Source organism: Rhinopithecus roxellana, chromosome 6 (assembly GCF_007565055.1).
Source record: "Rhinopithecus roxellana isolate Shanxi Qingling chromosome 6, ASM756505v1, whole genome shotgun sequence".
NCBI lineage: Eukaryota > Metazoa > Chordata > Mammalia > Primates > Cercopithecidae > Rhinopithecus > Rhinopithecus roxellana.
Genome location: NC_044554.1, coordinates 121618541 through 121679488, shown reverse-complemented (window position 1 = coordinate 121679488; position 60948 = coordinate 121618541). Strand labels below are relative to the sequence as shown.

At 39.0% G+C, this 60948-nt stretch overlaps 1 protein-coding gene across 7 annotated transcripts; it reads left to right on the top strand.

The window, feature by feature from the left end:
- Positions 1 to 8771: 8771 nt before the first annotated feature.
- On the top strand, positions 8772 to 51696 carry MTERF1 (mitochondrial transcription termination factor 1). Of its 7 annotated transcripts, XM_030932660.1 has the most exons (4): positions 8772 to 8829; positions 9371 to 9429; positions 14505 to 15492; positions 51452 to 51696. In XM_030932660.1, the coding sequence occupies exons 2-4, from the start codon at positions 9401 to 9403 to the stop codon at positions 51515 to 51517; spliced, it is 1083 nt and encodes a 360-aa protein (XP_030788520.1). In that variant the 5' UTR covers positions 8772 to 8829; positions 9371 to 9400; the 3' UTR covers positions 51518 to 51696. The 7 variants fall into 7 exon arrangements, with proteins under 7 accessions (XP_030788520.1, XP_010382077.1, XP_010382078.1 ...); XM_010383775.2 differs by lacking the exon at positions 51452 to 51696 and having other exon boundaries at positions 14505 to 16383; XM_030932657.1 differs by lacking the exon at positions 51452 to 51696 and having other exon boundaries at positions 8784 to 8813; positions 14505 to 16383.
- The last annotated feature ends 9252 nt before the right edge of the window (positions 51697 to 60948 follow it).

The following is a 60948-nucleotide window of genomic DNA, read 5'->3' as shown; positions in this document are numbered from 1 at the left end:
GTTCTGGAGTAGGGGACACTTCATGTTTGGCTGTCGTGGCTAGTGTAAAGTATATACAAAGGATCTGGAGAGCACTGGTTAGTACATAGTGGAGTTAGGAGTGCAGTGAGGAAGGCTGGCAGGGGGCAGTGCAGTAAGTCCTCTTATTCTTCGTTATTTTGCTTTGAGACAGCCCTACATTATTCACTCCTCAGTGGTTATATGACAAGCAGTACTTGTCTCCTCTTCGAGTGCCTAGCAAGGGCAGTAGTCATTTAAAATGTATCAGAATTTACTCTTTTTGCATTGATTTGTGCACTTAGGAGGGGAGGAAGTATGAGCCCTCTCCTTGTAATAAAAAGTCTACCACTTAGGTACAATGTGAGCAAATCTCCCACTAAATAGAATCTTAGAATTTTAGAGCTGGAAGGGGCCTTTGATATCACTTGGTTCATCCTTTTCTTCCAGACTGTAAATATCTCCACTAGACTTGTCAAAAATAGGAAGTATTTCTTATACCTCATGGTTTCCCTGGCACCCACATGGTGGATATTATATAACCAATGATATAATGGTGGATGTTATATGACCAATAAAATAATTTTCAGATGAGGAATCTGAGTTCCAGAGTCAATAAATTAGTAGGTTCATTCATTCGTTCATTCATGTAATACTAGTAAAAACAGAAAGCTTTAGATAATCATGAATGACATAAAATGACATAATGACATAAGTTAATTAGAAATATAAGAGGCTAGAGTGTTTCTGATGCTCTTATGCAAGTAAATTTAATCCAACTAACATATTGATACCTTGCGAGGGAAGGCACTGCATTATGTTCTATAAAGTTTAGAGAGTACAGTTATTAGGGCCCAAGCTCTGGATTTAGATAGCCTGGGTTCAATTTCTGGTTCCTACTTCCTAGCTGTGTGATATGGGGCTATTTATTTAACCTCTTTGTGACTCCCTTTTCTGAACTGTAAAATGGGGATAATAAAACCTGCAAGGCCTGTTACCTAGATGAAACTTTATTTTGCTGAGCCTCATGCTGGGTTTGGGGGTGCCAGTGTGAAGATGGGGCCAGGGCACAGCTAAATTGGGACAAAACAATGGGCAGAGAAGTCGGGAGGCCTGAGGACCAATTGGTCAGTAACAAGAAATTGTGGGCCAGTGAGTTTAACAGGAGATCAGGAGATCTCAATGTTGTTTTTCTATTTGGTATGGTATGTAACCCCTTGACAAACCAGCAGTGAGGTCTATATTGCTCACTAACGTTTATATGTGATGTGGTTTACTTTAGCAGAACTCAAAGTGGTCCTAGATTCTAGCTCCAGCAAGGAGCATGTATAGCTGGCAGAGACAGAGGATGGGGGATGTTGACACCTGTATTCCACAAAAATGGATAAAAGTCTGTGTCCTCAAGGATTTTCTAAAAGTGGAGAAAATCGATACGTATGCAACAAATTAATTTCAACACATGGTAGAATGAATTCAGTGTTATAATGATTGAACAAAGTGCTGCATACATACAGAAGTGGGAAAGATTTATTCTGATTTATACAGAAGTGGGAAAGAAGTGGATTTGGGAAGGCTTCAGCGAGAGATGGTATTGCTCTGTGGGTTAAGTGACTAACAAGTAGAGATGGAGCGAAGAGGAGCAAACAAAGGACCAGAGGCAAGGAAGCGCAAGGGTGTGCTTGAGAAATGGTGAGACTACATGGTGTTAGAAAACAACGTGAACAACTAACTGCTATCTCTAGATTTTCTTGCTATGCAAGCCATCATTGACTGGAGATTCTGTTGCTTGCAGCTAAATAACAATTCTCATAGACTGCTCAGTAACTATGTGTTGAATGAATAAATAGAGAAATGGAAAGATGATTGAAGGAAAGATCAAAGACCTCCAACTCCAGTTCAGGGTCTCTAGCTGTCCTGGTGGACAGTAGATGCTTTTGTCTGTCCAATCTCCCTTTCTTCATGCTAGTAATAGTGAGCGCCTATTTCCCTTAACTTCCTTTCTCCAACTCCAGATGGTTTTTCTGGAACTGCCCATTACATTATATCCTGCCACCTCCAAAATAATGGGATGGTCATATGACTCAAAGAAGCTAATCAGAATATTTATTTTTGATTTGATGTTCAAAGACTAATAGAATTTCTCTCTTTCCTTTCCAGTAAAAATGTTGCAACCTTAGAGATACTGGTAGCCATACACTTTGTTGCACGGGAGAGCCTGAGAAAATTAGGACTATGTATAGAAAGAAGCTGAGATGAGATGCAGAGAGAGCGGTGGATCTAATTTAATTCCTGGATTAAGTCGTGCCTGAGAACATCTCTGCCTCTCTTTTTCCCATAGGAGGAAATAATTGTGCTCTTTCCCCTTTTGGGTTGAGTTAGCTTGAGTTGCATTTCTGTCACCTGCAATTGAAAGAATCCTGTGTAATAGTCACTAATTAGCAACATTATTTGTTAAATAATACTTTTTACCATTTTGTACCTCAGTTTCCTTATCTATAAATAAGGCAAGTTGGACAAGATATTCAGTATTCCTTCAGGCTCAGTTCCCATTTTTCACACTCCTATAACAACTGGAAAGTTTGAGCCAAAATATGCCTAACTAAATCGTTTTAATTTTTTTAAAAAGAAAAATAATCTATAAAGGAAAATTCTTAAATCAGGCTAAAACCTACTTTCCTTGCTTCATATCAACACTTAAGTTAGACAATCACAACAGACTTTGAATAATATTTCCACAACTGGAATGCAGTCATCCAAAAATTGTAATAAAATATTACTTTATAATTTAGTATACAATAAAGTAGTATTTCAAAGCAAAGAGGAAGTAAAGTACTATTCATTAAATGATGTTAGGACAATTGACTAGCAATTTTGAAAAGAAACAAAAATAAATTTCTACTTCATTTCTCATTCCAAAATAAAATCCAGATGATTCAAAGATTTAAAGGAAAAACAAGAAAAATAATAATGAAAGTACTGGAAGAAAATATATGTGCCTGGGCTTTATGAACTTGAAGTGAAAAGGACTTTTAAAGAACAAAGTCACTTCTCTATAAGCTTGAGGTGAAAAGGACTTTTTACACAATGAAGTATAATCTCAAATGCAGTGTAAGCAGGGATTAAGAGTACAGGTTCTAGAAGCAGTAGCTTGGGTTCAGATCCTGGTTTCACAAACATTAGCTTTATGATCCTGACATAATGCTATTGCTTGGATGTTTGACCCTCCAAACCTTATGTTGAAATTTGATCCTCAATGTTGGAGGTAGGGCATAATGGGAGGGATACAGGCTTGGTGCTGTAATGAGTGTGTTGTCACTCTTACTTCCCATGAGAGCTGGTTGTTAAAAAGAGCACGGCATTCCCCACCCCTCACTTCCTCTCTTGCCACATGATCTTTGCATGCCCTTTTGCCTTTTACTGTGAGTAGAAGCAGCCTGAGGCTCTCCCTAGAAGCAAATGCTGGCACCAAGCTTCTTGTACAGCCTTGATATAGTTTGGATGTCCCCTCCAAATCCAATGTTGAGATGTAATCCCCAGTGTTGGAGGTAGGGCCTGGTGGGAAGTGTTTGGGTCACGGGGGCAGATTCCTCATATTCTTGGTGCTGTCCTTGTAAGAGAGAGTAAGTTCTTGTGAGACTCTGTTATTTAAAAGTGTGTGGCACCTCCTGTCCCCCGCTTGTTCCCTCTTGCCACATGAGACGCTTGCTCCCCCTTTGCCTTCCAGCATGATTGTAAACTTCCTGAGGCCCTCACCAGAAGCTGAGAAGATGTCAGTGCCATGCTTCCTGTACAGCCAGCAGAACTGTGAGCCAATTAAACCTCTTTTCTTTATAAATTACTCAGCTTCAAGTAATCCTTTATAGCAACACAAAAATGTACTAAGACACACAGTCACTTAATTCATCTGAGCCTCAGTTTCATCTGCAAAACTATGATACCTGCCTCGTAGGGTAGAATAAAGATATTCAATATACTCTATGGGTATATGTATATAGGCCAGTCTGATAAGACCTGCATTAAACTATAATGAGCTACCCACATATAACTGTAATTTAGCTTCAGTTACAGTTACACAATATGTCACCCACAATGCCTAAAATACTTAGTGTATATATTTTATTTATATTCTTCTGGTTTATATTCTTTCATATGTTCTGGAAGGATATTAACCAAAATAATATAAATAAAATATAAATAGTGGTTATTTCTAGGTGATGGAATTACAAGTGAAATTATTATTATTTTTTGCCCCTTTCTTCTTTATTTGTATTTTCTAATGTAAATTAAAGTATTATGTCTCCCTGAGTGTCAGCATAGCGTTGTGAATATAGTTATAGACTCTGGAGCCTGACTTCTTAGGTTGCAATGCTGGCTCCCTTACTTACTACCTGCGTGAGCTTGGGGAAGTCACATAGTCTCCATCTCAGTTTCCCCATTTGTAAAATGGAGATAATATTACTTCCATTATACAACAAAATGAGTTAATACAGGTGAAATGATTAGAATTGTGCATGGCAGATAGCATTACATAAATGTTTTCAAATATTATTTTTCTCTCCACGTACTTTCTCTTAAAATTCCTAGTTTTTGGATGTCTTTAATATAGCAATCAACAAATGAAGTTACAGTTATATGTGAGTAGTTCACTATAGTTTTTAATGCAGGTCTTAGCAGACTATGGCCAGTGGCCCAGCAGTGCCCAAGCTAAGAATGGTTTTTATACTTTTAATGGGTTGTGAAAGATGGAAAGAAAAAAAAGAATTTGCAACAGAGACAGTATGTGACCCACAAAGCCTAAAATACTATTTGGTCCTTTATAGGAAAAGGTTGCTGACTTTCGGCTTAATATGCTTTCCCTTTCAAATACATTTGCAATTTTAAATCAGCACAGTTTATACCAAGGAATACATCTCTAAAGGAGGAATTTCAAGAAACATCTTAAACAGAAAAGGAAAATAGTTTCGGACAATGAAAATAGTATTTCATCTTGTGAATGTTTGCTCCCCTCCTCTCTGTTGAGATTCATTTTTCTACCAATGATTAAGAATCACTTCGTGGTAATTAATTGAAAGTTTGGTACAGTAGAATCAAACAATCGAAAAGGTACTTAAACTCATGAGGCTAAATGGGATCTCAAATGATTATTGGGTTTCTTTGGCCAACTCTGTCGGGCTGATCCAACTACCATGGGAATTGCGCTCATATCAGGTCTGGAATCAGCAAATTTGCTAGGCTAAATATCCAGTTCTTTGTCACAGACCCTTGTGGTAATGAGTGTGGGAACATGAAAGCTGACTCAGGATCACACTTAAGAGAAATAAAGTTGCCTGAAATAAGATCTTTAGAAATCTTAAATTGTTAAAAAGCAATTGTGAAAGGGGGGGAAATTAAGCAATCTTTTTTATTTTTTGCCAACAAAGTGTTAACCTGAGACACTCTGGGTAATTTTATCTACTTCTTTAATTAGCCTTGAACAACTGGGAGACATTTTATGCTTTATGCAAACAAAACAGCTGCAGGCAAGAGAATGGAATAAGGGAGTCCTGGGTAGAGACCTGATGTTTCTCTGAGGGCCCTCAAGTAAGTCACATAGGAAGCTATCAGGTCTGTGTGAAGTTGATGTGGGGGTGGGGCAGGCATTTGTCTACTGAATCCAGGAATCTGTGGGTGTTTATCAACTGAAGGTAAGGGTGGGAGGAATGAAGGGCAACTTTCTTTTTGACCTTAATTGGGCTTGCTGAGATTCAAACATGAACGAATGGTCAACCAAGGGGCTGTGGTTTGCCAGAAATCTATTTGCATGAAGCAAGAAGGACACTTCTAGGGCAGAGGAACAGGCACATTTGGCACAGTCAAAAATTTCTTAATTATAAAAGGCAGAGGCACTTCTGAATACAGCACAGATTCTGTGTGCAGACTTGACTTTCAGCCCAGCTTCTGAGTATCTAGGTCCTATGTGTTGGGATTACAGGTGTGAATCACTATACTCAGCCACTTTATTTTTCTTAATTACATCAACTTGGTAGGGACGTGGGTCGCTATGGTCTTGGGGAAGGAGATGGAAGAGGCATGTAGAGGAGAAGACATTCAGGCTGAGAGTAAGATCCATCACTAGAAATAAGGTCCAAGAAGGCAGGGGCTTTGTCTTGGTTCCCACTATATCCCCTAACCTGAAAACAGGGCCTGGAATGTGCAGGTGCTCAATAAATGTTCATTGAATAAACAAATGAAATACAGGCAAAGTATACACAAGTCCTATTGTAAAACATCATAAAGGATGATGAGGCAGTAGTCATTTCTCTTACTGGACGTAATGACATTTCAAAAATCATCGAAGAAATACAATAAGAAAGAAACCTAATTAATTATACAACATCCTAACACAACCATTATTACACTTCTATTGTTATACTTTCAGTATTTTATAATACGCATTTAAAATAGATTTGTAATCAGAAAATTTCTGAGGGGAAATATAACTTATTTTCAAAAGAACCAGTCTGCTTTTACCGACAAAATATCAGTAAAAACCAACATGGGTGATGTTACTTAAGTAAGTCTGAAATAATTCTTGATAGCTAAGTCAATACAACAAAGTATGTGGTATAAATCTTAGACTTACGGGTAAAGGAAGTATAAGACATGCATTCTCTTGGTAGTTCCTAATCTAGGGGTTTCAGTGTTCTCATTTGTAAAATGAGAGGCCTGGGGCTCAATAATCTCAAAGGTTATTTAATTTAATCCCTAAATTTTTTTTTTTACATGCTGATTGTAAAGCAGTTTGTGTGTATGTATATACATAATATATAATAATATTAATTCAGACATAGGAGCTCCTTCCATGCAGAAGGAATATAGAGTTTAGAAATTCACATTTTAACAGCCATTTCCAATTTTTCGGGACTAATTTTTACCTGGATGAATTGCGGTAAGTAGGTTTCACTTAATAGATAGACTGATTATTAGTATTTTAAATTCCCAAAGATAAATCTTTATCCTTCTAAACCAACAAAACAGAGAGTTAATTAAAAACAAAGTGACAACAACAACCCAACTAGGAGTAGTCAAAGGGGAAGATTGACGGTAAAACATAATTGGTTCATTGGCATAGAAATGGGATGAAGAGGCCGGGTGCGTTGGCTCACGCCTGTAATCCCAACACTTTTGGAGGCCGAGGTGGGTGGATCACGAGGTCAGGAGATGGAGACCATCCTGGCCAACATGGTGAAACCCCATCTCTACTAAAATACAAAGAAACAAAAACAAAAACAAAAAAAAATTGCGGGGCATGGTGGCAGGCGCCTGTAGTTCCAGCTACTCGGGAGGCTGAGGCAGGGGAATTGCTTGAACCCGGGAGGCAGAGGTTGTAGTGAGCCGAGATCGCGCCATTGCACTCCAGCCTGGCAACAGAGTGAGACTCCGTCTAAAAAAAAAGAAAAAAGAAAAAAGAAAAAAGAAATGGCATAAAGAAAAATCTTTTTCTTTTTTGAGACACGGTCTCACTGTGTCACCCAGGATAGAGTGTAGTGGCACAATCACGGCTCACTGCAGCCTCAACCTCCCAGGCTCAGGTGATTCTCCCACCTTAGCCTCCCGAGTAGCTGGGACTACAGGCACCTTTGACCACGCCTGGCTAATTCTATTTTTTGTAGAGACAGGGGTTTCACCATGTTGGCTAGGCTGGTCTCGAACTCTTAGCCTCAAGCCATCCTCTTGCCGCGGCCTCCCAAAGTGCTGGGATTACAGGCCTGAGCCATCGCGCCCAGCCAGAAAACTATATCATCAGGCTCGTACATGGAGGAGTTAGTAATGCCTGAAATTTTTCCTCCTTGTCAAATTCAGGGTCAACCCTGTTGATCCTGTGTTTTTTTAAGGACCAAATCACCGTTGTCTCTTGAGGATAACTCCACAGACACGATTAATTCATTAACGTAGATATTATCTTTCTTTTGATGGCCACAGTAGAAGTGCCTTGAATTGAAGCTTTATCTCCTCCATTGTCACCATCACTAGGCAGGTGAGCCTGAGGACTGCGTGGTTTAAGGCAACGCCTCAGGAGGGAGCAAAAACGCATCCACTGTTGAGATGAGGTTTCGGTTGCCTCCATTTTTTAAATAGCGCAAACCCGTCACAATCTCAAAAGAACCATATTTGAATTCGAGCTGCAAGCAAGTAAATCGAAGTATATACTAGAAGTGATTCCCAGCCTGAAGGCAGATGCTGACTTCAGACCAGGAGTGACACTCCAGGATTTCCACGGTAGTTCATGAAAGAAAGAGAATCTTTAGGTTGAAGTAAATAGGTTGAAGTAAATAGGAGAATCAATCTTTAGGTTGAAGTAAAGAGTCCACACCCGCTTTTCCTGCACCAAAAAACGCCGAGATGTTGATCGGCATCGCGTTAGTCACATTAGGAGCAGCAATCGCATTATCAAAAACTGCAACATGGCATGTAAATAATAGCGACCTTCCCACCACGTGTCGTCGGCCGGCAGTGGATGCCCCCATAGAATCCCTACAGAATGCCCTACAGTTCCCCACGGACATCTGCCCAGGCGACTGGGAGTCCCAGGCCCCACCGCGCCCTCCAAAACCCATCTGGGGCGTTTAATACCCCGCGCTCACGGCGGTCTCTTGCTGCCCCCTGCCAGGCCCCTAGCGTCGGGCTACGAAGGGCTGAAGTACCGCCACGAGGGGGCGCAGGACCAATGACGTCACCTCTGCGCGCGACCCGAGGCCGGAAGTTAGTCTTTTCCACTTCCGCTCCTCCTCGCAGTTCCGGACTCCAGAGGCGGAAGTAAAAGCCATCTACAGCGGGTGGGTGCAGTTCAGGGTGAGATTGGCACGTTGGTGAGGCCGTGCTTTCCTTTCTTTTTGTTAAGAAGTGGGTGTGGGTGACTGCTGTACAGTGCAACCCCTTGCAGAGTTGCCCTTGGGGGAGGAAGAGGGATGGAAAGAGCCTTCGGTGTGGAATTACCTTGGTTTTGAGTTAAGAAAGATCCACCTGGGTTCGAATCCTAATGCTTCAGCTAGCGAAGGCAGGCTAGTATGGGAGCTCGGCGCTGTTTCAGATGTTGTAATTTTAAGGCTTATGCCTGCCTTCTAAATTGTGGGGAGTAAAGCGAGACAATGTATATGAAGCACTTAGCTTTGGTTTTACAAAACATGTTCGTGATTCCGCTACCTTTTCCCGTCATATGTAGGCATGTACTTGCTGTTTTCTTTTCTGTGTGTCTGAGAGATGTTGTTTGCAAGAGGTAGTGCGTCTCACGAGAACATAATGCAATGAGAACGTTAGCTGGGATCGAACTCTTATTTTGTATTAGGAAGGCCTGAAATATTTTGCCTTTTTTGTGTATGTGTGTCATTTCTAGAGACAGCTGTTCTCCAGCCTTTCTGGAGGGATGCAGAGCCTTTCCTTAAGACAGACAAGGTGAGAAATGCATGTAAAGATCTCCAAACTTAGCTTGCTGTATCAAAAGAAGACCAGCTGGAATGTGGTATCTTAGGGCCAGTGATTATTTCCATTAACAGCCTGTTTAATAGGCCAGTTGTGGGGCAGAGGGGAACGTAAATCTTTTTTTAGACCGATCATACTACAAGCATAGAGGTTTTCAGTGTGTTTGTTAAGTTTGAACATTAGCCCGTGGGACAATGGTTTTGGTTAACTTAAAAAGTCAATTTGAGAAATAGGTTGAAGTCAATTTTGGAATAGGTGCCATTTCTGAAATTTGTACATGAGGAAAGTTGGTGACTTTCTTGTATTAGGCTTTTTAGGTGTTCATTTACCCTACTAGATATTATGAGTATTTTGAATGGAGATCCGTTGCTAAGAGTAAAGCATCATGGAGAATTTTGAAGTGTGACTTTTTTGGTGCTAGAAACTGAAAAATCGATAAAGATAATACGTATTTCCCATTGTTTTTCACACCTAAGGCCATTTTTACTTGTTTAAAATTTTTTTGTCTGACTGCAAAGTAGCACATATTCATTAAAGTCCCAGTATTTCAGAAGTAGTACGTAGCCTCCAATAATCTTTCAGAAATAACTGTCATTCCACTCCCCCCCTGTATATATTAATGTCCCCCCACTGCCTTTAATATACATGGCATTATCCATACCGTTAGGCAGTTTGTCATGTAGAGTATCTTTGACATCTTTTTATTGCAGTAGATCAGTCTTTATTTTTGGCACCTTTATAGTATACTGCATAGATGTACCACAATTTATTAATCATTCTATTGGTGGCCATTTGAGTTTCTTCTTTTATGCCGTAGCTAATAATGTTATGATGGTCTTCCTTTTTCTTTCTTTTTCTTTTTTTATGAGACAGAGTCTTGCTCTGTCACCCAGGCTGGAGTACAGTGGTGCAATCTCAGTTCACTACAACTTCCGCCTCCCAGGTTTAAGCAGTTCTTGAGCGTTAGCCACTTGAGTAGCTGGGATTAGAGGCATGTATCACCATGCCTGGCTAATTTTAGTGTTTTTAGTAGAGATGGGGTTTCGTTGTGTTGGCCAGGCTGATCTCAAACTCCTGGCCTCTCAAAGTGGTGAGATTATAGGCGTGAAACCACCGTACTTGGCCTGGTCATTATTTTTCATAACAAACACGTATTATTGTCTTTTTTTTTTTTTTGAGATGGGCTCATTCTGTCATCCAGCCTGGGATGCCATGGCTAGATTATGGCTCACTGCAGCCTTGACCTCCTGGGCTCAAGCAGTCCTCCTGCCTCAGCCTCCTGAGCAACTGGGACTATAGGTGTGCACTGTTACAGTTGGCTAATATTTTGATATTTTGTAGAATAAGGGTCTCACTTTGTTGCCCAGGCTGGTCGCAAACTCCTGGGTTTAAGCAATCCTCCCACCTTGGCTTTCCAAAATGCTGAGATTACAGATGTGAGCTGCTGCCCCTGGCCCTTTTTATTCCATTTGGATAATCTCCAGGGAGTGGAAATGCTGAGTTAAAGGCTATGAACATTTAAAATTGTGGCAGCTGGTGCCAAATTCTGGTTCTGGTCCATTAACAATATTTGAGAATTTCCTCTGCTTCCTCACATGTTCATTAACAATCAATATTATTAATTACTGTTTCTAGGTTTAGTTGAGACCACACATGTCATTTTTAGAGTAAATTTATTGCATTTTAGTATTGTAATCAAGACCAAATTTCAGATGCCTGTTGTAAGTCCATTTCACCTCTTGTTTTCTATAAATAGAAAGCTTAGTTTTAGATTCCTTAGTAATAAGTTATCATAAAACAAATGGTTGACTTCAATTGTAAGTATTTTAAGGATTTGAGGGAAGATTATATTTGAATGGGACCTTGTCCTATGGATAGGCATCAGGAGGATGGGCGTTTCTAAAAGAAAGAGCAACTTAAGCAAAGGCAGGGAGACAGGAATGGGCAAGGATGTTTGGGATCAGAGGTTTGAGAGGCGATAGTGCTAGGTATTGAGGTGGTAGAATAGAAGACATAGCTGGAAAGGTAGTTAGAAGTAGATGGTAAGGTTGTTCGAACTAACTGAAAAGGTAGCTAGAAAAAGATTACTTTGAAGATTTTGTTTTTTCAGGGAGAGCTACAGAAGGTCTTTAATCAGAGAATGAGGGACATAATCACATCATTTTACAAATATCAGTATGGTGGCAGTTTTGAGTGATTGATGTCAGAGAAGCATATCAGGTGGCTGTTACAGGCTGGGTGAAAGAGAATGAAGACTTGTAACAGAATGAGAATTACGAAGAGTAGCAAGGGTGGATTTCAGAGCGATGGCAAAGAAGTTGAATCTACTTCATTTGATGACTGTAGTTGAGGAAGAGGAAGAAAGCAAAGCTCACTTTTAGATTTTTATCACAAATGACTCTTAGGATAGTGATTGTGATAATGGTATCTTTAGTCAGAAGAGGGCAACTTTGGGGACTGGGAAAGATACTCAAGTTTGGGACATGTTAGTTTGTGTGGAAGATACTTCCATGAAGGATGAGTTATACACAAGACATCAAATTTACCTGTGACAGATTTAGAAGAAACATTTATAGATTTGTTACTTTTTGTTAGGAATTTTGGCATACATTTTCACTTATTTTTAGTTTGCTATTAATATAATTTCTGTTGAACATTCTGTTGCTTGTTCAGCCTGTTTACCATGATGCTAATAGTCTCAAGAAAGTGCACTGTCTAAAGTAGTAGTCCACACTTTTTTGATTGTGTACATTGTCAATAAAAATACACCTACAATATATGTACATTTGTTTATTGATTATATGTCTTACAGTACAATTATATTGTTTATATTATAAAACATATGTAGAAAGAATTTTTCAAAGGCTAAGACAAATATAAATTGTAGTTTTACTATTTTCTTCCTCCATCGCATTATATCATCTTGGACCTCTCTAGAAAGTACTGGTCTGATTTCCAGCTGATGCATTCTGCCCCATTATTCCAGTAGAGGTCACTTGAGTATCTGGAAGAGAGAACAGGCTGTTGAGCTATGCAAGGAAGAGCCTTCATTCTTCAGTTAGAAGGATAATTGTATTTTAGTTTCTAAATTCATGCATTTTTGGAAGAGTATGTAGTTACAGAGTAGTATGTGGTATTATGGAGAAGTGAAGAATAGTGAGTTCAGCAGAGTATGGATCAGTCTAAAATGTGCTTTTGTTGTTTGATGTTTATGTTGTGAGTGCCTTGCATTTGGCTTTACACATTACTTGATTCTATAGTTTTGGGGTCTTTTCCCAATTCTGTGAGAATCTGTAGATTATGTGAGCCACAGGAATGTCCCCTGCCTGTAGGCATAATCAAGTTCTAGTTAAAACTGGAGTAATTGCAAGGACAGACACAAAGAGGCTTTCTTTGAAATTGATCTTGAAAGCAGTGTCTTTGGCCCAAAGAGGTTAGTAGTGGGTTGGAATCATCTATCTCTATTTTCTATTTTATGCTTAATTAGGAAAAGGAGAAAAAAAGAAGGCCTTTTCTAAGTAAGAGCCCATTGTAAGTAATTAGAAATCAAGCACAAACTTGTTACAGTTATATATTCTAAAAAAGCAAAAGTACAGTTTAAAAAAATATGTATGTACGTTATATGACTCAGGCACAAGTAGCTTAGAAACAAATCAGATAGGTTGAATAACAGAACGCTTTTTCTGTTGCTTTTCTCATAAAATATTTCTTATGGAGATGCTCATTTTAGTAGGGAGCTATGATTATGATTATAAATAAGCTTGTATGTTTTGAGCCCCATTTCTAAATGATCAGGAAAAATGAGTTATTGAGGTTTTAGTCACATGCTAGAAGCTGAAAGTTGAAAGTGTTGTGCAACACATGCAAACAGCCCAAAATTAGTCTTGTTAATATGGTGATGGAGAAGGGGAGAATGGTGAAAGTAATGTTTTAATGTTTACATGCCATCTTTCAGCACAGTTTCACATGTGGTGGGCTATGTGGATTTAATATCGCAACTAGATCATTTTGAAGATGAAAATTGGTTTGGAATTATTGGATTACAACGTAGGGAATGGTAGGGTAAACCAAATGATTGTGATCAAGAGCTGTTGACTAGAGGTCTATATAAGCTAAGAAAAATTAAGGCTTTAATGGTAGCATGGATATAAAGGGCAGCATGAATCTAGAAAAAGATGTTCAAGATGTTGAGAATTTCCTCTGTTTCCTCATATATTCATTAACAATCAATATTATTAATTACTGTTTCTAGGAAATTAATCTGAGGTGTTGGTTTTCAGGGCTAGATTTAGAGTTTGAAAACCAGGAGGCCAGAGGCAAAGAAATCTAGTATCTATGGGCAGGGCAAGGTCAAAGACGTGGAAAATTGAAATATAAGGCAATAAGCCAGACCTGGCATGGTAGCACACACCTGTAATCCCAGCACTTTAGGAGGCCAAGGCAGGCAGATCACTTGAGCCCAGGAGTTTGAGACCAGCCTGAGTGACATAGTGAAACGCTGTCTCTACAAAAAATAAAAATAAAAAATCAGCTGGGTGTGGGGGGGAATTCCTGTGGTCCCAACTGCTTGGGAGGCTGAGGTGGGAGCATCACCTGAGCCTAGGGAGATAAGGTTGCAGCGAGCCATGATTGTGCTGCTGCACTCCAGTCTGGATGACAGAGTGAGACCCTGTCTCAAAAAAAAAAAAATTTGGAAATCAGGAGGACAAAGCAGAGATGGAGAGGGTCAACTGATTTTAGGTAGCCAAGGCAGGCAAGGGTAAACAAAAAGAGCAAGAAAAAAGGAAGAACAATTCTGGGTCACTAATGGTGCCCCATCCTGCTTTTCTTTATGTTAACAATGGAAGCAGCCCCATGCCTACATATAACAGAAGCAGTGAGCTAGGGAGAGACAGTGCATTGGCTGAATTATTAACACAGTTTTGTAGAGCTGGAGCTGAAGGTAGTATTCTCATAGAAATGACCATGATGCTCATAGGATCATAATATGGCCATTTAGTTGTTTAACACATGCATTTGTATAATATTTTATGTGTTGTTTTACACAGCATTTCAAAAGGTTTGAACTACCTCACCATTATGGCACCAAGAAACCTCTGGCATATGAGAAGTAACTTTCTCTTTGGTTCAAGCTGTTGGATGACCCGATTTTCAGCAGAAATCATCTTCAAATCAGTTTCATTTAGGCTTTTTGGTGTGAAGTGTCGTAATGCAGGCAGTGAGCCTTCAGAAAATGAGGACCTACTGAACAACTTACTTACTATGGGAGTAGATGTTGACATGGCAAGGAAACGACAGCCTGGAGTTTTTCATAGGATGATTACCAATGAGCAGGACCTGAAGACGTTCCTTCTTTCCAAAGGAGCTAGCAAAGAAGTGATTGCTAGCATCATATCAAGATACCCACGAGCAATAACACGTACTCCTGAGAATCTTTCAGAACGGTGGGATCTGTGGAGAAAGATTGTGACATCAGACCTTGAAATTGTAAATATTTTGGAACGTTCTCCTGAATCCTTTTTTCGGTCCAATAACAACTTAAACTTAGAGAATAATATAAAGTTCCTGTACTCAGTTGGATTGACCCGTAAATGCCTTTGTCGATTGTTGACCAATGCCCCTCGTACCTTCTCCAATAGTCTTGATCTGAATAAACAGATGGTTAATTTTTTGCAGGCAACCTGTTTGTCATTGGGTCACAATGATCCCACAGATTTTGTCAGGAAGATAATTTTAAAAAACCCTTTTATCTTAATTCAGAGCACCAAGCGGGTGAAAACTAACATTGAATTCTTACAGTCAACTTTCAACTTGAACGGTGAGGAACTGCTGATTCTGATATGTGGTCCAGGAGCTGAAATCCTAGATCTTTCCAATGACTATGCCAGAAGAAGCTACACAAATATCAAAAAGAAGCTGTTTTCTCTTGAATGTACTGAAGAAGAGGTACAGAAGTTTGTCTTAAGCTATCCAGATGTGATCTTCTTGGCAGAGAAAAAGTTTAATGATAAAATAGACTGCCTCATAGAAGAAAACGTTAGTATTTCACAAATAATTGAAAATCCTCGGGTTCTGGATTCAAGCATAAGTACTTTAAAAAGTCGAATCAGAGAATTGGTAAATGTTGGCTGTAACTTGAGTACTTTAAACATCACTCTTCTATCTTGGAGTAAAAAAAGATATGAAGCTAAATTGAAAAAGTTAAGCAGATTGGCCTAAGGATGCCAGTGTTTTTAATTCTCAGGAAATGTAAATATGTTATGCCACATTGCAAAAGAATTTTGCAGAAGTGATTAAGTTAAAATGTTATTAAGGGCCTTAAAATGGGGAGATTATCCTGAATTACTTGGGAGGGCCCAATATAATCATAGGGGTCTTTAAAAGTTGAAGAGGGAGGCAAAAGAGGAGGTCAGAGTGATCGTATATAAGAAAGACGACTACTTTTGAAGGAAGGTAAAAGGGGACTTTGAAAGAGGAAGACACCTTGAGCCAAGGAATGAAGGGGGCCTGTAAAAAAAAAAAAATGGAAGAGGCAAGGAAACAGATTCTCCCTTAGAGTCCCCAGAAAGGAATGCAGCCTTGCTGGCACCTTTTTAGCCCAGTGAGATCAATGTCAAACTTCTGACCCACAGAACCATAAGATGGTAAATTTGTGTTCTTTTAAACCACTGAGTCAGTGATAATTTGCTGCAGAAGCGAGTAGATTAACATAGCAACTAAGTAGATGATTAGTTGCATTATAGGTGAAGTCACAAAATACAATTCTTTAGTGTTAAGTCTATATTTCTTCCTTTTATAAGAGTAATTATATTTTAAAAATCTACCTACCCTTCTGGAATTGCTAATGTTAGTGTTTATAAAGTCTTAAATGTGCATTAAAAACTAAATGTGAATAATCTAAATAAAGGAATATTATTGCCTAATATAGTTTAAGGAAATGGTAATCATTTCTGTGCATTTTGTTGGCATTTCAGCTAATATTAAAGAGTAATTTTCAGAGGCATTGACTTAAAAAATGACAAATCGGATAATGTCGGTATTTTCAAGATACTCACAATCTAGCTCTGACATAAACTGAAAGATATGGGACAAATTATATTACTTTTAATTCTTTGTCAGAGGCATTTGTTTTCTAGATGTCGTTTTTGAATTAACATAATGGCGCTCAACCTTTTAAACCTCATTTGCTATCAGTGATGGCTTAAAAAACCTTATTCCTACTATTGATAAAAACCAATATGTCTGCTTTCCTTTTTTTTTTTTTTGAGATGGAGTCTCGCTCTGTCGCCGGGGCTGGAGTGCAGTGGCGGGATCTCGGCTCACTGCAAGTTCCGCCTCCCGGGTTCATGCCATTCTTCTGCCTCAGCCTCCCGAGTAGCTGGGACTACAGGCACCCACCACCTCGCCCGGCTAGTTTTTTGTATTTTTTAGTAGAGATGGGGTTTCACCGGGGTAGCCAGGATGGTCTCGATCTACTAACCTCGTGATCCGTCCGTCTCGGCCTCCCAAAGTGCTGGGATTACAGGCTTGAGCCACCGCGCCCGGCCATTATGTCTGCTTTTCTAAGGCCATTTATATATTCAACAATACTCTTATTATAATTATCTTTGTTTATTTGATGGCAAGCATGGCATAGTTTAGAAAGCAAGAGCTTTAGAGTGATGTATCTGGGCACCATTCCTGAATAACTTGTGTTAATGTTTTAAATTTACTGAACCTGTTTTTCTCATCTATAACACTAGAAATTGACCTTCCAGAGTTGGTAGGAATCAAATGAAAATGTACCTCTAAGGTTTCTTGCACATAGTAATGATGCAATCAGTGATAACCTATAATCAAAAGATAGTATTTTAAAAAGCAGCTTTATTTATATGTAAATCACATATTCAATTTACCTATTTAAAGTCTGACACAGTTCAATTTATATGTATATAGAGAGAGTTGTGCAACTTTATTTTCCATTGCTTATAATACATTTATAATTTATTGGAAAATTTATAAAGAAAAGGAATTTCTTAAAGTTATGGAAACTGAGAAATCCTAGGTTGAGGGGCTATATCTGGTGAGAACCTTCTTGCTGGTGGGGACTCTGAAGAGTCCTGAGGCGGCACAATGTATCACATGGCAAGTGCTAATGTGCTTAGGTCTCTTTCTCTTATAAAGCTACCAGTCCACTCCCGTGATAACCCATTAATTCATTAATACATTAATTAATGAATAGATTAATCAATTTCTGATGACATAGCCCTTATGATCCAATCACCTCTTAAAGGCCCCACCTCTCAATGCTGTCACATTGGGGATTAAATTTCAACATGAGTTTTGGAGGAGACAGATAGACAAACCATAGCAGCAACCATCACCACAATCTAATTTTAGAATATGTTTGCAATCCTAACAGAAACCTTGTACCTGTTAGTGAGTCCCCATTGTTTCCCTCCATTTGTTCCCCCAGCTCTAAGCAAAAATGAATCTGTTTTCTGTCTCTATAAATTTGTTTATTCTGAACATTTCATATAATTGGAATCATACAGTATGGTCTTTTGTGACTGGCTTCTTTTTTTTTTATTATCCCATTTTCTTTTTTTTCTATTATTATACTTTAAGTTCTAGGATACATGTGCACAATGTGCTGTTTGTTACATATGTATATATGTGTCATGTTGGTGTGCTGCACCCGTTAACTCGTCATTTACATTAGGTATTTCTCTGAATGCTATCCCTCCCCCCTCCTCCCACCCCACGATAGGCCCCAGTGTGTGATATTCCCCACCCTGTGTCCAAGTGTTCTCATTGTTCAATTCCCACCTAGGAGTGAGAACATGCAGTGTTTGGTTTTCTGTCCTTGCGATAGTTTGCTCAGAATGATGGTTTCCAGCTTCCTCCATGTCCCTTCAAACGACATGAACTCATCCTTTTTTATGGCTGTGTAGTATTCCATGGTGTATCTGTGCCACATTTTCTTAATCCAGTCTATCGTTGATGGACATTTGGGTTGGTTCCAAGTCTTTGCTATTGGGAATAGTGCCTCAGTAAACTTATGTGTGCATGTGTCTTTATAGCAGCATGATTTATAATCCTTTGGGTATATACCCAGTAATGGGATGGCTGGGTCAAATGGTATTTCTAGTTCTAGATCCTTGAGGAATCACCACGCTGTCTTCCACAATAGTTGAACTAGTTTACAATCCCATCAACAGTGTAAAAGTGTTCCTATTTCTCCACATCCTCTCCAGCACCTGTTGTTTCCTGACTTTTCAATGATCGCTATTCTAACTGGTGTGAGATAGTATCTCATTGTGGTTTTGATTTGCATTTCTCTGATGGCCAGTGATGATGAGCATTTCTTCATGTGTCTGTTGGCTGTATAAATGTCTTCTTTTGAGAAGTGTCTCTTCATATACTTTGCCCACTTTTTGATGGATTTTTTTTTCTTGTAAATTTGTTTAAGTTCTTTGTAGAATTTGGATATTAACCCTTTCTCAGATGGGTAGATTGCAAAAATTTTCTCCCATTCTGTAGGTTGCCTGTTGACTCTGATGGTGGTTTCTATTGCTGTGCAGAAGCTCTTTAATTAGATCCCATTTGTCAATTTTAGCTTTTGTTGCCATTGCTTTTGGTGTTTTAGACATGAAGTCCTTGCCCATGCCTATGTCCTGAATAGTATTGCCTAGGTTTTCTTCTAGGAAAGTCTTTAATCCATCCTGAATTAATTTTTGTATAAGGTGTAAAGAAGGGATCCAGATTCAGCTTTCTACATATGGCCAGCCAGTTTTCCCAGCACCATTTATTAAATAGGGAATCCTTTCCCCATTTCTTGTTTTTGTCAGGTTTGTCAAAGATCAGATGGTTGTAGAGGTATGGTATTATTTCTGAGGGCTCTGTTCTGTTCCATTGGTCTATATTTCTGTTTTGGTACCAGTACCATGCTGTTTTGGTTACTATAGCCTTGTGGTATAGTTTGAAGTAAGGTAGCATGATGCCTGCAGCTTTGTTCTTTTTGCTTAGGATTGTCTTGGCAATGTGGGCTCTTTGTTGGTTCCATATGAAGTTTAAAGTAGTTTTTTCCAATTCTGTGAAGAAAGTCATTGGTAGCTTGATGGGGATGGCAGGGAATCTATAAATTACCTTGGGCAGTATGGCCATTTTCATGATATTAATTCCTCCTATCCATGAGCATGGAATGTTTTTCCTTTTGTGTCCTCTTTTATCTCGTTGAGCAGTGGTTTGTAGTTCTCCTTGAAGAGGTCCTTCACATCCCTTGTAAGTTGGATTCCTAGGTATTTTATTCTCTTTGAATCAATTGTGAATGGGAGTTCACTCATGATTTGGCTCTCTGTTTGCCTGTTATTGGTGTATAGGAATGCTTGTGATTTTTGCACCTTGATTTTGTATCCTGAGATTTGCTGAAGTTGCTTATCAGCTGAAGGAGATTTTGGGCTGAGACGATGGGGTTTTCTAGATATACAATCATGTCATCCGCAAACAGGGACAATTTGACTTCCTCTTTTCCTAATTGAATACCCTTTATTTCTTTTACCTGCCTGATTGCCCTGGCCAGAACTTCCAACACTATGTTGAATAGGAGTGGTGAGAGGGGGCATCCCTGTCTTGTGCCAGTTTTCAAAGGGAGTTCTTCCAGTTTTTGCCCATTCAGTATGATATTGGCTGTGGGTTTGTCATAAGTAGCTCTTAACATTTTGAGATACGTCACATCAATACCTAATTTATTGAGTGTTTTTAGCATGAAGGGCTGTTGACTTTTATCAAAGGCCTTTTCTGCATCTGTTGAAATAATCATGTTGTTTTTGTCTTTGGTTCTGTTTATATGATGGATTACGTTTATTGATTTGCATATGTTGTACCAGCCTTGCATCCCAGGGATAAAGCCCACTTGATCGTGGTGGATAAGCTTTTTAATGTGCTGCTGGATTCGATTTGCCAGTATTTTATTGAGGATTTTTGCATTGATGTTCATCAGGAATATTAGTCTAAAATTCTCTTTTTTTGTTGTGTCTCTGCCAGGCTTTGGTATCAGGATGATGCTGGCCTCATAAAATGAGTTAGGGAGGATTGCCTCTTTTTCTGTTGATTGGAATAGTTTCAGAAGGAATAGTTTCTTTGTACCACTGGTAGAATTTGGCTGTGAATCCGTCTGGTCGCCTCTTTTTCTTTTGATTGGAATAGTTTCAGAAGGAATAGTTTCTTTGTACCACTGGTAGAATTTGGCTGTGAATCCGTCTGGTCCTGGACTTTTTTTGGTTGGTAGGCTCTTTATTATTGCCTCAATTTCAGAGCCTGTTATTAGTCTATTCAGGGATTCAGCTTCTTCCTGGTTTAATCTTAGGAGGGTGTATGTGTCCAGGGATTTATCCATTTCTTCTAGATTTTCTAGTTTATTTGTGTAGAGGTGTTTATAATATTCTCTGATGGTAGTTTGTATCTCTGTGGGATCAGTGGTGATATCCCCTCTATGATTTTTTATAGTGTCTGATTCTTCTCTCTTTATTAGTCTTGCTAGCGGTCTATCAATTTTGTTGATCTCTTCAAAAAAACAGCTCCTGGATTCATTGATTTTTTGAAGGGTTATGTCTCTATCTCCTTCAGTTCTGCTCTGATCTTAGTTATTTCTTGCCTTCTGCTAGCTTTTGGATGTGTTTGCTCTTGCTTCTCTAGTTCTTTTAATTATGATGTTAGGGTTTCAATTTTAGATCTTTCCTGGTTTCTCTTGTGGGCATTTAGTTCTATAAATTTCCCTCCACACACTGCTTTAAATGTGTCCCAGAAATTCTGGTATGTTGTGTCTCTGTTCTCATTGGTTTCAAAGAGCATCTTTATTTCTGCCTTCATTTTGTGATGTACCCAGTAGTCATTCAGGAGCAGGTTCAGTTTCCATGTAGTTGAGCAGTTTTGCATGAGTTTCTTTATCCTGAGTTCTAGTTTGATTGCACTGTGGTCTGAGAGACAGTTTGTTATAATTTCTATTCTTTTACATTTGCTGAGGAGTGCTTTACTTCCAACTATGTGGTCAATTTTGGAATAAGTGTGATGTGGTGCTGAGAAGAATGTATATTCTGTTGATTTGGGGTGGAGAGTTGTGTAAATGTCTATTAGGTCTGTTTGGTGCAGAGATGAGTTCAATTCCTGGATATCCTTGTTAACTTTCTGTCTCGTTGATCTGTCTACTGTTGACAGTGGGGTGTTAAAGTCTCCCATTATTATTGTGTGGGAGTCTAAGTCTCTTTGTAGGTCTCAAAGGACTTGCTTTATGAATCTGGGTGCTCCTATATTGGGTGCATATATATTTAGGATAGTTAGCTCTATCTAACTATCCTTGTTGAATTGATCCCTTTACCATTATATAATGGCCTTCTTTGTCTCTTCTCATCTTTGTTGGTTTAAAGTCTGTTTTATCATAGACTAGGATTGCAACCCTTGCTTTTTTTTGTTTTCTATTTGCTTGGTAGATCTTCCTCTGTCCCTTTATTTTGAGCTTATGTACGTCTCTGCACATGAGATGGGTCTCCTGAATACAGCAGACTGATGGGTCTTGACTCTTTATCCAATTTGCCAGTCTGTCTTTTAATTGGAGCATTTAGCCCATTTACATTTAAGGTTAATGTTGTTATATGTGAATTTGATCCTGTCATTACGAGGTTAGCTGGTTATTTTGCTCGTTAGTTGATGTAGTTTCTTCCTAGCCTTGATGGTCTTTACATTTTGGCATGTTTTTGCAGTGGTTGGTACCGGTTTTTCCTTCCCATGTTTACTGCTTCCTTCAGGAGCTCTTGTAAGGCAGGCCTGGTGGTGACACAATCTCTCAGCACTGGCTTGTCTGCAAAGGATTTTATTTCTCCTTCACTTGTGAAGCTTCGTTTGGCTGGATATGAAATTCTGGGTTGAAAATTCTTTTCTTTAAGAATGTTGAATGTTGGCGCCCACTCTTTTCTGGCTTGTAGAGTTTCTGCCGAGAGATCTGCTGTTAGTCTGATGGGCTTCCCTTTGTGGGTAACTTGACTTCTCTCTCTGGCTGCCCTTAACATTTTTTCCTTCATTTGAACTTCAGTGAATCTGACAGTTATATGTCTTGGAGTTGCTGTTCTCGAGGAGTATCTTTGTGGCATTCTCTGTATTTCCTGAATTTGAATGTCTGCCTGCCTTGCTAGGTTGGAGAAGTTCTCCTGGATAATATCCTGCAGAGTGTTTTCCAACTTGGTTCCATTCTCCCCATCACTTTCAGGTACGCCAGTCAGACGTAGATTTGGTCTTTTCACATAGTCCTATATTTCTTGGAGGCTTTGTTCATTTCTTTTTACTCTTTTTTCTCTAAATTTCTCTTCTCGCTTCATTTCATTCATTTGATCTTCAATACCTGACACCCTTTCTTCCAGTTGATTGAATTGGCTACTGAAGCTTGTGCGTGCATCATGTAGCTCTCGTGCCATGGTTTTCAGCTCCATCAGGCCATTTAAGCTCTTCTCTACGCTGTTTATTCTAGTCAGCCATTTGTCCAGTCTCTTTTCAAGGTTTTTAGCTTCTTTGCGATGGGTTCAAACATCCTCCTTTAACTTGAGGATGTTTGTTATTACCGATCGTCTGAAGCCTTCTTCTCTCAACTCGTCAAAGTCATTCTCTGTCCAACTTTGTTCCGTTGCTGGCGAGGAGCTGTGATCATTTGGAGGAGAAGAAGGCGCTCTGATTTTCAGAATTTTCAGCTTTTCTCCTCTGGTTTCTCACCATCTTTGTGGTTTTATCTACCTTTGGTCTTTGATGATGGTGACGTACAGATGGGGTTTTGGTGTGGGTGTCCTTTCTATTTGTTAGTTTTTCTTCTAACAGAACCCTCAGCTGTAGTTCTGTTGGAGTTTGCTGGAGGCCTCCTCCAGACCCTGTTTGCCTGGGTATCACCAGCAGAGGCTCCAGAACCTCATGTATTGCAGAACGGCAAATATTGCTGCCTGATTGTTCCTCTGGAAGCTTCATCTCAGAGGGGCACCCAGCTGTATGAGGTGTTAGTCAGCCTCTACTGGGAGGTGCCTCCTAGTTAGGCTACTCGGGGATCAGGGACCCATTTGAGGAGGCAGTCTGTCCATTCTCAGATCTCAAACTCTGTGCTGGGAGAACCACTACTGTCTTCAAAGCTGTCAGATAGGGACATTTAAGTCTGCAGAAGTTTCTGCTGCCTTTTGTTCAGCTATGCCTTGCCCCCAGAGGTGGAGTCTACAGAGGCAGGCAGGCCTCCTTGAGCTGCGGTGGGCTCCACTCAGTTTGAGCTTCCAGGTCGCTTTGTTTACTTACTCAAGCCTCAGCAGTGGCGGGTGCCCCTCCCCCGGCCTCGCTGCCACCTTGCAGTTTGATCTCAGACTGCTGTGCTAGCAGTGAGCAAGGCTCCATAGGCGTGGGACCCTCCGAGCCAGGTGCAGGATGTAATCTCCTGGTGTGCCGTTTGCTAAGACTGTTGGAAAAGCACCATATTAGGGTGGGAGTGACCCTATTTTCCAGTTGCCATCTGCCATGGCTTCCCTTGGCTAGGAAAGGGAATTCCCCAAACCCTTGCGCTTCCTGGGTGAGACGATGTCTCACCCTGCTTCAGCTCATGGTCCGTGGGCTGCACCCACTGTCCTGCACCCACTGTCCAACAAGCCCTAGTGAGAGGAACCTGGTACCTCAGTTGGAAATGTGGAAATCACCTGTCTTCTGTGTTGCTCACGCTGGGAGCTGTAGAACGGAGGTGTTCCTATTCGGTCATCTTGGAACTTCCTCACTGGCTTCTTTTACTTAGCATATTTTCTTTTCTTTTCTTTTCTTTTTTTATTATACTTTAAGTTCTAGGGTACATGTGCATAACATGCAGGTTTGTTACATATGTATACTTATGCCATGTTGGTGTGCTGCACCCATCAACTCGTCAGCACCCATCAATTCATCATTTATATCATGTATAACTCCCCATTGCAATCCCTCCCTCCTCCCCCCTCCCCATGATAGGCCCCAGTGTGTGATGTTCCCCTTCCCGAGTCCAAGTGATCTCATTGTTCAGTTTCCACCTATGAGTGAGAACATGCGGTGTTTGGTTTTCTCTTCTTGTGATAGTTTGCTAAGAATGATGGTTTCCAGCTGCATCCATGTCCCTACAAAGGACGCAAACTCATCCTTTTTTATGGCTGCATAGTATTCCATGGTGTATATGTGCCACATTTTCTTAATCCAGTCTGTCACAGATGGACATTTGGGTTGATTCCAAGTCTTTGCTATTGTGAATAGTGCCACAATAAACATACGTGTGCATGTGTCTTTGTAGTAGAATAATTTATAATCCTTTGGGTATATACCCAGTAGTGGGATGGCTGGGTCATATGGTACATCTAGTTCTAGATCCTTGAGGAATTGCCATACTGTTTTCCATAATGGTTGAACTAGTTTACAATCCCACCAACAGTGTAAAAGTGTTCCTATTTCTCCACATCCTCTCCAACACCTGTTGTTTCCTGACTTCTTAATGATTGCCATTCTAACTGGTGTGAGATGGTATCTCATTGTGGTTTTGATTTGCATTTCTCTGATGGCAAGTGATGATGAGCATTTTTTCATGTGTCGGCTGTATGAATGTCTTCTTTTGAGAAATGTCTGTTCATATCCTTTGCCCACTTTTTGATGGGGTTGTTTGTTTTTTTCTTGTATATTTGTTTGAGTTCTTTGTAGATTCTGGATATTAGCCCTTTGTCAGATGAGTAGATTGCAAAAATTTTCTCCCATTCTGTAGGTTGCCTGTTCCCTCTGATGGTAGTTTCTTTTGCTGTGCAAAAGCTCTTTAGTTTAATTAGATCCCATTTGTCAATTTTGGCTTTTGCTGCCGTTGCTTTTGGTGTTGTAGACATGAAGTCCTTGCCCATGCCTATGTCCAATGGTACTACCTAGATTTTCTTCTAGGGTTTTTATGGTATTAGGTCTAACATTTAAGTCTCTAATCCATCTTGAATTAATCTTCGTATAAGGGGTAAGGAAAGGATCCAGTTTCAGCTTTCTACTTGTGGCTAGCCAATTTTCCCAGCACCATTTATTAAATAGGGAATCCTTTCCCCATTTCTTGTTTCTCTCAGGTTTGTCAAAGATCAGATGGCTGTAGATGTGTGGTATTATTTCTGAGGACTCTGTTCTGTTCCATTGGTCTATATCTCTGTTTTGGTACCAGTACCATGCTGTTTTGGTTACTGTAGCCTTGTAGTATAGTTTGAAGTCAGGTAGCGTGACGCCTCCAGCTTTGTCCTTTTGACTTAGGATTGTCTTGGCAATGCGGGCTCTTTTTTGGTTCCATATGAACTTTAAAGCAGTTTTTTCCAATTCTGTGAAGAAACTCATTGGTAGCTTGATGGGGATGGCATTGAATCTATAAATAACCTTGGGGAGTATGGCCATTTTCACGATATTGATTCTTCCTATCCATGAGCATGGTATGTTCTTCCATTTGTTTGTGTCCTCTTTTATTTCACTGAGCAGTGGTTTGTAGTTCTCCTTGAAGAGGTCCTTTACATCCCTTGTAAGCTGGATTCCTAGGTATTTGATTCTCTTTGAAGCAATTGTGAATGGAAGTTCATTCCTGATTTGGCTCTCTGCTTGTCTGTTACTGGTGTATAAGAATGCTTGTGATTTTTGCACATTAATTTTGTATCCTGAGACTTTGCTGAAGTTGCTTATCAGTTTAAGGAGATTTTGGGCTGAGATGATGGGGTTTTCTAAATATACAATCATGTCATCTGCAAACAGGGACAATTTGACTTCTTCTTTTCCTAACTGGATACCCTTGATTTCTTTCTCTTGCCTGATTGCCCTCGCCAGAACTTCCAACACTATGTTGAATAGGAGTGGTGAGAGAGGGCATCCCTGTCTCGTGCCAGTTTTCAAAGGGAATTTTTCCAGTTTTTGCCCATTCAGAATGATATTAGCTGTGGGTTTGTCATAAATAGCTCTTATTATTTTGAGGTACGTTCCACCAATACCGAATTTATTGAGCGTTTTTAGCATGAAGGGCTGTTGAATTTTGTCAAAAGCCTTTTCTGCATCTATTGAGATAATCATGTGGTTCTTGTCTTTGGTTCTGTTTATATGCTGGATTACGTTTATTGATTTGCAAATGTTGAACCAGCCTTGCATCCCAGGGATGAAGCCCACTTGATCATGGTGGATAAGCTTTTTGATGTGCTGCTGAATCCGGTTTGCCAGTATTTTATTGAGAATTTTTGCATCGATGTTCATCAGGGATATTGGTCTAAAATTCTCTTTTTTTGTTGTGTCTCTGCCAGGCTTTGGTATCAGGATGATGTTGGCCTCATAAAATGAGTTAGGGAGGATTCCCTCTTTTTCTATTGATTGGAATAGTTTCAGAAGGCATGGTACCAGCTCCTCCTTGTACCTCTGGTAGAATTCAGCTGTGAATCCATCTGGTCCTGGACTTTTTTTGGTGGGTAGGCTATTAATTGTTGCCTCAATTTCAGAGCCTGCTATTGGTCTATTCAGGGATTCAACTTCTTCCTGGTTTAGTCTTGGGAGAGTATAAGTGTCCAGGAAATTATCCATTTCTTCTAGATTTTCTAGTTGATTTGCGTAGAGGCGTTTATAGTATTCTCTGATGGTAGTTTGTATTTCTGTGGGGTCGGTGGTGATATCCCCTTTATCATTTTTTATTTCGTCTATTTGATTCCTCTCTCTTTTCTTCCTTATTAGTCTTGCTAGCGGTCTGTCAATTTTGTTGATTTTTTCAAAAAACCAACTCCTGGATTCATTGATTTTTTGGAGGGTTTTTTGTGTCTCTATCTCCTTCAGTTCTGCTCTGATCTTCATTATTTCTTGCCTTCTGCTAGCTTTTGAATGTGTTTGCTCTTGCCTCTCTAGTTGTTTTAATTGTGATGTTAGAGTGTCAATTTTAGATCTTTCCTGCTTTCTCTTGTGGACATTTAGTGCTATAAATTTCCCTCTACACACTGCTTCAAATGTGTCCCAGAGATTCTGGTATGTTGTATCTTTGTTCTCCTTGGTTTCAAAGAACATCTTTATTTCTGCTTTCATTTCGTTACATACCCAGTAGTCATTCAGGAGCAGGTTGTTCAGTTTCCATGTAGTTGAGCGGTTTTGATTGACTTTCTTAGTCCTGAGTTCTATTTTGATTGCACTGTGGTCTGAGAGACAGTTTGTTATAATTTCTGTTCTTTTACATTTGCTGAGGAGTGCTTTACTTCCAATTATGTGGTCAATTTTGGAATAAGTGCGATGTGGTGCTGAGAAGAATGTATATTCTGTTGATTTGGGGTGGAGAGTTCTATAGATGTCTATTAGGTCCGTGTGGTGCAGAGATGAGTTCAATTCCTGGATATCCTTGTTAACTTTCTGTCTCGTTGATCTGTCTAATGTTGACAGTGGAGTGTTGAAGTCTCCCATTATTATTGTATGGGAGTCTAAGTCTCTTTGTAAGTCTCTAAGGACTTGCTTTATGAATTTGGGTGCTCCTGTATTGGGTGCATATATATTTAGGATAGTTAGCTCTTCCTGTTGAATTGATCCCTTTACCATTATGTAATGGCCTTCTTTGTCTCTTTTGATCTTTGGTGGTTTAAGGTCTGTTTTATCAGAGACTAGGATTGCAACCCCTGCTTTTTTTTGTTCTCCATTTGCTTGGTAGATCTTCCTCCATCCCTTTATTTTGAGCCTATGTATGTCTCTGCATGTGAGATGGGTCTCCTGAATACAGCAGACTGATGGGTCTTGACACTTTATCCAGTTTGCCAGTCTGTGTCTTTTAATTGGAGCATTTAGTCCATTTACATTTAAGGTTAATATTGTTATGTGTGAACTTGATCCTGTCATTATGATATTAACTGGTTATTTTGCTTGTTATTTGATGCAGTTTCTTCCTAGCCTCAATGGTCTTTACATTTTGGCATGTTTTTGCAATGGCTGGTACCGGTTGTTCCTTTCCATGTTTAGGGCTTCCTTCAGGGTCTCTTGTAAGGCAGGCCTGGTGGTGACAAAATCTCTAAGCATTTGCTTATCTGTAAAGGATTTTATTTCTCCTTCACTTATGAAACTTAGTTTGGCTGGATATGAAATTCTGGGTTGGAAATTCTTTTCTTTAAGAACGTTGAATATTGGCCCCCACTCTCTTCTGGCTTGTAGAGTTTCTGCCGAGAGATCTGCTGTTAGTCTGATGGGCTTCCCTTTGTGGGTAACCCGACCTTTCTCTCTGGCTGCCCTTAAGATTTTTTCCTTCATTTCAACTTTGGTGAATCTGGCAATTAAGTGTCTTGGAGTTGCTCTTCTGGAGGATTATCTTTGTGGTGTTCTCTGTATTTCCTGAATTTGAATGTTGGCCTGCCCTACTAGGTTGGGGAAGTTCTCCTGGATGATATCCTGAAGAGTGTTTTCCAACTTGGTTCCATTTTCCCCCTCACTTTCAGGCACCCCCATCAGACGTAGATTTGGTCTTTTTACATAATCCCATACTTCTTGCAGGCTTTGTTCATTTCTTTTTCTTCTTTTTTCTTTTGGTTTCTCTTCTCGCTTCATTTCATTCATTTGATCCTCAATCGCTGATACTCTTTCTTCCAGTTGATCGAGTCGGTTACTGAAGCTTGTGCATTTGTCACGTATTTCTCGTGTCATGGTTTTCATCTCTGTCATTTCGTTTATGATCTTCTCTGCATTAATTAGTCTAGCTGTCAATTCTTCCACTCTTTTTTCAAGATTTTTAGTTTCTTTGCGCTGGGTACGTAATTCCTCCTTTAGCTCTGAGAAGTTTGATGGACTGAAGCCTTCTTCTCTCCTCTCGTCCAAGTCATTCTCTGACCAGCTTTGATCCGTTGCTGGCGATGGGCTGCGCTCCTTTGCAGGGGGAGATGCGCTCTTATTTTTTGAATTTCCAGCTTTTCTGCCCTGCTTCTTCCCCATCTTTGTGGTTTTATCTGTCTCTGGTCTTTGATGATGGTGACGTACTGATGGGGTTTTGGTATAGGTGTCCTTCCTGTTTGATGGTTTTCCTTCTGACAGTCAGAAGGACTGTCTGTTGGTCTGTTGGAGATTGCTTGAGGTCCACTCCAGACCCTGTTTGCCTGGGTATCAGCAGCAGAGGTTGCCGAAGATAGAATATTGCTGAACAGCGAGTGTACCTGTCTGATTCTTCCTTTGGAAGTTTCCTCTCAGGGGTGTACTCCACCCTGTGAGCTGTGGGGTGTCAGACTGCCCCTAGTGGGGGATGTCTCCCAGCTAGGCTACTCAGGGGTCAGGGACCCACCTGAGCAGGCAGTCTGTCCGTTCTCAGTTCTCAACCTCCACGTTGGGAGATCACGGCTCTCCCCAAAGCTGTCAGACAGAGTCGTTCGCGTCTGCACTGGCCCCCACTGCTTCCCCTGTTGGTCTTCAGCTGTGCGCTGTCCCCAGAGGTGGAGACTACAGAGACAGGCAGGCTTCCTTGAGCTGCTGTGAGCTCCACCCAGTTCGAGCTTCCCAGTGGCTTTGTTTACCTACTTAAGCCTCAGCAATGGCGGGCGCCCCTCCCCCAGCCTCGCTGCTGCCTTGCAGATAGATCGCGGCAGACGGCTGTGTTAGCAGTGAGGGAGGCTCCGTGGGCGTGGGATCCTCCCGGCCAGGTGTGGGATATATTCTCCTGGTGTGCCTGTCTGCTTAAAGCGCAGTATTGGGGTGGGAGTTACCCGATTTTCCAGGTGTTGTGTGTCTCAGTTCCCCTGGCTAGGAAAACGGATTCCCTTACCCCTTGTACTTCCAGGTGAGGCAATGCCTCGCCCTGCTTCAGCTCTCGCTGGTCAGGCTGCAGCAGCTGACCAGCACCGATTGTCCGGCACTCCCTAGTGAGATGACCCCAGTACCTCAGTTGAAAATGCAGAAATCACCGGTCTTCTGTGTGGCTCGCGCTGGGAGTTGGAGACTGGAGCTGTTCCTATTCGGCCATCTTGCTCCGCCCCATACTTAGCATATTTTCAAGGTTCATCCGTGTAGCACATATTAGTATTTCTTTTTTATTGACAAGTAATATTCTATTGTATGGGTACAGTAGTATTATTGGGAATACATTTTACTGTTATGGCTTAAAACAAAGTATTGATTTCTTAAGTCTTCTGAATTGTATGTATTTTCTGAGGTATTGCTTTGGAATCTAACAAGCTCATAAGGAACTTGAAGGAGGTGGGTAGAAGAGGTAATAGTTTATTGACATCATCAGATCATGGGATTGTAGCTGGGCTGATGAGAAATGGTATAGCAACGATAGTTGCAAGTGGCCAGAGAGAATGTGGGTTGCACTGAAGTACAGTACAGCACTTGATCATTGGGCAGCAGGCAATGGGGGAAGGAAAACTTTGGAGAAACAAACAGATAATGCCTGTCAGGCAAAATTAACATGTCACACTTTAAGATTCGAGTCTGCTCAAGGGAGAGTCAATTCTTTTTTTACAAAATAGAATTATAGAAGTATTGGCCAGGCACATAATCCCAGCTCACGCCTGTAATCCCAGCAATTTGGGAGGCCGAGGTGGGAGGATTGCTTGAGCCCAGGAGTTCAAGACCAGCCTGGGTAATGAAAAACAAAACAAAACAAAAAAAGGCCAGCCACAGTGGTGCACACCTCTACTCCTAGCTATTGAGAGGCTGAGGTGGGAGAATTGCTTGAGCTCAGAAGTTTGAGATTGCAGTGAGCTACAACTGTGCCACTGAACTCTAGCATGGGCAAAGGTGAGAGATCCTGTCTCAAAAAAGAAATTATAGAAATCTTCAGTAATATTTTGTCATGAGTGAAAAAAATCCATGTTTATGATGGGAAAAGATAGAAAATGAATCCTCCAAAAGAAAATAGCTATAATCTTATCTCTCAGAGATTGTTAACATTTTGGTGACTCTTGCTATTGTTTTTGTTGATAGAAATATCCATACATGCATGTAATATGAATAGATGAGTGGTATATATATTTGAAACTTAACTATTTGATTATTTTTTTAATGTAATAGATCCTGAACATACTAAGTATTCTTTAGTAACTAATTACAGAATCAAGTGTTCACCTATAACATGATTTTTTAATGGCTGCATGAAATTCTGTTCTTTGGGTAAACCATAATTTGTCACCATTGGTCAGAGTGAGTAAATTTTAGTACATTAGTAATTTTTTGAAAATCCTACCTAGATTATTTCATTATTCCATAGTGTTAATGCATACACCATTTTTTAATCGTTGGTTTACTTTATAACTTAAAATTTTGGTCTAGAAAATATAAATATTAAGTGTGCTGCATTTTGCCATTCTCCAAATGTCAGATGGATCTGTAAAACTTCATTTTTTAATGGAAACCATTCTAAATTATTGCCATAAATTTGAGCACTTTCAAATAACTGCAATAATTTGGATAATATCACAGATTAAAAAGAAAAAAAAGTGAGTTTCTTCCAGATGAACTTAGTAGGAAGGAATTTAAAAAGTGAATATTTATAGATGGGTTTATTGGGTTATTAAACTAGTAATTTCTCCCCTTAAATAATTTCTAAGGCTGGGTAGTACATGGTCTATGGCTAAAGATCCAACATTATAGCTTTCCTGTAAAAAAGCAAAACAAAACCCTGACTACTGGCTCCTTCCTTGTTAGTCTGTAATGCCCCCTTACTTCCTACCATCTAGTGGAGATCCAGTAGAGAACTGTTGATGGCAGAACCCTAGCCACAACCTTTGGTAATAGTCCATTGTTATATAGTTCAGGAAAAGTTGGGCACAAGTGAGGTAGAAGAGCAGGACTGTATTATTAGATTTTGGGAAGAAATAGAAGATACACTGATGGAATTTCATTTTCTGTCTCAGTTTCACTATTTTTGTGATCAGTACTTGGAATTTATTTGTCCTTAATAGAAATATCGTGTGAAGATTGATGAACTTTTGTACGTGAATTGCTTTATGTTAATTATGAACAATTTTAGTATGATGATATGCTAATTCTTTCATTTCCATTTTGAATATCCCAGTGGCACCTTCACCAGCTGTCAATGTACCTTCAAATTCTGCCTACCATAATTTTCTTTCTTTTAAAGTTTACCGTGGAAATGAATTTATTCTGTGGTAATAATCATTGTAAAAGTCTTTGAACAATACAAAGAAACAAAAGTCTCAGCTAACCTATTTATCATGAGGTTGAAGAGAGATATCCTTTTATTCTTAGTTTACAAAGAGGTTTATTTATTTAAATCAGGGATGAAAGATGGTTTTGGAAAAAAATCCTTTAAAAATAATCTCTTAACCTTTTAATGAATGACATCAGTGGATTTCTGCATATCACTTTTTGTTTTTACTGAAATAAAACCTATGCCCTATTCAATTTACTAATATTTTACTTAGATTTTCATTAGTATTCATGAGGGAGATTGGTCTACAGATCCTTCCTACCTTTTATTATGAAAGTTTTGGTGCATAGATTTTTTTTTTTTTTTAAATGGGGGAGAGAGGTTGCCACTTTGTCAGGTTTTTGCATCAGGGCTGTGCTAGCCTCACAAAGTTAATTTAGAAGCTTACTATTTCTTCTCTATGTTTTGGAGCTGTTTGAAAGCTGTGGACGTGATCATGTCTTTAAAGTTGGGCAGAACTTTGAAATTATCTGGGCCTGGGGTTTTGTTCAGGATAGATCTTTTACAACAATGGAAAGTTGTTGTAAAGACTTATATAAAAGCTTTTGACCTGTATCTTTTTGGTAGACAGCAATATAAAGCTCTCTCTTATTGTAGTTAATACATTTTGGTTTGAATTATTCATTGAAGTTAACATTGCCATGCTTTATGTCTATTCAAATAATTGTACATGTTCAAACAGCTTTACTTGGAGTAACCAAAAACTGGAAGTAATCCAATGGACATTGGAACAACATGGAATGGAAAAGTACATTGTGATATATTCAGGCAGTGGAGTATTACTCAGCTATGTGAAATATTGATACATGCAGCTACATGAGCAAATCTTAAAATATGCTGAATGAAAGAAGCTAAAGAATAAAATCTTTATTAATCAATTTATATAAACTTCTAGACAATGCTCACTAATTTGTGGTGACAGAAAGCAGATCATTGGTTACTGAGATGGGGTGGGTGGATGAAGAAGGCCACGAAGGAAGAAAGGACTACAAAAGACTACAGGGAAACTTTTGGGAGTGATGTATATATTCATCATGTTGATAGTGGTGATGGTTTTGTGAGTCAAAATGTATCAAATTATATGTTTTAAATATGTGCATTTTAGTACACTTCAGTTATACCTCAGCAAATGTGAAAAATCCATTCAACTCTGATTTGAAATGCCATCTTCATCTGATACTAAATTTCCATGTCGCTGAATGTGTTTCTAGGCTCTCTTCAACTCTACTAAACAAATATATTTGACTTTATGTTTCTATATTGATATAAAGAATTAAACAGTATCTTTTCAGTAAAAGTGTTGGGAGACCTGGGAAGCCACCTGAAAAAAATATTGATAGATTCATACTCATACACCAGGATACATTCCAAGTGGAACAGTCATGAACTCCAAACCACTCAAGCCCCTGCCTTGGCCCTATACTTAACGACCTATACTTAAGTCAGGCCATGACATGAATTAAACACTGGTACTAATATCAAAATCTTTTCATTCTAGAGGGCTTCCTGGAACTTGACTGGGACCTATGGGCTAGAATTTACTGAAAGCAGCTGACCCCTGCTTTGCTTTTACTATTCCAGCAGTGCAGATAAAGTCTCACTTCCAGCTAGGCATGGTGGCTTGTGTCTATATTCCTAGCTACTCGGGAGGCTCAGATGAGAGGATTCCTTGAGCGCAGGAGTTTGAGTCCAGCCTGGGCAACATAGGAAGCCACCATCTCTTAAAGAAAAAAAAAAAGGTAGATTTTGACCTTTTTGTCGTAAGAAAACAAAGGCTCTTATAAAGTCCCATGCTCTGTTGAGCTCTGGTTTATTTAATTAGTTAATAGATTGGATTTATGCTTTCACACAGCTACATATAGTGTCCTTTTCTAAGGAAAGTAGGCTGCAACCACACGAGTCAGAGGCAATTGTTTTTTTTTTTTGTTCTTTTTTGCTTTCCTGCAGTTAGGGATAACTGATTGTCATGTTATACCCTAAATATCAACTAAAGTGTCTATGACAAAATTAGTGCAGTTAGGTCAGCATTATCCCACTCTGTATGTTTGAATTTCTCTCTCTGACCTGCACAGCTACTTCAGAAGCCTTTCTCTTGAATGAAGCTTTATGTCTGCAATTCATATAAGCACAATATAACTGGCTATAGCTTACTGTTTTAGCTTAATGTGATAAGTTATTCACAGAATTAAAGTTTAACTGTGTGATAAAAACATAATTAAATATATAAATTATATATAACTGATTAAAAAGATTAAAATTAGGTCTTTTTTTTTTTTTTTTTTTTTTTTTTTTTTTTTTTTTGAGACGGAGTCTCGCTCTGTCGCCCAGGCTGCAGTGCAGTGGCCGGATCTCAGCTCACTGCAAGCTCCGCCTCCCGGGTTTACGCCATTCTCTCGCCTCAGCCTCCCGAGTAGCTGGGACTACAGGTGCCCGCCATCTCGCCCGGCTAATTTTTTGTATTTTTTTAGTAGAGACGGGGTTTCACCATGTTAGCCAGGATGGTCTCGATCTCCTGACCTCGTGATCCGCCCGTCTCGGCCTCCCAAAGTGCTGGGATTACAGGCTTGAGCCACCGCGCCCGGCCAAAATTAGGTCTTAATCTGTGTTTACTTGTGTGTAGAACTTCATGAACTGTAGGGGGAACTGTAGATAGAGGTTTTGCTGTACAGTTTTCTAAAGCCAATTAGCTCTAAATCTGGGTGATAATCCAAACTAAATAAAGCATCCTTTAAATGCCAAAAGAGGTTGGCAGTGTGCCATTTTTTCTGTAGGTTCTGTCAGCCTTAAGCTGTAAGAAAATAAACAAATACTTTTGCATATATATATTTCCCTGTTTGTTTAATGTCTGAAACTGTTTTCTTTTAATGGTTATTCTTTCTCTTTCTTTCTTTTCTCTTTCTTTCTTTCTTTCTTTCTTTCTTTCTTTCTTTCTTTCTTTCTTTCTTTCTCTCTCTCTCTCTCTCTCTCTCTCTCTCTCTCTCTCTCTCTCTCTCTCTGTCTCTCTCTTTCTTTTTCAAGTACCACTTTTTCATTTTTCATTGTCTCAGTTCTGAAATTGCATACTTAGGTGCTTTTTTCATTTTAATTTAGGTTTAACACTCTCTTCTTGTTTGTTACACGATGTTAATGCATAAAAATATATAGCAATGTCTTTATACTTATTCAGTTACTACTGCTAAATCTTCTGTTCTTATTTAATTTTCACCTTTCAACTTCTGTGTTGGTATTTGTTGTGTATTTGTACACAAAACCCAACATAAAGTGGTATGTTCTCCATATGATTGCAACTGATCTTAAATTTTCATCTTTTAGGGGGTTTAGGAGTTTTTTTTAATAGAGATCCTAATTGTGACATCTGAAGTAAGGGAATCAGATTTTGTTGTGAGACTAAATATTATATGCACATTATAAACTATCCTTGATTTCTCCATCATTTAGAAAAAGTTGCAAACAAATGCATGTGGTCTTGAGTCTCCCATGGCATCTAATAGCTGCTTTAATGACCTTGCCCACTTAACTATGATTTGGTAAACAGTTCTAGATGTGAGGATTGATATGTGAGGGAACATGGTAGAATTCGAAAAAAGTAAAATAAATCCGGTATAAAGCACCATATGTATAAAGCATGCCCTAGATGTTATGGTGGCTACAAAAGAGGTTGAAATCTCTGCAGTTAAATGATGTTATGTGTTTATTGTCTGTATCATGCCCTAATCAAATTGAATTCTGGTTCAAATTCTACCTGACATCTGAAGATTTGACAACAGACTCTGGAACAGATTTGTCATCAGATAGAGAAATTCTCTTCCTCTCCCACCCCTGTCCCCCAGGGTGAAGTTAGTACTTCTTTAGGTAAGTTTTGCCTTGTGCTCCTTTATTTTCTTCCCTAGAGTCAGTGAGAAAGGGTGACACCTTGGCAATGGCTTGGTCAACTAGGACCTTCAGAGAACCTAAGTATACCCTCTCCTCCTTTCCTAATCAAACTGCTGTTTATATAAAGACCACATTCTGAGTTACTGCCAACATTGATGCTGTTGGGAGCATGGAGGAGCTCAGTAGTAGCTTTGATAGTTTGTTGGTTTGTTTATAAAAATAACATTTTTTTCCTGATTGCAAAATAGTCATATAGTTACCCAACATTGGAAAACACAGAAGAGTGCACACATAAAAAGTACTTATAATTCCAATACCCCTGAGATAGTACTTGTTAACATTATTTAATATAACTTGCTAATTTTTTCCCCCATGCATATATGTTTTGTGTAGAAAATAAATACCCATTTTCTGGCTAAAATTAATTAAATTATTGAACGCTTATTTGTTGAGCACTGACTATACACTATTGTGCTTGACACTGGATTCTTATGTAATAACTATTTTAAACCTGTTTTTATAAATATATGATCAGCATTCTTCCACATCACATATCATTTTTGACTGGTCTTTAGGTAAATTGGAGACTTGGCAAGCCTGGTCCACCGTGGTTAAGGGATGTGCCATTTGAGACCTATAGGGAAAAGACTGGCATTCCAGGTGGCCTCTTGTGGGCTCAGGAGGTCACCATATAGAATTAATAGAGCTCAGAGCTTATACAGAGAATCCCATTTTCTTTCCATGTAGTGTAATGGAACTTCCTGGGAAGGTTATCAAAGACTGATAGGATGTGCAGGTTTGTTACATAGGCAACTGTATTCCATAGTGGTCTGCCGCATCTATCAACCCATCACCTAGGTATTAAGCCCCACATGCATTAGCTACTGATCCTGATGCTCTTCCTCCTCCAACCCTTGCCGCAGTGTGCTCCAGTGTGTGTTGTTCCACTCCCTGTGTCCATGTGTTCTCATTGTTCAGCTCCCACTTATAAGTGAGAACATGTGGTGTTTGGTTTTCTGTTCCTGTGTTAGTTTGCTGAGGAAAATGGCTTTCAGCTCCATCCATGTCCCTGCAAAGGACATCATCTTGGTTCCTTTTTATGGCTGCATAGTATTCCATGGTATAACTATTTGAAGTGACAAAAGTAAAAATTTTTTTTTATGGTGTACAACATGTTTTGATATATGTATACATTGTGGAATGGCGAAATCAAGCTTATTGACATATGCCTTATCTCACATATCTGTTTTTGTAGTGAGAGCACTTAAAATCTACTTTCTTAGCAATTTTCTTTTCTTTCATTTTTTTTTTTTTTTTGTAAGACAGAGTCTTACTCTGTTGCCTAGCTGGAGTGCAGTGGTGTGATCACAGCTCACTGCATGCTTGACCTTCCTGTCTCAGGTGATCCTCCCACCTCAGCCTCCTGAGTAGCTGGGACTACAGGTATGTACCACCACGCTCAGCTAATTCTTTGGAGTTTTTTGTAAAGACAGGGTTTCGCCATGTTGCCCCGGCTGGTCTCGAACTCCTGGGCTTCAGTGATCTGCCTGCTTTGGCCTCCCAAGGTGCTGGGATTACAGGCATGAGCCACTATGCCTGGTCAGCAATTTTCAAGTATATAACACTTTATTATTAACTATAGTCACCATGTTGTACAGTGGATCTCTTGGACTTATTCCTCCTGTCTAATTGAAATTTTGTATCCTTTGGCCAACATTTGCCCAGTCCTCCCCCAATTCTACTCTCTGCTTCTGTGAGTTTGTGTTTTTTATGTTCCGCATGTAAGTAAGATATTTGTCTTTCAGTGCCTGGCTTATTTCACTTAATATAGTGTCCTCCAGGTTCATCCATGTGGTTGCAAATGACAGAATGTCCTTCTTTTTAAGGCGGAAGAGTAGTTGCTTGTGTATATATACCACATTTTCTTTATTTGTTCAGCTGTTGATGGACACTTAGATTGATTCCATATCTTGACTGTTGTGAATAATGCTGCATGAGCACAAGAGTGACGACACACTGATGTCTTCTTGTTGATTTACTGATTTCATTTCCTTTGGAAACATACCCAGTAGTGGGATTGCTATCCATCTATCAGAATGGACTTTAATTGCTCTTCTTGGATTCTTTTCTTTTGCCTCTTACCTTTTCACTTCTAATTCCTACTGCTAAATATTCCTTTTTTTTTTTTTTTTTTTTTTTTGAGGTGGAGTCTTGCTTTATTGCCCAGGCTGGAGTGCAATGGCGTGATAGTGGCTCAGTGCAACTTCTACCTCCCAGGTTCAGGTGATTCTCCTGCTTCAGCCTCCCAAGTAGCTGGGACTGCAGGTGCTTGCCACCACACCCAGCTAATCTTTGTATTTTTAGTAGAGATGGGGTTTCACCATGTTGGCCAGGCTGGTCTCAAACTCCTGACCTCAGGCGATCCACCCACCTTGGCCTCCCAAAGTGTTGGGATTACAGACGTGAGCCATTGCACCTAGCCCCTACTCCTAAATATTCTATTCAGTGCCCTTAAAATAATTTCCTGACCAACACTGGGTCTGTATTGCTAGGCTGAGCAGACCTGGTCCCTCCTATCATGGAGCTTACAGTCTAGTGGAGGATGATAGAGCAATTATCAGCTAAATATACAAATAAATAAGTAACTATAAATTGAGAAAAGTGTTACAAGGAAACAGTTCTGGGTTGGAGAGTGAAAGGCAGAAACAGACTGGCCAATCATGAATGGTCTCTTAGGGAGCTAAAATGTAAGCTGAGACTTGAAGGATAAGAAGGAGATAGCCAGTGAGTGAAACAGAGCATTACAGACATAGAAAATGGTTGGTGTGAAGGCCTTGCTGGGTATAAGTGTGGTATGTCTTAAAAATGGAAGAATGCCCAGTGCTTCTGGAGAATAGTAAGTGGTGGGACAAAGCGGCTTTAGATGAAGTCATAAAGATGAGTGGGGATGTCGGGGGGCTGGAATCATATTATATTACATGCAGGGCATCAAAGTCCATGAAAGGAAGATTAGATTTTAAGGACGATGAGAAAATCATTGAGACCTGTTAAGCAGATAGGAAAATATAATGGAATTTACATTTAAAATGGAGTCCAGTAACTCATGAGAAGAATCATTTGGAATGGGACAAGTGAGGAAACATAGATCAATAAGGAAGCCATTGTATTAGTTCAGGCCAGAAATGATGGTGAGTTGGATTCGGGTGGTGACACTAGATTTGGGAAGAAGTTGATAGATACACTTGACAACAGCAGCACCCAATACATTTTATTTTGAGTCAGGAATACAAGCCATATGTATATTTTAAGTTTTCTTGTAACCACATTAAATAAGTAAAAAGGAAATAGGTGAAATTAACTTAATAATTTAACCCAGTATATTCAAATGTTTTCACAAACACATAATATAAAATTTATTGAGCTATTTGACATTCTGTTTTTGTACTACATCTTCAAATCTGGTGCATATTTTTGCTTAAAGCACACCTCAGTTTGGGCCAGCCACCTTTAAGTGCTCAGTTGTCATATGTGGCTAATGACAGCCATATTGGACAGTTCATCCTTGTAGAATTTGGTGATGGATTAGATGTGAGGAATTTGGGAGAGGGAGGAATTAAGGATAACTCCTTGGTTTTTAGCTTAAGCAAGAAGTATGTGGCAGTACCTTTGGAGATGTAATAAATTAGAGGGAAAAGGGTTTAGGATACAGGTAATAAAACATATAGCTTTGGACATGTTAAACTTGGGATGTATGAAGAGATAGGAAGGATGATGGATGACCCTGACACCTGTGGATTGTCTGGCAGTGAGATATCACTGATGGCCCTTTTCCCCCTGGTGTGAGGGCCTGCACTTCATTACCCTTCTCAAAAAGATTTTCAGGTATCATCAGCACTGTTCCCAGCACTGGCTGGCACCTTTTATGAGAAAGAGGTGACCCAAATATAGTTTCTCTTTGCCCACAAAGCTCTGTAAAGACCAACAGCAATAGTAGGAAGGGTCATTCTGTTTGAGCATATACCAGTGGCATGTCCAGTTGCATGCCGGCCCAACCATGCCTCTCCACAGGATGGCTAGAGGACAAGAGACCCATGCAACCTGCAGACCTTCTGTCTGTGAGTTAGCTCTATTGTGTTCTCAGTGATGCTTGCTGGTATCTGTCAGAATCCCTTTTCTGGACAAGGTGCAGGTGGGACATTTAAGTAGACATGTCAAAGAAGCCATTTAGGTATATAAGTAGAGTTTAGAGGAGAATTTTGAGGTAGAAATATAACTTCTGGGATTAATGGCATACAAATGATACTTAAAATTTTGAGAACACTTTAGAGGAGGAACAGACAAGAGAGTCTAGGACCCAGCCTTAAGTTCTCCAACATTTGGAGGTTGAATGGGAAAAAAAGGTAGGAATAAATGGGGTTGTGGAAGCTAGGAGAGGATAGTATTTCAAGAAGGAGGCAGTGGTCAACTGTGGTGATACTGTGGTGAAAAGATGAATAGGAGTTCTATGGAAGTTTCACTGTTCCCTTGTGATGAAATGCAAGCCCTCCACCAGCTGCCTCCCATCTACTACCTTCCTTAAACTTTTTTTGATTTTTGTTTCTGTTTCCCTAAACCGAAACCCATTTTTCTTGCTTCCACCCCTGACTTGAGCTATTTTCTTGTGCTTTTCCCCATCTTCAATTCTAATATAGTGCTTTTGTGTGTGTTTTTTTCATCTTCAAACTTTCCTTCAAATTGTTTTATATAGTGTATTCAACCATTCTTTGGTTTGCTGTATACCACCCATCTGCTGTACTTATTTGGATACCTATGTTGATCATGCTTTTGATGTCCAAGAATAAGAATTTCAAATATAAGGCTTATATCTATGCTACATGTACTAAGTGTTTAGCATAATGCATTTATTCACTGCTGGATGCTAATTATTAATCTAAATTCTAAAGGGGTTTATCAATAATAATTAACAATAAATTAATAATAAAGGTTGGCAAAATTAGAATAACAGTTTAGTGGTGATGCTATGTTTTAGACTAGTGCTGCCCAACAGAACTTTCTGCAGTGATGAAAATTTCTGTTCTATCCAGTAGATAGCCATTAGCCTCATGTGGTTATTGAGTAGTTGAAATGTGGCTAATGAGGAACTGAATTTTAATGAAAAAAAAAAAACAACTAAATTAGTTAGAATTAAAATTTAAAAAACCATGTGTGGCTAGTGACTATTGTATTGGAAAGCACAGCTTTAGACAACATGATCTGTTAATATAACTTTTATATTCCTTGAGTTTGGGCACAATAGGACCATGTTGATGCTTGATAACTACCTGCAGATGACAGCCTTTTTTTTTGGTTTTGTTTTGTTTTTTAGGTCTTTGGTAGCCCCCAGATTTCTATATTCTATAAATAAAGTGGCCCTGAAATTTTTGTGTTCAGTTTACGTATGTCCTTTACATCTGAAAGTCTGCTCAGGAACTATTTGAAACAGTGGTTCTAAAATCTGATCAGTCAGATCATTAAAATCACCTAAGTGAGCTGTTGCCTAGTTATTTCCCTGTTTCAGGGAATTTTTCACTGTCTGCCTCTTCATAGGTTTTAGCTTGCTGTCATGTGGCCCATGTCGACTCTTAGACTCTGATTTCATTTCTTCTGTCTTTCACCACTCTTCAAGGCACCAGAGGACAATGCCAAAATTCCTGTTATTTGTTATTTGATCTTGAACATCTAAAATCATCATTGCCTAAACAACTTCTGATCTAAATTATGCCTAGAGGATCTCCACAATAGCCCAAAATAGCCAAAAATGCTCAGTAAAGTGTCTTCACAAATAAGGGGCAGTCTTTTCCTTAGAGGTATTCTGGTCCTCCAAGGCCAGGTGGCTCAAACGGAAACCAACAATGATAAATTTTTTCTTTCCACTGGGCAAATTTCAGTCTTTTTTGAGGTACTTTCTGCTGCATTTGATACTGTTGAAACAGGCGATTACTGCTCATGGAATATAGTTCTGAAGATACAAATTTAGAATGCAAAGTAAATCTCCCACACTCCTGTACTCACCTAATTTATCTTTCCGTAGACTATCTCTGAGAAGCCCCACAATAAATTAGTATGTTTTCCTCTCAGAGATAGTCTATGTTTATATAAGACATATGTACATATATGTTCCTCTATTGTTAAACCCACATTGTAGCATAAAATATAAACTGTTGTTTTAACTTGCTTTTTTATAGTTTAGGGATCATCTTTGTCAGTACACAAGGAGCTGCTTCATTCTTTTTAATGGCTGCTTAGTACTCTTGTATGAGTGTACTGCAATTTATTTAACTAATCCTAATTGATGAGCATTTAATCCATTATAAAATTACTATTATATATTGTTAAATAACACATTGTAAAATTGCTATTAAAATAATCCCTGCAAGAATATATTTATTTTCATATCATTTTTCACATGTACAAAGTATCTGTAGGACATAGTCTTAGAAATATAATTGTTAGATCAAAAGATATGTACATTTAAGTTTTGATATATACTGCCAAACTATCTTCCATTGATACTGTAACAATTACACATCTACTAATAATGTATGAAGATGCTTGTTTTTCTGGACTCTATCTGTGGTACCACATTGTTTCCATTTATTTGAGTGTATGTGTGTGTGAGTGTGACCTGCAGTAGTAACATTTTAAAGGTTTTCTTTACATAGCTCTGACATATTTCTTGCTAAATTTATTACTAGGTATTTTTATCTTATTATTGGTATTGTAAATAAGGTATTCTATCCCATTGTATTTTGTAACTGGCTGTTTGTATACAGGAAGGCTGTTCATTTTATGTTAAAGATTTTTACCCATTCCTTTTTCTAATCTAATTATTGTGTCAGCTGATACTTCTATAACAATAGCATTAACAATGTAATTTACTATTAATATACATTCTTTTCCTAACTTTAACAGAAATGTGTATAAATGAAATTGAGACCAAAAAAAAAAAAAAAAAAAAAGAAAACATACAAAGGATTGAGAAAACAAAAACTTGGTTCTTTGTGTTGGATAAGCAAAATTGATAGACCACAGTTATTTCACTTAGGGTAATGGCTTCCAGCTCCAGTATGGTAGTTCTGTTTTTAGTTCTTTGAGAAATCTCCATACTGTTTTCATAGGAGTTGAAGTAATTGACATTCCCACCAATGGTGTATATGCATTCCCTTTTCTGTGTGTCCTTGCTGACATCTGCTTTTTTTTTTATTTTTTAATAATTGCCATTCTGACAGGTGTGAGATGATATCTAATTATGGTTTTAATTTGTGTTTCTCTGATGATTAGTGACGGTGAGCCTTTTTTTCATATATTTATTGGTTACTTATATATCCTGTTTTGAGAAGTGTCTGTTCAAGTCATTTTAACCCCCCTTTAATGGGGTTGATTTTTTCTTGTTGATTTGCTCCTTATAGATTATGGGTATTTGTCCTTTGTCAGATGCATAGTTTGTGAATATTTTCTCCCGTTCTGTAGGTTACTTGTCTTCTCTGTTGATGGTTTCTTTTGCTGTGCAAAATCTCTTTAGTTCAATTAGGTCTCATTTGTCTGTTTTTGTTTTTGTTGCATTTGGGTTTGAGACCTTAGTCATAGATTCTTTGCCTAGGCCAATGTTTAGAAGAGTTTTTCCTAGATTTTCTTCTAGATTTTTATAGTTTCACATCTTACATTTAAGTCTTTAATATATCTTGAGTTAATTTTTGTATATGGTGAGAGATGGGGGTTCAGTTTGATTCTTCTGCTTATGACAAGCCAGTTTTCCCAGCACCATTTTTTGAATAATGTGTCCTTTCCTCGTTGTTTATTTTTGTTGGCTTGTTTGAAGATCACTTGGTTGTAGGTTTATTTTATGTTCTCTAGTCTATTCCTTTGATCTGAAATGTTGGATTTTATCAAATGCTTTTTCTGTGTCTATTGAGATGATCATATGGTTTTTGTTTTTAATTCTGTTTATGTGTTGAAATACCTTGATTGATTTGTGTATGATGAACCATCCTTTCTTCTCTGGAATAAAACCCACTTGTGATCATGATGAATTATCTTTTTGATGTGCTGCTGAATTTGGTTTGCTAGTATTTTGTTGAGGATTTTTGCATCTATGTTCATCAGGACTATCAGCCTATACAGTTTGTTGCTATTGTTGTGTCCTTGTCAGGTTTTGGTATCAGGATGATACTGATTTAGTAGAACAAGTTAGGGAGGAATTCTTCCTCCTTGATTTTTTGGAAGAGTTTCAGTAAGCTCTTCTTTGTATGTCTGGTAGAATTTGGCCATGAATCTGTCTGGTTCTGGGCTTTTTTGTTTGGTAGGTAGATTTTTTTATTACTGATTTGATATCATAACTTATAACTTGTCTGTTCAGGATTTCATTTTCTTTCTGGCTTAATCTTGGGAAGTTATGTGTTTCTAGAAATTTATTCATTTCTTTTAGGTTTTCTAGTTTGTGTACATAGAAATGTTCCTAGACATCTCTGAGGATCTTTTGCATTTCTGTGGTATCAGTTGTAATGTCATCTTTATCATTTCTGATTGTGCTTATTTGAATGTTCTCTCTTTTTCTCTTGGTTAATCTAGCTATTGGCCTATTAAGTTTGTTTATCCTTTCAAAGAACCAAGCTTTTGTTTTGTTGGTCTTTTGTATGGTTTTTTTTTTTTTTTTTTTGGTCTCAGTTTCGTTTAGTTCTGCTCTGATCTTTGTTATTTCTTTTCTTTTGATAGCTTTGGGTTTGGTTTGTTATTGTTTTTGTAGATCCTTAAGGTGTGGTACTAGGTTGTTAGTTTGAAGTCTTTTCTTTTCTTTCTGTAGAGATGGGGTCTTGCATTGTTCTCCAGGATGGTCACAAACTCCTGACCCCAAGTGCCCTCCTGCCTTGGCCTCCCAAAATGTTGGGATTACAGGCATGAGCCACTGTGCCTAGCCTTTCTATCTTTTTTTTTTTTTTTGATGTAGGCATTTAGGCTGTAAACTTTCCTTTTAATACTGCTTTTGCTGTATCCCAGAGGTTCTGGTATGTTATGTTTCTATTTTCATTTGTTTCAAAAATTTTGTTGATTTCTGCCTTAAATTGTTTACCCAAAAGTCATTCAGAAGCAAATTGTTTAGTTTTCATGTGCTTGTGTGATTTCAAGAGTTCCTCTTGGTATTGATTTCTAGTTGTATTCCACTGTGGCTGAGAATATGCGTAATACGATTTCAGTTTTTTTGAATGTATTGAGACTTGCTTTATGACCAAGCATATGGTCAATTTTACAGGATGACCCTGTGAAGATGAGAAAAATGTGTATTCTGTGATTGTTAGGTGAAGTGTTCTTTAGATTTCTATTAGGTCCAGAATATTCCAATTTAAGTCCAGAGTTTCTTTGTTAATTTTCTGGCCAGGTGGGGTGGCTCACACCTGTAATCCCAGCACTTTTGGAGGTTAAGGCATGCAGGTCGCTTGAGTCTACAAGTTTGAGACCAGCCTGGGCAACATGGTGAAAACCTGACTCTACAAAAATTAACTGGGAGTAGTGGTGTGCACCTGTAGTCCCAGCTACCCTGGAGACTGAGGTAGGAGGATTGCTTGAGTCAAGGAGGCAGAGGTTGCAATGAGCCAGGATCATGCAACTGCACTCCAACCTGGGCAACCTTGTCTCAAAAAAAAAAAAAAAAAAAAAAAAAAAACGCAAACAAACCCGAGTTTCTTTGTTAATTTTCTACCTTGATAATCTGTCTAGTACTGTCAGTGGGGTGTTGAAGTCTCCCACTGTTATTGTATGACTATCTCTTTACTTAGGTCTAGTAGTATGTGTTTTATAAATCTGTGTACTCTGGTGTTGAATGTGTATACATTTAGAATCATTAAATCTTTCTGTTGAATTGAGCCCTTTATCATTATATAATGTCCTTCTTTGTCTTTTTTTTTCACTGTAATTGAAGTCTGTTTTATCTGATATTAGAATAGCAGCCCCTGCTCTTTTTTGTTTTCCATTTGCATATCTTTTTTACCCCTTTACTTTGAGCACATTAGGTAAGTCTCTTGAAGGCAGCAGATGGTTGGGTCTTATTTTTTTTTTTATCCTATATGCAATTCCGTCTTAAAGAGTGGAACATTTAGACCATTTATCTTCAAGGTTAACGTTTATATGTGAGGTTTTGTTCCTATCATAGTGTTAGCTAGTTCCTTTGTATTCCCAATTGTGTGACTGCTTTATATGATCTTTGAACTTTATACTTATGTGTGCTTTTATGGTAGCAACTATTGTCCTTCTGTTTCCATGTTTAGAACTCCTTTGAGCACTTCTTATAGGGTCGGCCTGGTGGTGTCAAATTCCCTTATTGTCTGCTTGTCAGGGAAAAAAGACTTTATTTCTCGTTTGTTTATGAAGCTAAGTTTGGCAGGATGTAACATTCTTGGCTAGATTTTTTTTTTTCTTTAGAAAGGGTAAAAATATACCACCATATGGCTTGTAAGGTTTCTGTTAAGACGTCTGCTGTTAATCTGATGGGATTTCCTTTACACATGATTTGACCCTTTTCTTTAGCTGTCTTTAAGATTTTTTTCTTTAGCATTGATCTTAGATAGTCTGATGACTATATCCCTTGGTGATGTTCATCTTGTATAGTGTCTTGTAGCTGTCCTCTGAATTTCTTGTATCTGGATGTCCACCTCTCTGGCAAGATTAGGGAAGTTTTCCTGAATTATTCCCTCAGACATGTTTTTTAAGTTGCTTACTTTTTCTTCTTCTCTCAGGAATGCCTATAAGTCATAGGCTTGTTTGATTTACATAATCCCATATTTCTTAAAAAATTCTTTCTTTATTTTTGTCTAAGTTAATTAGAAAGACCAGTCTTCAACCTCTAAAATTCTTTCTTCTGCTTGCTTTAGTCAATTTTCAAAGCTTTCAACTGCATTTTGAAATTCCATTAATGAATTTTCAAATTCAAGTTCTATTTGTTGTTGTTTTTTAATATAGTGAGCTCATGTTTCATATCTTGAATTGATTTTCTGGTTTCTTTTTGTTGGTTTTCAACTTTCTCTTAGATGCCATTGAGCATCCTTGAAATTCATATTTTGAGTTCTTTTTTTGTCATTTTGGAATTTTCATCTTAGTTAGAATCTATTGCTAGGGAGCTGGTGTGATCCTGTGGAGAAGTTAAAACACTGTCTTTTTGTATTGTTGGAGTTCTTGCACTGCTTATTTTTTAATTTTCCATCATTTGGATGGGATTTTTTGATTTTTTTCATCTTTTTTCCCTTGAGGGTATGGCTGTGGTGTATGTTGCATGTGATCATTTGGCTTCACTTCCAGGTGTTTTCAGGGGGCCAAGGCTCTGTATGGATTCCTTGGGTGTGGATAGCTTTTGTGTGGTGGCTTTCTGAAATGCTGCTTGTTTTAACAGTGTATTGGATGTATGAGTCAACACACTGTCTCCTTCAGGGCTGAGAGTACTGAGGTCTCAGGAAGCTTATCTTGTACACTAGTGCTATGCCCTTCTGACAGCAGGTTTTTTTATTTGGTGGTGCTATTTGGTTGCCAGTCCAGTAGGTGGCACTTAAGAATAAGAATGAGCTCACCCTTGAGTGATATGAATAGAGTGATAATGAATACAGGCAACTTTCCTGACTGGGGAGATCCTTTGAGGGGGACGTTCCACTAGCTTCTCAATCTGGGCCGGCAAGAATGTAATCCACTTCCCTATCACAGCCTAGTTGCATTGCTCATGACCTTCAGTTCTTATAACTTTGACTCCCTGCTACAGCGTGGCTATGGACTGCAAGAATGCCCCTTCGGCAGCCACCACCAAAATGGGTTCAGTGCAGAGCCTCTTATCCCAGTCCAAAGCAGATAATTTTGTACTTATGTGCCTTGTGTTACTGGGATACTGCCATTCTGTGCAGAGATGGGCCCTATCCTTTGTGGTAGCCCCTGCTGTGGGGGATCACTTTCATCAGGGATGCAGCTACCATGAAAAGCACTGGAAAGCAACCCTAATGAGAGTGATAGTCAGCAAGTACACACACATCAGCTCCCAGCTGGGAGAGCCTCTCCTGTGTCTGCAAGAGTAGATGGGGGAGCGGGAGATGACCCCCTGTCCATGTCCATTTCTGGCTACTGGTACCTTCCCCTTTAGCAATTGGTGCCATGCCCATGCTTTCTTTGTCTTAAGTGGAGCTTTGGTGGGCTGAATTCTTCCCTTCCCTTGGGACAGCCCAAACTGAGTGCTGGATCTCCAGAGATTCTGCAGTTCCCTAGAGACCTGCTGGCCCCCTGTGGTTGTGAAAGTCAAAGCAGGTTGTGGGGTACATTTGTAGGGGGTCTGGTGATGTGGCATCTCAAAGGCTGAGGTTCCCTGGGGAGGGCAGTCGGCCACAATCGGTGAACAACCAGTATGGCAACTGCTGTCTCAGTTCGGGCCTAAGGGGTATGCTGGCACTTCTGTGTGAGTTGGTACCTGGTTCTCTATCCCCAGGAAGTTCCTAGATTGCCACCGACAGCATTTCCTGGGGTCATGAGAGCACAGGGACTCCTCAAAAATTTGGTGGTCAGCAAATTGTTACAGGGGTGAGAGGAGCAGAGAAGCCCTACCCTGTCCGTAGGGCTGTGGTTTCTTAGGGATTGATCTCTGCTGCACTCCTGCTGCTTTCCTTTTCTGCACTACAGCTTCATTCTCTGGATCTCTGACAGATCTGGTTCTCTTCCCTCATTTTTTCATTCAGATTTTGACCATTCACCTATAATTTTGATCTTCTTTCTGAGGAGAACTGGCATCCGACATCCCTAGTTAGCCATCTTGGAAAAAAAAAAAAGCAACAAAAACCTGATGCTCCTTTTATGAGAATCCATGGTTAAATTCTCCTTAGACCACTAAGACAGGAAAGGCTTACTTCTGAGCAGGTGGGCCATTTTCTATCTTGTAGAATCACAGTCATCCTGACCACATGTAGGTGGTTGTGCTTCTGTTATTTCCCCCCTGTAGCTACTAGGAAGCTAAGCCTTTCAATATATTATTTTTCCAAAATTTTATTCTGAAAAATTTTAAACATATAAAAGTTGAAAGAATTTTACAATTAACATCTGCCTGTCATCTATATTCCACCCCTTACATTTTATTATACCTCCTACATATCTTTCCATGTATCTATACATCTATCAAAAATAGTTATTTTAAAGTCCATACATGATAAATTCAATATCTGGAGCCTTTTTTAAATTTGTATTTTCTGTTGTTTTGGCTTTCATTCAAACTGTCTTGTTTCCTCATGTGCCTGGTTATTTTTTATTGTGTACCTGACATCATATTTGCCAAGGTTTAGAAAACATTTGAGACATGGAATGATACTAACTTCTTCCATAGAAGATTTATGTTTTCTGCCAAATACCTGTGGGCCTTAGCAATCTGTGACTCACCTCATTCCAATTTCAGGGACTGAAACAATTTAAAACTGTATAGGTCTGTCTACTTCTGCTTTACCTTTCCTTCTAGGACGTCTCCTTGGTCTGAAGCCAAAATGAAGAGTATTTATGAGTCCTCCTTTTCCTTCAGGATCTATAGTTTAGTCTGTCCCTCGCCTAGTGCTATCAAAAGCCTTGTTTAGCCTCTCAACTGCCCCTTTCAGAATGATTAAATGCTCCATGGGGATGAGCACCCTCAAAATAAGCAAAGCTCAACTTTCTGAGTGAGGCCACCAAATCCTAGACAACTTTATTGAAAACTGGAACTCTTTTATTTAAATAGAGTTTATCCCATATACATTTAGTTATATGACAGATATTTTTTGCTTCTGTATTAACATCATATTTTAGGTTATAGTTTCTGTGTTTATTGATTTTTAAAAATTTCACCATATGGTGTATTTTCTTTGATTTTTGTTGTGTTTTGTCCTTTTGTTTTGATAATTAGGAAGTCTTATATTCTCTTTTTAGCTACAAGTTCTTTGTAGCTATAAATGCATATAATAATTTTTTGAGGATTGTCAGTTTCCTTATCTGTAAGTTGTAATAATAACCCATTTTACTGAATTGTGAGAATTAACTAAAATAATCACACTAATCATTTACTTGTCATACCGCCTGGTATATGGTAAACCTGTTATAAATGTTGGCTTTAGAGATTATATATTACAAATGAATGAATGACAAGATCATAAAGCAGAGAAAAAAATACTGAAAAGAGAAGGGGAGAGTAAACATCCCCTGCTACTGGTGGGGTGTTCTCTCAGGCCCAGTGTACAGGTCTGTTTTGTAGCATCTTCATCCTCCATGCCATTTACTCAGTACCCATATCTAAGGTCCTGACGTGGTCTTCATGAAATAACTGGATAAACTTGAGACCGAGTGTTCCTCTCAAATGTATTTGTCAGGGTAATTTATGAACATTTTGTTGTTGTTGTTGTTGTTGTTTCCATTGTCCCCAGAAGCTGTTATGTTCTGATTCTGGGATTCCTAGCTTCAAGGTATTATAAACTGCCTTTATATGGCAGGCCTGAAAAATAACATGGATGAAAGTGGAAGTTTCTTGGTCTCTGGAATAAAACTCTATCCCCCATGTTATCGTTTTGGGATTAGAGATGTTGGGGGAGGGAGGCAATGGGAGCATGAAGGTGAGGGGTTTTCTGGGGAGGGCAGAGGAAACAACTGACAGGGGTGGAAATAGCTTTCAGAGATTTGGGGGGAGTACTAATATAGGTGATAGCTTTATGAATGGTTGGAACCTGTCCCATTGCCTTTTAATAAGTCTTTGGATGGGGAGTTGAGGTGGTTCATGTTGATACTGTGAACAGTAAACATTTATAACTGTCAGGGAAGCTGGCTTAAAAGATCCCTGGCACAGAAGAATGGTGTGGTCCTTCTTTGAATGGACTGCTGGACTTAGGCAATTAACATCTCATGTGTGATCATAATGGCCTAAGAATCATGAGAGATTTACTTTGTTTTCAGGGCACCATCCTGCTTCCCCATGCTGTGGAGGGCATTGAAGAGGAGAAGGCAGTCACCCAAAAGTAAATCGGAATATCTTGATACTTCTGGCTGGTGAGGGCAGAGCCAGATTTTTTTTTTTTCTTTTTCTGAGTAGAACATATCCATTTAATGTGAGCTGTCTTGATCTTAAATGTTGTAAAACAAATTTATACCTTTTTTGTCCCCTACCCCCACCAAACAGATTGTTATCATCCAAGTGTGCTTTTTTCTCAACTTAATCTAAATTAATAAAGAAAAGATGTGGAAGGTAAATTTGGAAAAGCACTTTTATCTCTTGACCTCCTTTGTTAGCAGCTGTGACAATCTTTAGGAAACTCTAAAAGGATACATGGGAACAAAGGGGAAAAGCCAAGACTGCTGTTCTGTGATGCAGTAGACCAGGAGGAAGAGTGAAACCTTGGTGGAAGCAACAGGTAGTTGCAATTGGAGGGGAATCAGAACAATCCCAGGGCTGTTGGAAGAAAAGAATGATGGTGCACAGGCTAGATCAAGGAGTGAGGCCTCAGGTGTACCCTGGCAGGAGACTTTTGCCGATTCCTAACTTCCTGGACCCTATCCCACACTTTCACCCCTCAGACCCAGTTTCCGCCTTCATCAGCCCTTATATAAATCTTCCACTATGCCGGAGCCCTGGCCCCAGATGATAGTGGCCAATACTGGTGGCTTATATTTAGGGCAAGGAAGTCGAACTCTTGTTGCCTAGTAGCAGGGGAGGTCTGCAAGAGGGAAGTGAGGATGATGTTACCAGAAGTTGTGTCACAGGCATAAATGGTCAGAATCCTTAATGAATTTTCTCAGAGATATTATTGTACGTCATTCCACAGGATTACTTAGCACAGGTGCATTTTATTCCTATTAAACTATTAGTGCAACTATATGTTGGGTTAAATAGGCTCTTAATCTTTTAAATGGCCTTTCTTAAAAACCTAACCAGTGGGTATAACATTGTTTCTGTGGTAAAATGCTTTTAAAATCCTGCAATAGACTGACAAAAGAGCCTTTGAATACAATCTGTTTGTAAATTGGATTGGCCTGGCTGGGGTAAGGAGGCCCACCCTGTTCTTTAGCTTTAATGTCTACCCCTGTTCAAAGAAGGCAAAGTCTTTTATAGTGACAGGCCACACTGAGTTTAAATAAAGATTGGCTCCTTGCAGGAGAGCCTGTCTGATTTAAGACAGGTCATATTTAATGAAATGTGGCATTAAAGAGGCCTGCTTCAAATGAGGCAGTTTGTGTAAAGTTCGCTACTATTATCAGGCCATCTGTGTTTACTTTTGTGTGAAAGCAAAAGTTTCAGTGTTATTTTGGATCAAAAAATTGCTCAGTGTGATAAGGGGTGTGAAAAGTAAAAAGTAAATCAAAATGAGGGTTTTGTTTTTTATTGGTTGCCATTTTCAATGGAGAATAAATTAAACATATAGAGTCAAAAGAAAGGTACAGAGGAGGTGATTGACAGCTTAGTCATGTTTTATGTAACACTTGTTTTTCTTTTACATGAACACGTTATACCATCCATCAGTATAAATTAATATGTCGTGGGCCTTTAAAAACTGTAAAGAAAATAATTTTAATGGTTCCAATAACAGCTCCAGATGAATGCTGGAAAACAGATATTCCAAACTGTCAAATAGCATATGTATTGCTTGGCTCTGTTATAACTGCAAGTAAAAGCTGCTTTTGTATGAGGTTTCCTTGACTGCCAATGGAAGAACTGTAACACATTTATTGTGAAAAAAATTGGAATGGAAATGAGACATGTTACAACAGAATGGCACCTAATTCCTTCTTGCCAGTTGGCCTGAATTAAAATAATAAATCATTAGGACAGTAAAAGGTTCTTGGTTAAAAAGAAGAATAATTTAATTAAATAGATTTACAAAAATGACAAGTTCATACATGTATCACTTATGATATGGAGACTTTGTTTGAAAATATGGTTGTCTTATCATGTGAGAGAATAGAATTATACCCCATATAAATGTGTATGTTCAATGGAAAAAGAATCATAAACTTCAGAAGAGAATTTAACAGTGGTATGGAAAGCAACTGAAAAGTGTTTGCAACAAAGTTCCAGCTGCTGTTTACTGCAGGTAAGGGTCTTCAGGATGCTGCCCTATGTTTGAAGGGGTGACTCATGCCATTATTTATTTCAGTTAATTGCTAATGTTTGTGAAGAGCACAGTATGCTGCAAAGCAGGACCAAGTAATCCATGGTGACCTTTTGTGCTATCAAAGCTTTATCAATTAGAAGCTCTTGATTAGAAATTCATAGGATGCCCAGTGAGTGCCATCAAAGAGAGATTATACTTGGCTTCTTATACAATCTGATTTTTTTTTATTTTGTTGGCTCCTCTTCCTTCAAAACTGAACCCTCACCAGGGAACTATTTCTAAATCTGCAAAGTGAAGCATATTCAAAGTGTTTTCAGACTTCAAGGAGTATTGTGGTTTTTATAAGCAATGGCAGTAATTTTATAAAAATAGTAGTTATATTTTCCTGATAAATACCTTTCTTCTAGAGACTACCGCACTGGCTGTCTTCCTGGTCACTTTTTTCCCCATCTCCTTTGTTCTGTTGATGCTAGGCCTGCACGACATTTACAAAAACTTGTTAAATACTTCAAAGTTATAAATTAAAGTCCTTATTTTACTATAATTCTCACTGTCAGTCTTAAAATATTTGTTCATTTTCATTCACCAATCCCCTGATAATAGGAACTTTGAGTTCTTATTTGCCTTCATGTTGCTACAGCTCTTGACAGTGTTTAATGCCCCACTTCTTGAAATTATCTGCTCTCATGCCTTTTAAGACACTGCAATGTCCTGGATTTCTTTCTATTTACTTTGTCCTTTTTTTTTAAATTGACTCTTCTTCCCATTTGTTTTCTCTAATTAAGCCTTAACCAAGGCTAAAGCATCAGCCTTTTCTCTCCTTTTCTCTCCTCTAATCTCACTGCTAGCTCATCTACTGCCAACTGTTTTCTAAACCCTGGGTCCACATTGCCAACTGTTGTCAAACATCTCTACTATCTCCATCAAAATCGTCCAAAATCAAACTCATGGTTTTCCCCTGCTCATATTCAGGATCCTAAATTATGATCTGAATTGCTCCCCTAAATCTCCTTGCCAGTTCCACTCTTAGGATTACCACTACTGACTTCTCACGTTAGCACTAAGTTGTAGTTCTGCTTTCCCCCACCTCCCACCATCATGGTCTAGTCTACAAGACTGTGTTTCTGCTATGGTTGCTGTTATAATTGGATCAGGATCAGTGGAAGTCTATGGACTATGGTGTAGTTATTCTGGAATTTATAGATCAGTCGGATAGTTATTCTGGTCTTAACTGGGCTCACTTATGCATCTGTGGTTAGCTATGGGTCTGGAAGTTTGCCCTGCTGATCTTGGCTGGACTTGTTCACATGTTTGAGTATCTGCTGGCTGTAGGTTGGTATTTCATCCTCAGAAAGACAGCTTAGATTTGTTGTCATGGCAGAGACAGTGCTTAGAAGTTATAACCCTCTTGGAACTCATCTGAACGGTAGTGGGAGCCCCAGTGGTTCATTCAAGGCAATAGTAAATGGAGTTGAAGAAAGTAGATGGAATGTAAGAGGTGGTGTAGAAGGCAGGACAGATCTTGAGACGAAGGATCCAGCTGGAGACTAACTCTAGAGTGGCAGCTTCCAGTGAGGAAGCAGAGCAAGTCAGGCGTCTACACACACAGGTGGTAGCTGAGGTGAATTGAGTGTGTTGATGGCACAATTAACAGCCTCTCCATACTCACAGCCATTTCAGACTTTGCAGCTTTTTCCATTTGTGGTGGAGTCTATTTTCCCACTCCTTGAATCTGGGCTTGTCTCATAACTTGTTTTGGCCAATAAAAAGTAGGTAAAGTCACAAGGTTTTGGCATTCCAGTCTTGAAAGCCTCTGTGGTCTTGCCATTCTCTATTCCCACTGACAGGAGAACTGGCTAACTGTTATCTTTTCAGTAATGCATCCCTAAACATCTCATTTAGAGTTGGTTTTACTGTTTTTATTTTCTTTTTTCTATTTTCAGTTCTTTTGAAAAATATGTTATTACGATTGATAATTATTTTGTTTACTTTTCTTTTTGTTTCTCTAAACTGTGAGCTCCATGAGTATAGGATAGCTGTTATCCTAGTGACCATCACAGTGCCTGGCATAAATTAGGGACTCAATGAATATTTGTTGAATTAAATTCCATGAGACCTGGTGAATGAATTTTTAAGAAGCTTTTCAAGTTATTCAGATATGTGATCAAGTTGATGACCACCATAGTATACTTCTTTTGTTTTAGCTACCTCACAGATTCATCTTCTGAGTATTATCTTGGTTGGGTGCAGTGGGTCACACCTGCAATCCTAGTGCTTTGGGAGGCAGAGGTCAGAGGATCACTTGAGATCAGCAGTTTGAGACCAGCCTGGTAACGTAGTAAGACCCTGTCTCTGGCAAAAGAGCGGGGCATGGTGGTGCATACCTGTAGTCCTAGCTACTTGGGAAGCTTAGGATTACTTGAGCCCAGTAGTTCCAGGCTGCAGTGAGCTATGACTACGCTATTATACTCCTGCCTGGGCAACAGAGTGATACCTTGTCTCTAAAAATATAAGAAAACATTTTCATACTCTCTGTTCTGCTTCATGTCCTTTGTTTCAGTTTCATATCTATTATTTGCCTATTCTCTATAGTATTTTGCAGCTCGAATCTTTAATAAAAAGACCCTGATTGGTCTAGCTTGCTTCTGTTTGAGTAGAATTTTCCCACATCAGGACTGGGTGTAGTTAGATGGTCAGTCTGGGGATTAGGTGCCCTTGTTTCTCTAGCCCAATGATATGTAGCCACAAAGGAAGGAAGTAGAAAGAATAGAACCATATGACACAAAATATGGTAGCTTAGCAGGCTGTGAGTGTGTCAGGTAATGTGATTGGTTTGTCAAGTACAGAAAACTTAATTGTATCTCCCTGTTTTTACCAATTACAATCAATTGATTAAATATTGTTGAGTACCTTATGGGCCAGGTTTAGGGTGCCTTACATGTCAGGCACAGGAAGTAAAGTAGTAAGCAAGGGAAACATGTAGTCTTTCCTCACTGAGCTTATTCTGTAGTGGGAAAGATAGCCAATTACTAAAGTCATTAAAATAAAATATTAAAGTATGATGTTAAAAAATGGATAAATTGAGCCCCAATAAAAATAAAATATTTTGCTCTTTAAAATCTGATTATATAAACTTGTAACTCAATAATAAAAAGTCAAATAAACCTATATAAAAGTGGGAAAAAGATTTGAACAGATACTTCAAATCAGGATATATAAATGGCAAATAAGTACATGAAAAGACATGCAGCACCATTAGTCATTAGGGAAATGCAAATCAAAGTTGCTATGTGATATCACTATACACTCACCTGAATGACTACAATTAAAATGACCATACTAAGGGTTGTCAAGAAGATAGAGCAACTAGAGCTTGCATATATATTGGTGGGAATGCAAAATGAAACAGCCACTTTGGAAAGCAATTTGGCAGTTTAAAAAATAAAGTTATACACTTACTGTATGGTCCAGCAATCACACTTGGAGGTCTTAACCTAAGAAAAATGAAAATTGTGTCCACACAAAGACTTGTAAGCAAATATTCATAGCAATTTTGTTCCTAATAGCCCCAAACTGGAAGCAGGCAGTTTGGAAACAACAAGTGAATGGATAAACAAACAGGTACATCCATACAGTGAAATACTGCCCAGCAATTAAAAAGTAAGGAATGAATTATAGTATGTGCAATAACATAGAAAGAAGCCGGGAACAAACGACTGACCTATGTAATGTATGATTCTATTTACATAATATTCTGGAAAAGCTAAAACTGAAAGGACATTTTCCCTGACCCTTTCATGGGCCTTGTGACAGGGGTGCCTCACTTATCCCAAAGTTCTTAACCCCTTGTGAGAGGGGGAGCACACAGGTGAGTGGTGCAGGAGGCAGGACTGGTGCTTCTGGGCGCAGGCAGGAGCAGAACTCTGTACGGCCCCATGGTAGCATCTAGGGGTGTACCCATGACCCCTGGAGCCCCAGAGGGCATGTGTTACAGTGCTCTTTTAGCTTTGCCATCCTCAGACGGCTTAAGTGTTAATCAGCTCAAGCATCTGCCCCTGTGGCTACTGAGCTCTGTTTGGTGTCCAGGAAGAATCAGGATGCACAAATGAATTGGAGAGTGGTGGATACACAGGATTTTATTGTCGATGAAAGTGGCTTTCAGTAGGAAGGGGAGCTGGAAAGGGGATGGAGTGGGAAAGTGCTTTTCCCCTGGAGTCTGGCTGTCCCCAGCCAGGCTCTTCTCTGAAGTCCCACTGTCAAGCCGTCCCTCTGAAGTCAAGCTACTTCTCTGACATCTCGCTGCTTCCTCTCTTCTTTTCTGCTGTTCCTCTGCCAGTGGAACCTGGGGCTTTTATGGGTACAGAATGTGGGGCAAGGCAGGCCAGGAGGGTTTTGGAAAAGGTAACATTCGAGCAGAAAAATGGGGATGTTCTCACTTTGGGCCATGGTTCTAGGCTTGAGGGTGGGGCTTTACCAGGGATGCCACCCTTTTCTGCCTAGAATTTCTCTGCCTCCAGTTCCTATCAAAAAGTATAGTGAAAGAGAGCATATCAGTGGTTAATGCTGAAGCCAGAAGTGTGAAGAGAGGATTGATTGGAAGAAAGTGCAACATAACTTTTTGGTCTGATAGAAATGTTCTATATTTTGATTGTGGTGATTGTTACACAACTGACATATCTATCAAATTGTATTAAATTATACCCTTAAATTGGTGAATTTTATTTTACATAAATTATACCTTAAAGCTGATTTTAAAAAATAAAGGTGATACATGCTTATACTGGGAGAAGTACAGGGTACCCTGGGACCACAGTATACAGTCGTCTCAAACCAAGGGATCTGAGGAAGTTTTTCATGGAATGAAAATCTTAATCTTGACATGAGTAGCAATAGACTAAGTGCACAGGGCTAGGTGGAAAGGAAGAGGGTTCTACAGAGTTAGCAGCATATACTGAGGCTTGGAGGCAAGAGAGAAGGTTGACAAAGGAAGAGGAGGAAAATGAACACAGTGATGTAGGCTGGGCAAAATAAGGGACTTATTATATTAAGATTGAACTGTATCCTAATAGTAACTAGAAGGGTTTTAACCCCTTCTCATTATGCAGTAATTTGATTTCTGATTTCTAAGAATGACTTTAATGACATTAAAGTCATTAAATGAATAATGACTTCATGAATAATGACATAATGAATGACAGAATTCTGATTTCTAAGGATTTCTTAGAATGAAACATTTCTAAGAATGACTGTCTCTGGTGGAGAACGGATTGTGTGGAAAGACATTCCCTGAGAGGGCATTAGATGATAGTGCCATAATTTAGGGGAGTTGCTGGGGATGGAAGAAGGTGGGTGGATTTCAAAAATATTTAGGAAGTAGAATTTCCTGCAGAAGTTGAAGGGAAAGAAGGAAACAAGAATGGCTTCTAAGTTTCTAACCTGGGTGATTGAGAATATCACGGTGCCATTCACTGAGATAAAGAAAAAGAGAGCAAGAGAAGGTTTGTGGTCAAGGTGATGACTTTAGTTTTGTACGTGTTGGTTCTGAGGTGCCTGAGAGACATTTGTAATATGTTTAGAGTTAGTTGGATATATAGGTCTGTTGCTTAGAAGGCAAGTATAGGCTGCAGAAACAGATTTATGTCATTGGCCTGTAGGTAGAAATTGAAACCATGCAATTGGTGACTGAGGAGATGGATGAGTAGCATGATGAGAGAAAAGGCCTACAACAGAACTCAGAAATGCCAATGTTTAAGGATGAGGTAGGGGGAAAATTAGGAGAGCATTATGTAATGGAATCCACTAGAATGAGTGAGTGGTCAATAATATCAAACGGAATTGCTTTACTGAAGAATATGATAATTTTTAAGGTTCTTGATTAATATGTATTGTGGAATTTTGGGATATTATTTTACAGTAAAAGATGAATCGTTTTAAAAGGAAAAGAAAGTTAGTGATTTGATGGCTTGTGGAAAAGGCAGTGCATTTCCTACATAGATGGTAAATCTCACAGTTTTCTATTGTTTTGTTTTGTTCTTCCTTCTTTGGACTTTCCTTCTCCATTAGAAACTTTTAAAGTGGTAAACATTAGAAAAGGCTTTTAAAAATCCATTCATATACATTCTGTGTGGAGAAGCTTACACACCTATGATCAGGAACATACTTTTTGCAATGCTTGCTTCATAAGTATTATTCATCTTAATTCCCTCTTTCTCTTTGGTCTCTTTCATTCCCTGAATGTGTGTGACAAAGCTTAAAGAGATCAGTTGAAAAGGTTTTTGATCCCCGTACTTTAAGCAAGAAGTGTTTGTCAACCAGGTAAGAGGATCAGTCACTGATGGGTAGGAAAGTTGTTTTTAACTGACTGAAGTCCCAGTTGTTTTCAAAGTGATCTTACTACCAAGGTCAGCTTTAGCAGTCTGTGACAGTATGCTGGAACAAATGTCTTCACTTTTCCAGATGCCATCTTTCCCTTTCCTTTTTACTATTTCCTTTTCCTAATTGCCTTCCCCTGAAAAAAGGAAGATACAGAAAACTTTTGAAGAGTTAGAATTTTACATTGGAATTATCATTAAACATGCAATAGGAGAATATTTTTAAGGGGCTCATTGAAGATCATGGTTACATGAACTCAGAATAGCCTGGGAAATGGCTGCAGGACCTTTACCAAATTGTGGTTCCAATCAATAGAAATTTATGTTGTCAATACTGTGGTTCAGGTGAGGGAGAAGAAGGAACTTGATGCTATCTGTGCCAGTTACCAGTAGTCTTTCAGCTCCAAATTTACCTGTCAATATCTGCTCTGGGATAAAGGATTGGACTCTTTAGACATTTCTCTGTTACAGTGAGAATGATGTTGAGCTGTGTCAGCAGAGGTTGATGGAGGGATATTACAGGAAGACAGTCTTCTCTTCCTGGTTCCTGTGTGCTACATTTTGCTTTTCCTTGATGTTGTGGCAGTGTCTATTAGTGGTGTGTGTGTGTGGCAGTCATTTACTGGCAGTCTGCTCCAGATGTGCCCCAGAACTTGCAGCCTCTTGGTGACCTCAAAGGCCTGACCTGGACCCAGTGACTGCCATGCTGTGACTCTCCCATTGTGGGCACTGGTGTGTTCCAGGCCTTGTGCTAGCAGTGGCATCGTGATTTTTCTGTGCGTCTGCCCACCTTCTTTGGCTTACTTGCTCTTCAGAACGTTGTTTTCGTAACTGTCCCGCCATGGATACCAGTTGCTTCACACCTCGCATACCAGCAATGGTGATTCTCTCTGTGTGTCCACCCAACATCCTCAGCTTGCCTGCTCCCTAGAGGGTTGTCTCCTGCTGTCTGGTGACTAAAGACCAAAGCTGA

Coding starts and splice junctions, on each gene's coding strand:
- MTERF1 (XM_010383775.2), top strand. CDS start 9,401: ATGCAGAGCCTTTCCTTAAGACAGACAAG. Junction 9,430..14,504: donor CTTTCCTTAAGACAGACAAG/GTGAGAAATGCA, acceptor TGTTTTACACAG/CATTTCAAAAGGTTTGAACT.